Genomic DNA, 65,532 nt, shown 5'->3' with positions numbered 1-65,532 from the left:
CATCATGGCTACAGCACCAGCCTACGCGTCGTGGCACACAGCCGCTTGCTGGTGTCGCTGCCATGACCCCAGACCACATCTCCACACCTCCAAACCAGTTGTGAGTGATGTGGACAACGGTTGGGACTGGAGCCGCGAGCGCCGATGGTGGGGAGGAAGGGCAGGAGGGGCACGTGTGTGCCGGCGGTGGAGAATGGAGCCACGAACACCGGCAGCCAGTGGTGGGGAGGGCCACGGGCAGTGGCTGCCGGCGGTGGGGTCGAGGTCCACAAGCTTCGATGGTGGGGACGGGGTGTAGGATCTAGGATACCGACTAGAGGGGGGTGAACAGGCGGTTTCAACTAAAATCACAACAATAAATAAATTTAAATAGTAACACAAGATGAAAACTATTTCTAGTTGCTTTAAAGCTATGTGAGAGTTTGCAACCTAGGGTGACAAGGAATAATTCAATCTCTAAGAATGTAATTGCTCAAAATAAATTGCAATAATGAAATTGAGCAAAGAAAGAACCGAACACAAGAGATGAAATTTTTTTCCCGTGGTATCGATGACTTGCCGATCACCCCTAATCCACATTGAGGTGGATTCAATGCTTCAACCGCTCCTCTATCAAGACACCGCTTGGTGTTTGAGCTAGCTTGAATCAAAGAACCTCTCCAAACCTCGATTCCACTAGTGTTGCTCTTCACCACTCCGGCGAGGTGAGCACAAACCCCTCACAAGAATAACTGGGGCTCCTTCACAATCTTCCTTGAAGGGCTCAATGCTCCGCAATCTCCAAGCCGTCTAGGAGGCGGCAACCTCCAAGAGTAATAGGTCAATAACACTTGCTTGAAGACTCTCTAGTGCCACAAAACTCAAACTCTTGATGCAATACACTAGGATACTCTCAATCTCACAAGAATGCAATCTCTAAGCAAAGTGAGTGAGTGAGAGGTGGAAGAAGGCTTAAGGATGTCACAAATGCTTTCCAAAGTTCCAAGAGAGCTCACCCATGCCCCGCGGGTGAAGTATATAAAGGCCCTCTTCCAAAAGCTAGCTATTAGGTTCAAAACTCATGAGAACAGGGGACTGGCGGACCGTCTGTGAGGGTCGGACCGTCCGTCGTTCAAGTCCAACAGCTACTTCAGCATTTAATGTGTGTCAGACTGTACCGTTACAGGGGGGCGGACTGTCCGCCCATATAGGGCCGGACCGTCTGCCTCACAAAAACAGCCTCTAACTCTGAAAACATGTCTCTGTCTAAGTTAGTCTGATTGTCCGCCTATAGGGCCGGACCGTTCACCTCACAAAAACAGTCTCTAACTTTGAAAACACGTCTCTGTCTAAGTTACGCTGACCGTCCGCCTATATTGGGTCGGACCGTCCATCTTTATGCAGTCAGTACTCTTTTGGAACATGTTTTTCTTCTCATTTCTTTCACTTTCTCAAACTATGTTAGTCCATGTGCATGCAATGCAATTGTTTGAGCAAAGTGGCACTATAGAACCGTCAAGTAAATGAAATTGACCACTCTTGATAGTACGGCTATCTAGCCTATTAATCCGGTCAATTTACATCCGCTAAGCACCTCTTGACCGGTAAAATAGAAAACCCTATCGTATACCTTTGCCTTGAGCTTTCCAACATGCAAACCATCCAAGTTATCACCATAGCGTCCTTTGACGCTCACTTCAACTTTGGGACTAACCTATGCTCATATTCTCAAAGAAATTGTTAGTCCACTAAGGCCGTCATTAATTACCAAAACACAAGTTAGGGGTCTAGATGCTTTCACGGGATCCTCTTTACGTTGCGTTCATTGGTGAGAAAAAACACTCACTAGGGGGTCACCGCAATGATGCCTTCAAGCATGCATTAGATGGAACGAAAAAATTAATCGTTCCACATGATGCAAGCTCTACAGGATGCTTTGCAACTGTGTCGTCCAACCACGTGTTCTCGTCCAGCATAACAAGCACACCTTGCAGCCCACGGGCCTAGCCCAAAGGCCATACACCCTACCAAACACCCCCTGGGTGCCTCGGGTGCAGCTCATGTGAAAATATACAAATGATTGAAAATGGTTAAAATTACCTAAAAACATACTTCAAATAGCGTTAGAATGATTGAACTTAGTCCAGCTACAATTCATGTGATAATGATAAACTTTATTGCAAAAGTCGAGCTTCAAATTCGTTCTAGTTTAATTCTTAGAAAAGTGATAAATTTGGGTGAAAGGGCACTATGTCCTTAATAGAAGTTATACTTTAACTTTTTGTACTTTAATTCTTTGGTAACTTTTTTTTACTTTAAATTAAGGTTTAATGAATTTTCACAGCTTTTAATTGTTTGTTGCACTCTTGGGGAATTGTTTGTTACTCTCTTCGGGCCATTTCTAACTATGACCCATTTAAAGCATCAATGAGCCAAATAATCCTTAATACATCTACTACCCATTTTTCCCTTCTCTTTTGTGCTTGTGGAACTTACCTGGTGAAGATAGGCCCACAACAAGACATCAAGAAATATTTTAAATAAAAGTAAAATGTTGCAATTGAACATAAATTTTATTCCAAACTTTGAAGAAATGAACAAAAAGTATAGCAAAACTTCTCAAGCGGCAAACCATTAGAAAAAAATATTTTAGAGCTAAAACAAAATATTTGAAGTCATTAAAAAGTATTTCATGAAAACAAATTTGATCTTAAAAATAAATATAACATAAATAAATATATTTCAGGAATATATTATTTTTATAAGATTTTAAATTATAATTGTCATGTATCAAGTACTTCTTTTTTCACCTCCATCCAGAAATGTGAGGCATATTTTGTTTCATCAGGATAAGTTTGTAGTCAACGAATAATACTCTATGAATATATAAGATTTATATAAAAAACTAGTATTATTGCATTCGTGCTTAAAAGTACTGAAGTATGATTAAGTTAATGAAACACAATTACCTTTGGGCCGGGGGGGTGGGGGGGGGAGCGCAAGATGGTAAATTAAACAGAACATCATCAGCCATAAAAAGAAAATGAAAACAAAACTTTGTTGGCTGTAGAAAAGGAGTACTGGTTTTTTGCTGTCCTGTGATTTGCTCCAGAGTGGAAGCGGAAAATTCCCCCAGTGCAGCACACCTCGCGATTGCCGCCGCGGCGCCGCCGCGAGATGATAATGCGAGGGGCGGCGGCGGCGGCGGCGGCTCTTCAGATCGTCGCCCCCCTCAGCGGGCGAAGCGGGAGGGGCGGCTTGGATCCCGATCTGAACATTGCGGAAGAACACGTACCGCGTGCGGAAGTTCGGGGCGATGGAGGCGAGCGATTGGGAACCAGATTGGGCTGATCCACGAGGGACTTGGGTCCAAATCGACGAGAGGATCATGGCATGGGGAATCGCCAGCAACAGAATGTCCAAGCAGCTGGTCTCACGGTCACGGATGCCCCGTGCCATACCCATGTGCTCCAGGTAAGTCTCTTACCAATTTGTATGGAAACAAGTTTTTGGTCATTGCAGCAACTATGGATGCCAACACTTTTCTTTGATCAGTTACCTGACCTTACTGTCACAAAATGTTGATTAATTTTAACTAGACCTGCAATGAACCATCTGGTGCCCGTAAGATTTTTTTCTCACCTCAACAGATTACTTAGGCACTTTCAAATTGATCGCCTGAAATTTTGGAGGAAAGCGAGCCATCCAACTCCCATGCATTTACCACTTTGCAGAAGGACACAGACCCCATCGCAATCACTAGAATTTCTGGCTGTTTTAACGTGATCCACAAAAGATGTGTCGGGCATGGGGAAACCTAGATAAAGGCAGGAAAGGGGGAACATCTGGTAGGGTCAGTTCCATGGCCATGGGGCCAATGGTAGGCAGGAACCAAAAGCGGCAGCAACTAGCCATGGGCAAGCGATGATTTGCTAGTACCAAATGAACACCATCATCGCGGAAAAGGACACGGGAGATTATTCCATCCCGTGCATGCTTAAACTGGATTACCCTGCTGCAACTAGAAGCCGCTTAGTTGCCGGAGCAACAAGCTAGGCACATTCCTCTTTGCGAGATATCTTTTTTTTCCATAGAGGAGCGAGGGCCCCTCGACGTTGCATGCCTCATTAAGGGACCAGCTCGATCTTGCAAGCAACTTTTGCTGCGATCAGAAAGAATGAGAGCCGTAGGACCAGCTTCAGAATTGAAGCTGCGCAGCCTTGTTTTGTTTGGCAAAACGCAATTGATTTGGCAATGGACCCTCGCTCGGTGGCTGGGGCTGGCCTGGTACGTTGTACGCAGGGCATGATCTAAAAAGCTCTGCATACGAATCAAATTCTCTCGTGGTTAGGATCGGCAGAGAAGTGGGCCTGGTTTGGTACTTAAGAGCTTTATAGCTACGGAAGCACGATGATACAGTAATCCACTTGCCAAACATGCTCGCAGTGCATACCTGGAAAGGGCAACCGAGGTTTAATGCCAATATCCCATGGACTTTTCAACATTGGAGTACCGGTTCTGATGAGAATAAAAACCGAAGGAGTACCGGTGATTCGCCATGCATGAGATGCAAATGAATGGATAGTTATGGTTATGGAACTGGAAAGGAACTGGATGAGGTACCACTTCTTATAGCAAAACAGGAGCATTCATTTCTGAATGGAGCACACTAAATTCCAAAAAGTACAGTGTCTAGTGTGGGCCTGAAACCGCTTTAATTTGCACTAAGCCCACCTTAAGATTTACATGTGATTTCTCTCTGTTTTTCCTTGTGTTTTTGCATATCCATTCTATGCGCCTCAAATGTCTTTTGCAGTACTAATTAGACTTTTTATCCTGGAAAGATGGTATACTGGTATGTGATATTTTAGTGCTAAGTTGGTTCCTAGGTGTTTGTTCTTTTCCTCATTTGTTTGCTCCATTAGGTACTTTTTGCCTATTTACACTTAACTTTCTACGTCGTCAACCTTGATGAACTAATAAGCATAGAGGTTCAGAATATATGGTTAGTGGACTCTCCTTAAAATCAAAAGGAAGACACTTGGGGAATTTTCTCGTATGCAACCGTATGTTTATGACAAGTAGAACCTTTCAGGGACGATGACAATGGCATACAAGGGATTTAAATTTTACCTAGTGGCATATAAGTAATTTTCCAGGAAAAATTTAAGCTTGGTTGGCAATAATTCTCAGTGACAAATATACACCAAAAAATTCTCTTAGAAGCATTTCACTCCACGCAAGAGGGATGAAGTTTGTCTAGCTTAAGCCTGCTTGGCAACAGTTATCAACGTATGGTTCGTCTGATTAACATTTCACTTCAAATCCAAAGGTGCGCTTGCCAAAAGAAGTTGATAGTAACAAGAAAAAAGAGCCAGACAAATGCACTTTCCTCTTTTTGGCAATTGCGTGCTCTGATCTCCGGCATCTCCCTCCTAAAACCTAACCAAAAGCTGCATGGAATCAGAATGTTAGGAGAGGGCCGTGCCCTGTGCTGTGCAAAAGCCACCCTGGTTGGCTTTTATCACGCCACAGGGGTTTGCTGGGGCCCCTTGCTCATCATTCCCGGAACATATATGAACGCAAGGCAGGCCATCAAGACCCACGCAGCACACACCGGCCAACACAGCACAGGCCTTCTCCGCCTGCAGGAGCTGCCTTGCCCTCGCCTGTGTTCGTTTGACCGACGTCCCCCGACCGGCCGGCCGGCCGGCCAGGAAAACAAAACAGGAGTGCGGCTGCAACCGATGCCGTGACAGGAGCTCGCTTTCTTGCGTTGGGGCATGCAAGTTTCCGGCGCAGCCAATCCTTGAACCTGAAACCGCCGGGGACGAGATTGTCGTGCCGACGCGTCGGTATCATCTGCAGCGCGAGGGCGTCGTTTTGCCCGGCACTTCTCTGGACTCGATCCTGTGCGGGTCGGGGGTTAAGCAGCTTGTTTTAGGGAGCACTCGGAGCATCTTCAACGTACTACTTATTTTGAACTCTCTATCCAATATTTAAATTGGCAAAAAAATTTATCTCTATATTAAGTTGCCTCGTTCCAACAGACTATCCATTTCCCACTTTTCAAATCTCAACGGCTAGTTTCCTCTCTAAAAATCTGCACTCTCCATCTACTCCAACAACCTCTCCATTTTGTACTACAACAGCCTCTTTATTTTGTACTCTTCGTTCGGTCAATTACTACACGTAGGACTTACATTTTGACGAGCTAAATTGGCTTGCTAAAGGGAAGGATGGCTAGCGAGATAGATATCGAGATATAAAGTAGTTTGGAGCATAATTTCTTTCTGGTGATTTGCTAAAATTTAACTTGGGAGGTTGGATACCAGAGCTCCTCTGTATTACAGGGGTGGTACTAGGGATTTTATCATGGGTTGGTTCGTTGGCATTTGCAACACTGCAGTGCGGCGCAGTGGACGGGTACTGTTGCGAAGTGACTGGCGCTTTGCGTGCAGTGCAGCTGTCCTGCGCTTTGAATCTAGGAGTATGTTAGATACAGTAGGCACACGGTCTCTCTCTCTCTCTATCTCGTGTCCGTCCATCAAGTCTGTGGCAGCAGCCGCCTTGTTTCGGCCACTCTGAGCGGCATCCAGCTACATCTAGGAGGGAGGAGCAGCATGCATGGCAGACCGGCGGGGGGATAGAGAGAGATGAGGAGAGGGCAATAGCTGGCCACCCCATCCCATACATGGCAACCTCACAATTCAATTTCTTGCATCCTTATAGGGGTAGTTTTGTGTGAGTGAGTTTCGGACAGCATGGGACTAGAGGGGTGTTTAAATCTATAAATTAGTTTTTTATTCGTTGTTTGGAGGCTAAGAAGGACCCGTGAACTAATTATAAAATTAATTACATAAGTTGTGGCTACTTCGAGAGACAAATCTATTAGGCCCCGTTTGGATCATTGGAATTGAATTCCATCCTAATAATCATAATTTAGACACAAATTAATTAAGCTAATATAATTGTATGTGGAATATAGTTGTATATTATAGTTGGTGATATGGGAGAGATACTTATATGCTGCACTTCTACTATAGAGAAGCGAGTCTAAGAGCGTGCTATAAGAATTGAATTCCATTCTAATAACCATAATCTATAGAATCAATTTCCATCTCCCACCCCATGAATTTAAGATAGGCTTATATCTAAACTTTGGAAAGTTGTGGAATGCCACATCCCAACATAAATTAGCCTACTCCATTAAATAGATTCCAATTCCTTCAAAATGAAGGGACCCAAACAGGGCCTTAAGTTTAATTAATCTATAATTAGCACATATTTACGGTAGCATCACATGATCAAATCATGGACTAATTAGGTTTAATAGATTCATATTATGAATTAACCTTTTTAATTTATATTTAATACTTGTATCTTAAAGTGACAGTGACTAATCTGAACCAAACATGCACTTGGCTAATGGCCTGGCCTCAATAAAGGGTGCACAAGCAGTAGCAGCCCTAGCGCGCACACTCCTCCTCGGCAACATCTGTCTCCCGTCACAGATCCCTAAGAACCTATGGAACGGATAGGTATGAGGAAGCCATAGATATTTCTTATTTACATGCCTACAGATGCATTAGGAGTGGTACTTATCCACCAATTTGCTTCGGCCCCCCTCATTCCTTTTGCTCGGTTCCACGACCCGGGTCCCTCTCATCAGTTCACATGAGCGTGGTGGTAGCGTTGGGCTAGTGACTAGTGTTAGCGATACGAGTGAAGCAAAGCGCAGGCGCAGCGCAGCACAAAGGAAAGGAGAGGGCTCGAGAGCAACGAGGGCTTGCGTTTGCATGGTCGATGGGAGAAATGGCCAGTGGTGGCAGCAACTGGCTCGGCTTCTCCCTCTCACCGCACACGGCCTTGGAGGTGCCCTCCGCTTCTGAGCCCGCTCCTGCTCATCAAGCTCCACCTCCTTCCAGTACCACGATCTCCTCTTCCAGTAACAACGCCGCTGCCACTTCCAACTTCCTCTTCTCGTCCATGGCCACGCCCTATCCGGGCTACTACTGTGTGGGCGGCGCGTATGGCGATGGCACCAGTTCTGCCGGCGTCTACTACTCCCACTTGCCTGCCCTGCCCATCAGGTCCGACGGCTCCCTCTGCAACATGGAAGGTCACTATACTGCCCTTCTCCTCCCTCCCTCTCTTTACATCGTATTATCTGTATCTCTAACATTTTGGTCTTCTTGGCATGGAGTAGGCACGATGCCATCGTCCCCGCCGAAGCTGGAGGACTTCTTGGGTGGTGGCAATGGCGGTGGCCAAGAAACGGCCACATACTACAGCCACCAGCAGGGCCAAGAAGAGGTGGCAAGCAGGGATTACCACCAGTACCAGCACCACCAGCTCGTCCCCTACACCTTCCAGCCGCTGACAGAAGCCGAGATGCTGCAAGAAGAGTCGGCGCCAATGGACGAGGCCATGGCCGCGGCCAAGAACTACCTCCTGACGAGCTACGGCGCTTGCTACAGCAACGGGGAGATGCACCCCCTGAGCCTGTCGATGATGAGCCCCGGGTCCCAGTCCAGCAGCTGCGTCAGCGCGGCTCCGCAGCAGCAGCAGATGGTCGCTGTAGCCGCTGCTGCTTCTGCGGCCGCTGCCCAGGGGCACAGTAATGGCGGTGGTGAGCAGTGCGTGGGGAGGAAGAGGGGCACCGGCAAGGGAGGCACCAAGCAGCCGGTGCACCGCAAGTCCATCGACACGTTTGGGCAGAGGACCTCCCGGTACAGGGGTGTCACCAGGTAAGCTGCTTACGAAGATCTCCGCTTTTCCTCCTGTCATCTCTTGTTGCGTTTGTTCGTCAGTAGGATTCGTACGGGCAATGCTTTGCCTCTTTTAGTTCTGAGTCATATGTATGCTTCGCAACTCTTCTGCGCACACTCTGACGTTGTTTCCTCCTCTGCGGCATTGATCATTTGGTCGGATTTTTGCACATTGCTCGGCTTGTGAAAATCAATTTACTCCTGGTTCATTTGGAGTATTTGCCTCATGTTCTGCCCTTGTTAGCCTCCAGCATTGATGTGGCTGTGCTGTACTTCTGTTATGCTCTGCTATCCTTGTTTAAAAATTCAGTAGGCCAGGAACTCATGCTTGACGCCAAATCGTTATAATGCTTAATCTTATTAGAACAGTTCCTAATTTGTTTGTTCCACTTCACAATGTTAAAGCCTGGGATCTCTGATCCTTCTGGTGCCCCTGCAGTTCTGCTGATTATTATGGCACCTCTCTTTTGTTTGGGAGCACATTATTTAGCCTGGTTTTTAGGCAACCAATTTAATTTTTTTGCGCTCGCTTCATATATTGAATGATGAAGGTTTTTTTTGTGTTTGATCCACTGGAGCAGGCACAGGTGGACTGGGAGGTATGAAGCCCACCTCTGGGACAACAGCTGCAGAAAGGATGGGCAGACCAGGAAAGGAAGGCAAGGTTGAAATCTAGACAACCAAAATAAATGATGTAGCAAAATTTATGCAGTTATAGCTCTTTCTGACATTTTGATTCCTCTTCTTTTGGAAATGTCGTTCTGGGGTTTGTCATGACTGAAATGCAATTGGTTGCAGTATATCTAGGTAACAAAACATTTCTTACCCGATCATGCCTTTCATTGTCCGGTCAGCTACGCCCAGCTCCAGAAATATGAAATGTGATTTCTTTTCTGTGAATTAGGTGGTTATGACACTGAAGACAAGGCTGCAAGGGCCTATGATCTTGCTGCTCTGAAATACTGGGGTCCAGCTACTCATATCAATTTCCCCGTAAGTGTTCATATTGAAGTTTCATCCAAGAAAACCGGAGGTTTGATGTTTATTTGTGTAATAAGGTAATACACACTTTCTTTGGCAGGTAGAAAACTATCAAGGTGAGCTTGAGGAGATGAAAAACATGACAAGGCAAGAATTTGTTGCGCACTTGAGAAGGTTAGTGCTTACTATTTTGCATGCATTATAAGTCAAATTGCCTTCCTGCATTTCTGAAGTTGTTACTGATCACAGGAGAAGCAGTGGGTTTTCTAGAGGTGCCTCCATCTACCGAGGGGTGACAAGGTTTGTTTGGGCAGAATTTGCCAGCACATTTTGCTTTCTTAGCGCAGACAGCAAAAGCACATGTAGAAACCATCCCAATATATTCATGTTGATTGCATTACAGGCATCACCAGCAAGGAAGATGGCAGTCTCGGATTGGCAGGGTTGCTGGGAACAAGGATCTATACCTTGGCACTTTCAGTAAGAAAGATCTCTATTTGACCGTAGATTTGTAGGGCCTAAATGCTTCTACAAAGTAATGTGCCTCTCAAGTAAAAGAAGCTTTTGGTGCTAATCCTTTGGTGGTGCGACTGCTGTACCATGCTAATTGTCGCATCAAAGTACATTTACCGGAGAAGATAGACTTGGAACTTAAACTTTTACTGCTAATCGCTGGTTTTGTGCTTTGCTTTTGCGATCAACTTTAATCCGTGGGGTACACACACATTCTTCTTGATCATTCTTTGCTTTTTCAGATAGTTATACTTTTCTATACTTTTCCTAAGGCTGTGACCTCTGACCAAAGCAACCTGTTGACTGTTTTGAATGCTCCATTGAACACTTGAACTAAAATATGATGTTATCACGGCATAAAAGTAATCTGATCGGGAATCACACTTTACATTAGGATCTATCTTGGTTTTTCAATGCACAAACTAAATTAGTTTCTACATGAATGTTTTTTCATAGGCCATACTCACAGCTAAGTTCGTTATTGCATCATTTGCTGAACATGCAGCGACTCAAGAAGAAGCAGCCGAGGCTTATGACATAGCTGCCATCAAGTTCCGCGGCTTGAACGCGGTGACGAACTTCGACATAACCAGATACGATGTCGACAAGATCTTGGAGAGCAGCACGCTGCTGCCTGTGGAGGAAGCACGCAAGGTCAAGGTGATCGAGGCGGCGAACGGCGTTCCTGTGATACAACTTGGTGGCAGGGAGCTCAACCCTACCGAGGAACCAAGCGCCAACTGCAGGATGGTGCTCCATGGATCTTCCCAGGAAGCTGTGCATTGCCCAGAAGCAGTTGATCACCAGAAGGGCATGATGAGTGACTCTAACTCCTCACTGCATGGCATCGTTGGGCTTGACGTCGAGTGTGTAGCCCATGATCACCACCTTGACGTTCAAGGCAAGTCTGGTGGCGTCAACTTCTCCAACTCCTCATCACTGGTGACAAGCCTAGGCAACTCCAGGGAGGGTAGCCCCGAGAGGCTGGGCCTGGCCATGCTATACGGCAAGCAGCAGCAGAATGCCGTGAGCCTGGCCTCCATGAGCCCCTGGATGCCTATGCCAGCGCCGACAGCGCAGCACGTCGTTTCCCACCTCCCTTTCTTCGCCGCCTGGGCTGATGCCTAGCTGATCCAGATGGAGCTCAGTAGTAACTGCCCAATCTTGCTCGCCATTGCTGGTTTTTGTAAACTGAAGCAGGATTGGCAGCACCAAGTTAGTTAAATTAGCTGCAGTAGCAAGGTTGGTTAGTTGCCATGTTGATTGGTGTAGTGCTATGCAGTAGAAGATCGGCCTTAATTAGTCTACAGCTGATGCACAATCTCAGTAGTGGTGGTAGGCTGCTGGTAGCGTTCTTTTGAGCCTTTCTTTTGGGGAAAATTGGTTGGAATGTAGTATGGCTCACTTTTGAACGTTACATGAAACAACAAGGCTGTTGCAACTTGGACGGAAAAGGAAAAGGGTTCGTGAAATGAGATGGCTCGTCTTTGCTGGTACGGTCACTCGCAGGCAGAGGCAGGTTTGTTCTGTGATCACGGTGGGGTCGTCGCTGGCTTGGCTATGTACACAGTGGAAGATCTTTTGACCGCTGCCTCAGGGAGGGGTCAGGTCGGATTGCCTCACGTTCTTTTTCGCTTTTCTCTGCATGGCATGGCATCTTTGTTCGTGATGGCAATGAGTATCATAAGCATCCCCCTTCCCATACGAGGGGAGCTTTGCCGCAGGGCTGCCCGCATCCCGGCCCCAATCATTCCAAAAGGGAGCCGAGAGAGATTCCCGTGGCATGCTTCCATGTCCCAACCAACCTGCGGCGTCATCATGGCATGTCCTGTGACGAACATGTTGGCTCCTGACGAACTGAGGACGGTGCCGTAGATGTGGTTTGCCATTGCAAATCTTGCTAAGTTTTTTGGTTCAGTCGAATTTCGTGGCCTTTAACATGATTTTGCTACGTGCGTTTCTGATAGAGTGCCCAGCAAATAGGTCTGCTGTACTCCTTGTGAATGTGGATAAAAATGGTCAAAACTCACAGTTGGTTCCACAGTTTAAAGGACGCTCCTTTTGAATGCTCTCCCGGCCGTTGTGGTGGTGTGATGCCGGGCGGCACTACCGCCGTGGAACATTGATGCGCCGAGCGGCCAGCGACTTGCCGGCACAAAGCAGGGAACCGGAAGCGACGGGTTTGACCCCTCAACATTGTCCGCATACCCCCGAAGGGTTACGCGCAGTCGCGCACAGTGCGTCCACAGCGAAAGCGTTGGTCGCTCGCCGCCGCCCGCAGCCGCGCGCGAGCCCTTGGCTTTTGCCTCTCCAGATGCGACAGCACAGCCGCCCGACCGACCGCCCAGCCAGCTAGAGCTAGCGAGCGTAGCGAGCCCCGCTGGCTCCGCGCGGACTCGCCGCTCTGCCCGTGCTCCGTGCTGCTGGCTCCTCCGTCCCATGCTCCCATGTGCCCGCCGGAACCGGCGCGCAGGCGGCCTGCCCCCGTCAGGCAGCCGGCCGGACGCGGACCCCGCGCCCGCGCGAGGCGCGTTGGAGGAAGCCGTCGGCCGGCCGGCGGGCGCATGCATGCGATGCGACGCAGGCCGCAGCGGTGGGCGGGGTCGAGCACCAGTGCACCAGTCCCGTGTCGCGTCTCGGCGCGGCGGGGGTGGGGACGGAACGTGCATGTGCATGGCTGCGCGATGCGAGGCGAGAGCGCGTGTGCGCGCGCCGGCGTAGCAGCAGCCGTCTCCGTACCAGGGGTCGCGCTTGGCGGTTGCGGTCCGCGCGCTCGGCGACGCGTGGGTGCCGACAAAGGGCGCGCGCTGCGACTGTCCTGGCGCGGCGCGGCTTCGCTGCGGCGGAAGCGGAACGGGCTTGGCAGTGCTGCAGGGGGCGGGAGCCTGCTCGGCTTCGGCAGACAGAGAGCAGTCGGCAGGGCGCCCGTGTCGTCTTGCGCGGAGTCCTCGCCGGCCCGGCCGCGGCCGCGGCCGCCGATCGATCGACCTCGGCGTGCACCCACCAGCGTGCCTTGTATGTGCAGTACCACGTAGCGCTGGTGGGGGTACATTCTGCCGCGCCCTGTGTGTACCCGTGCATTCTACATACAGTTCAGTAGTTCACGTGCATCGTCACCGCCTCTCGCCGTTTGCAGCAGGCGGCTGCCGACGCAACAACCCTCCGCCCTAGTAGTGTGCCAGTAGAACGTGGCGAGGACGGTGCAGAAGAGATGGTTGGAAGCCGATCGAGGGCCAGACCCTGACCTAATCTTCAGCGAGACGGTCACGGGGTAGGCAGGTTGCGGTGCCACCAACCAGAGCGATGTACTTGGACGCATGCACCTGACCCTGCTCGTGGCCTCGTGAGTGTTCCCTACGCGTGTCGTCGTACGCCGCGCGCAGCCACAGCTGCTGTTCGCAGAGACTAGCTGAGTGACCGAGTGAGCGAGTAGTCGTTGGAGCGTCGCGTTTTCGTGAAAGGGACGGGTCGGCTTCGGCTTCGGCTCCACCGGTATCGGTTGCAGCCCTGTCGGCCTCGGTCAACCGCTTTCGGCTTTCATCAGAGCTGCTTTCGCCTGCTCGAAAGGAACGAGGTCCTTCAGACCTCAGGTTCGTGGATGCTCATCATCCTATCTCTTGTGTCTCGCATCGCAGTCACCGCACGTCTATCAGTGTTCTCCCCACGCCGGACAAACACAAGCTCGGTGAGAAGCCTCACGCTGTCATTCAGGTACTTTCTCTTCCTGCCAGCTCGAGCAGGAATTTTTCCCCCCGTCTTCCTTTTTGAGAGGCTAGAGCGAGGAGTGTTGTCTGGCTGGGCCTTGAGATGGTCTCTCGTTAAGAGACCATCATATGGCAGGGCCCATTTTGTGAGTAGCCCATCACGAACTCGGCCGGCAGACCCACCAGGCTCACCTGAACAGTTTGCGCTTGCCGCCATGCTTGCTTGATGGCACTGCTCGCGAAGATCTTGCAAATGTTGAGGGCACGTGCAAGGGAACGAGGAATCTTGCAGCAGAGGGTGGTAACCTTTGGAAGAAGCTCGACGATTATGGTTGGGAGTTCTAAGGAGAATGAGAGCTCGTCTGGTTTCTGCCTACGCGCGCCGTCCCAATCTTCGTCAAAACAGCAGCTTGCTATTTTTTTCTTGTGATTTATTCCTACACGCGTGATTTCGCGAAGTGTGGATGCGGAATACAACCGCGCGTGGACACTGGCGTCAGGGTGCCACAATCTCCGCCTCTCCACCGCCGATCCAAATGCTCGCCCATGAATAGTTGGTTGGGCGACATCCAAACACCCTGAATGCCAAGGCCATGGTTTTCTGAATTGGACTAAAGAATAACACGTGGCTCCGTAACAATTTCAGTCTTGGCTTTGAGTAAATCGGGGTAACCGTTTGACCGCAATATTCTACATTTATGGCATAGATGAATCTTGAAGCCCCTAGACGGTTCTCTGTTTTATCTATTGAAACATTTATAGTGTACTTGTTACTTATCGGTATAGCAATGCCCACAATTTCTTATTCTCGTGCTTCCCACGTTTACACATTTTTATCCATCTATCTATTTCTGCTCTCTTGAAAAAAATCTATCCATTTCCTCATCACCCGTGATACATGTTTAAGCTTGAACATGTCTATATAGTCTAGTGTTGGGTCTGTTATTGTCTTTTATTATCGTCTGTTATTCTCTTCAGGTTACCTCATCAGAATGTTTTTTTTTTGTGGAGAAAGGCACCAAAAGGTACCTTTGAAGTTTGCACTTTGAGGTGGCCCTAGCAAAAATATTTAAGAGACACCGCGCTAGATGGGCCTGTACTGTAGATGGCACAAGAGAGACCGCGCTAGGTGGGTCTATTTGTGATCCAGCTCTAGCCCATCACGAACTGGGCCTGCAGACCGCCCCAATTTCATCGTGGCCCACTACCAGTTCTCTCAACCGGCACCATTTCTCAAGTCAAGTGCCAGCGCCACCGCGACGACTCATCGAGTCATTGTTTGTCCTCATCCATCCAAAATTCCAAATCGCAAAAAATCCCCTTCACCATGAAGCTCCGATTGCGGTCTATGGAGGCGCGCGGCGGCGCCGCCGCCGTCGAGACCCACCGCGTGGATCTGCCGCCCACGGCCACGCTGGGCGACGTGAAGACCCTCCTCGCCGCGAAGCTCTCCGCGTTGCCCGTCCCCGCCGAGTCCGTGCGCCTCTCCCTCAACCGCAGCGAGGAGCTTGTCTCGCCCGACCCCGCCGCCACGCTCCCCGCCCTCGGCCTCGCGTCCGGCGACCTCGTCTTCTTCGCCCTGTCTCCTCTCACAGCCCTCGCGCCGCCGGCTCAGGCCCTGCCCCGGAACCCTAGCCCGGGTTCTGGCTCCGTTCCGACCGCGATGGCTGTCGACGGCGGCAAAGGATCAGAGAAGCCCAGCACCGGAGGCTCCTCGCTGCAGGCGCGAGCTGTGGTCGTGAACCCTAGCGTTCCAGCCGCATCCAGTCCTGCGGATGTGGTGATGGCGGAGACCGTCGATGCCACGAAGGGCTGGTCGAGTTTTGTGCTTAGGGATCTCAAGCGGGAGATGGGGAACGTCGTTGGCGCAGAGGGAACCGCTGGAGGTCGTCTGGTTGCAGCCCTACATGCAGCTCTGCTTGAGTTCGGCTTCCACATCACTAATCCGATGGGGTCACGCCTCTCTCTGCCACCGGACTGGCCGCCAGTTGCTTCGAAGCCACTGGCCGTCAAGTATACCATACCGGAGCTTTCACCGATGTTACATGTGGCCGAGGAGGGGAAGGTGGCAGTGCTTAACTTCTCCTTGATGCCAAATTTCGTGATAGTATATGGTTATGTGCCTGGGGCGCAGTCTGAGGTGCGCCGATTGTGCTTGGAGCTGCCAAGGCTTGAGCCTTTGCTGTATCTGGATAGTGATCAGCTGAGTGCAGTGCAGGAGAGGGGGATTCTTGATCTGTGGACAGTGCTGAAGGATGAGATGTGCCTGCCACTGATGATATCTTTATGCCAGCTGAATGGTTTGCGCTTGCCCCCATGCTTGATGGCTCTGCCTGCTGATCTGAAGAGTAAGGTCTTGGATCTTTTACCTGGGGACGATCTTGCAAGGGTTGAGTGCACTTGCAAGGAAATGAGAAACCTTGCAGCAGATGATAGTCTTTGGAAGAAGTTTGTACAGTTCAGAAATTCTGGTGAGGGTCCTAGAGGGTCCATGAGCGCGAAGGCCATATTTGCAGAAGCATGGCAGGCCAATAAGAAGCGGCAGAAGAGGCCCCATCCAACCTTTTGGAACTATGGCTGGGGAAACAATCCTTACAGCCACCCACTTAGGCTGCCATTGATCGGTGGGGACTCAGACAGGCTACCGTTTATTGGGAATCAGGGTTCTGTTGGGCGTAACTTTGGAAATCAACGAAGGAACATCGTGCCAAACTGCATTCTTGATGGCCACCGCCATAACTTCCTTTGAAGCCATTTCGGGTTTTACTTGTATGCTAAAAGTATTTTGTAAGAAGCGGTGTGTAGACGGATAGACCGTCTTGTTCATATCTCCAAGTTGCACGCTTATGCTTTTGCAAAGCACTCTCACCCTCATCCTATGCATTTGCAGAGCACTCTTATCCTTATATTGCCTTAGTATCTTAGATCCTGTCTTTTCTGTTTTTTATGATACCAATGTAATCCCTGCCCTAGTAATAAAGTACCCTTGTTCTATTCTCAGATGAGTTTTTCTAGATATTGGTTAATATATAGAGAGATGTAAGATAATAATAGCTCAAACTTCAGTGTGCTGCTTTAATTTATTGGCATTGAATGTGCAGTCTATAACAATGATAGCTTAATTGTACACCTCATTTATATTCTCCACATATACCATGGTGTCAATATATATACAGGCTACTTTCATTAGTTCGGTGATAAATTGGATAATCAGGTCCTGCTATTATAGTATTATTTCATCAATCTATTGAAGGGATTGTTAAACAAAATAATCTAGAGTTGTATGAAATAATGGAAACATGTACCAAATTGGTCCCCTTTTGTTTTTCTTGAAACAGTGAATATTTCTAATGTCAAATCACCTTCTTGTTTACAACCTGAACACCTGATACACTTTAGTTTATTTTGTTGGTAATGTGTACCGCTAGATGGTTTATGGATGTTTTTTTGTTTTGTTTTGTAATTTCTATGTCCGAGAGAATCATTGCAATCATTCAAACCTAAAACCTTAAACAAAAGGACATGTGAATAGTTTAGGATGTATACAACATCCTCCCTACGTTCTCGAATATATGACGTTTATTACAAGCAAATTAGTTTTGCTGAACTTTTATGTTATATATTCAAGGACGGAGGTAGTACTACAGATTTATGTTTATGTAACTAGTTGAGGCTATAAGCCTATAAAATTTTGTACCTGAGTGATGTTGATTTAACAACAATGATCGATCTGGCCTGCTGTTGTGTGGCGGGGTTGAATTGCTCACAGGAGGTTAAGGTGCAAATCTCATCTCCACGTAGCGGTGGTGGATTGAGAAAGCAGAGAGATAGAGAGGAGGTAACTTCTTTAGTGATTCATGAATGCACCTGTCTTAATGCTGAGGTGGCCGGATGAAACAAACTCCTAGAAGCCAAATCTTAATCCTAACATACTTATCACCTACCTTAATGGAAAAGCTAAGGGCAAGCACATATGTAAATGGCTTATGCCGTGCTGGACCTTTTTGGTGCCCCTGGTGTAGGCCCATCTCCACATAGCACATGCCTACAAGTTTATCTGACAGAGAACTCTAATGCTCGTGAGTTTTGATCATGTGTGTTTTTGTGCAATACTCTGACCAAAACCAAATATAACCGTAAGAAGTTGTAAAGCATATTTATTTTTTGTTAAGTATGTGTGATGCATAACTCACTGTTGTTACATTTTCGCTGCTTTCCTAGGTGATTTTTGCAAGCACTGGGCGGTTCTCTTTTCTTGCTAGAAATTATGAGTAAATGTGTTACCTTCAGTAGTATTATTATAGCTCTTAGTTTAGTTTCTTGTGAGTCCTCATTTACATATTTATTTACATATTTTCTGGGTCGCCGATTGCATGTTTATGATGGAATATCCATGATGTTGCATTTAACTGGCCTCTTTATTGAGACTGTAGTATCCATGTCCTTATTCTCCTCATGGTTCTGACCTGGACGATTCAGAAAGTTGATAATACATTTCTATAATGTTTGAGAGATTGATAGTTCTGGATCTGATCTTATGTATTCATTTGAGCAGAATCTTCACTTTGATGCTTTCTTGAATCATCCACATTTCCCAGAGTGTGTATATTTAATCTGAACTTTGAGGTGCTTCCCAGTTCTGGCTCGATCATTTTCATTACGCAATTCAGTCATATCAGACTGGGCATAGCGTGGGATGATCATAATTTGCTGAACTTGTAAAGCATTTTTTGCCTGACGCCTCTGTACCATGTTGCTTTCTATGGCCTATGATGGATTGAATGAACTATAGAGAGATCACCCTCCACCATTGGTGGCTTGGAGCTGGGGGACCAAAGATTGCAAAATTTCTTTAAGGTGAACTTTATATTGACCACAGGAAGAAAGATCACTTTTTTGGTGTACGCGTGCATCTTGTTTACACATGTTCTATTGACTATTGGCCCCATTTATTATTTGATATTATGTTATTAAACCATGAAATATCTGTCATGAGATTTAGCTTTCTGATCACCTGTCTTTGGACTGGGACTGTGAGCCACTGTTACAGTACTAAAATCAGAGCTGTACGGGGCGTCTCGGAGCCCGAGAAAGGCTTCAACTTTCTGTGAGATGAACTCTTTGCTTGTGGTTTGGTGCACTGAAAAGATTGGGACTGGGGACGGCATGGGAGCAAAGAGTTAATAAATCCAGATGGGGTAAGTAAGTGTTTTACTGCCACGAAATCCCTTTGCTATGATTGTTGATCTGAACTTCGGTTCTAGGTTAACTTGTGGTTGGTGATATGCTTTATGCAGTAGCAGTTGCACTAGGTGTGGCTGCTTTACAAAAGTAGTCGGGTGTTACGTACTTACGTCGGTGCTAGATCATTACCTGTATGAATAATTTATCGTTTGTCTACTGTACCTTCTATCGTTTGTGAAATGAATATGTGATGCCTGAAGTACAAATGAAAGTTTGATCAGCTTCTGCTGCTTTATGGAGAAGTGTTCTGTGTTGCAGTGCTAAATCTGAACCAGGGGTGGACCCAAGGCGAAAATTGAGAGAGGGCACAGCTTAAGAAACTTCCAGATGATGAAGCTTGAACATGGTAGAAATTTATCTTTTACCTTGATGTGAAAATTTTGAGTGAGGGCCTGTGCCCTCACTAGTGTCAACATGGGTCCGCCCCTGATCTGAACCATTTGGATCCGTATACTATTTCACTCGTCACTTCTATAATCTTGTGTAAAGTACAAATACAATACTTCTGCATGTCCTTTTGACATAAAATAGAAATATGTTCCTGATGTGTTTTGATTTATCAGCATATGTTGGTCTTGAAACAACGGAAGATGATTGCAACAAGGCAGAATCTCTATTCCCTTGAACTGGGATTACCTTGGGAACAAGAGTACGATGGAAGCTGCACGGTGCTGCACAAGCGCCAACAAACCTCTACAGGTTTCCGGACAGTGAGAATCAATTCCAATTCGGTGACGATACACCTCTACCTCTGGCAGGCAGGATGCCCCTGCTGCATGCAGTTCTTCACTTTGACTGTATTATTCGGTGTCCAGCCCCCTACCAGCTTCCTCTCTCCACTATTGCTCGATAATAATTCTGGCAGCTGAAGCAGGTGGCAGCAATGGGCACCGGATTCTGAAAGGCCTTCAAGTGAAACAGTACACTGATGGACTGCTTGTTACATGGACACTTGGAAAGGTCCCCTCAGCTTTGCCTGTGCCGTCCCGTTATCTACCAACAGTATGTCAATGTGCATTTTGCAAATATACTAACAGGTGGTGCTTGAATGCTTGTTGGTAAATACAGTGTGATTCTTAAGCCAGTGTGGATGGATAATCTTGTGGTGACTTGTCTTCTACACCAAGGGACATACTTCTGTGCCTGCTACTATGTTTATACTGGGGTGTAAAATATAATTAAAAAAGCTGTGAGAGGTTGGTGGAGAACTGGAGACTACAGTGGGGTCTCCAGCCATTCATTGTTTTCAGTCGTAGCCACTGAGCCGCATGTCTGCGTGCCACTACAAGGTGAACACTATTCACTCTAGCAAAGGGGCTGGTGAGGAACAGCGGAACATCTGATCGAAAGAGGAGGAACAGGGGGCAGCAGTTCTAACCTCCGTGCTGGTAATAACAAAACTTTCTGTATCGTTGGTACTAATATATACTGTGTCATGCTCTTTGCAAATAGTTTTGTATTTAGGACAAGTACTTTACTTTATATATTATTAGTCTTTAGAAGTACTGCAGTATGATGCTTTCTTTGAAGACGGCATTATATTGCTTCCATCCCTTCGTGAGCATTCTGTCTCTTTGAACAGTACATGGGCGTTTCTCTCCCTCCCTCCCTCTCTTTTGGATGAATTACGGGCAAGAGAACTATTAACTCATTAAATGGCATTGGCCTTCTTTCGGACGATTTCTACTCTTCATCGGAGTGTTTAGACCCTTCAGCAAGCATTTTGCTCGATCTTTGCTTAAGGGTTAAGTCCCAGCGTTTCTTTGCCCTTCCATCTTGGTCGAACTTAGCTTCTAATCACCTGTTGACTCTTACATCGTCATGCTATAGAACAGGATGTGAACTAATGAAAACGTATAATCTATTTAAATCTATAATTTATAGTTCTGGCATGGAATTTGGATGTTTGGAGGGTCAGTACGGACTGTTGCGTTTTGAGGAATCCCCTACCTTGGCCACAGGAATACAAACATCTAACTTTTTGGCTTTTCTCCATCATAGACCCTAATTTGCTTCCGCGGTTCTCCTTGTGATTTGAAGGTCACACTTTCTTAGCTGTTGCCCTCTTTCTTGTTCTCTGGATCTGATTCTACGGCTTCTGAATTCTCACATTTCCATCTGAGTGTGGCGGTGTGTGTGCAAGCTGGCAACTAGCTAACTTTGTTTCGGCATTGCACCTATCAAAATGAGAAAAACAATGAAAAATTGAACTTCAAATCTATGCCCAATCATTAGTTACAGGAACTTGATTTTGCATTCAGTATCTATGATATGCTGAATTGTGGAGTCTATTTCACCTTCTTATGCTAAGAACTGGTCCATCCTTGAAGAGTTCTATCCTTGTGGTGAAAATTAATTACTTTCTCAAACTTTAGGCCCATTAGTTGAGTTGGAATGAAAATCCGGAGGACAGAACTTTAATAGTGGCATGTTAAGAGGGTTTAAACTTAGATGGGCCCTGTTCATTGCCTAATAATTAACCTTATTCTGGGCAGGCCCATACATACACTGGATGACAGTAGCATCTGATCCTTGGGTTGGTCACTAGGTCTTCAGTTTGCAGCACCAACTGTAAGCGATCTTCATTCAGAGCTCTCTTTATTCTGATCTCTGGATGTGATCCAGCTGGTGCATGGTTGTTAGTAGTACTAGTACCAGCAATTCTATTCCAGGGCTTGGTTTCCGCTTTTGCCCTTGCGTTTGTCTATGGCATCAGGCTTACTTAGCCTTTTCACTTTGGACAATCTTTATGTAAGGCTGCAAGGGTTAGTTGTTCCTTGTTGAGCCTTGCAAGGAATTGACTGTGTCCAGCTCCCGATCTACTCCACCCTTTAAGTAAAGCTCCTTCAGTTGGCAAACCTGGCAAGTTAGAAGGTTATCGGGTATTCCCAAAAATGATTGGAACATCGCACTGAGTTCAAGTATCAAACGCAGGTTGGTGACTCCATTTCTTCAGTAGTACATAAGTTCGTGGCATATGTACCTTCAGTTTGCTACATGCATAGAGCTACCTCCTCAGTTTGGAAAATGACAAGATCAATCATTGTTTCTTGGCAGATGTATTCCCCTCCCTGCACCGATCCTGAAAGAGAGGAAAACCTGTGCTTCGCAGTCGGAACTAACCTGCTTGCTTCACTAGAGCATACCATGGATTTTGATGAGCCTATCATCTTTCCAATGAACAATGTAGGCATGCAAGAGGGGGTTCAGCTTTACAATTCTGCTGGGGGTATATTTCTTCTTAGTTCAGTTTTTCAGGAATAGTTGCTGTTGATCTGTGAAGCTTCTGACTAAAAAAATTTCATGTTCCCGACTCTTCCCAGATACTCAGCTAAGTAGAAATATGAACACAGGCAAGTGTTTAAAGGGTGCTAAAAGGAAGGGTTCTGGAGAGGACAGTTCATCACTACATTCTCTAGTAAGGAAGCTAGAAGCTATCACTGCTTTGTCTCATCAGTTGTGCTGTATTTCAGTCCTCTCTTTTTAAGAATGTATTTCATTCTATGTACTTGTATTGTATTACTGCAGGATGAAACCGGTGCATTGTTGCAGCGAAAAGTCAGCATGCAGTGTGCTGATGAGAAGGCAACTGATGCTGGAACCAACAGAGAGGACTATGTGCATGTCCGGGCAAAGCGCGGCCAAGCCACCAATAGCCACAGCCTTGCAGAAAGAGTAATTTTTATCGCTGGGCAACATGATCAATGATCTTGCAATGCTCTAGTCTCTTGCTTATCGTAGTTTGTCCATTCGAAATGCAGTTTCGAAGGGAAAAGATAAATGAAAGGATGAAGCTTCTTCAAGACCTCGTCCCAGGTTGTAACAAGGTATGAATGCCATCAAGCACACGATAATGCTCATATTGATGTGATGACGGTGCGCTCTAAGCCTCTAACCAATGGGAACGTGTTGCTTATGATGATGTAGATTACAGGCAAGGCCATGATGCTTGATGAAATCATAAATTATGTACAATCTCTGCAGCGGCAGGTTGAGGTAAGTGTAGTAAAACTTCTATTTGAAAGTTTTGTCAAGACTTGTTTTGGCCAACAACTGAAGCTTTGTGTCCATGTTTGTGTTGGTTTTCAGTTCCTTTCAATGAAGCTTTCAGCTATCAGTCCCGAGATGAACTGCGATTTCGATCTGCAAGATGTAAGATTGCAAAGTCCAACTCTGGGGGCAAAGAACATATCTTGGTTTACCATTCTCATAGCCCATAGGTTGATCCTTCATTAATCCTTGTCATTGTAGATCCTTTGCTCACAAGATGCTTGTGCTGCATTTCCGGGATACAGTCTGCAAATGAGCAGTGTGCATCTGAATCTGTTCAGGGCATCTCAGCAAGGTTTCTTGCGTCCAGAACCATGCGGGGTGAGCCCAAATCCAGCAAATGTTCATGTGGCTAGACCGGTTCAGCAGTTACTTCAGCTACCTACATTTCCTCAGGTTTGTATTGGACGCCCTTGAGCAGCTTCAAGTGCCTTGTAACAACCAACATCAATTAGTAGTATTTTCTCCCATGGCAGAGAGGAGTGAACTGGGACGAGGAACTTCGCACCGTTGCTCCAGATGCTTTCGCTTCTGACGTTGGTGCTGGTACCTTAGAATTCTCGTGCTTTTTTAGCTTCTCCTGCATTTCTATGTTTTGCATTTCTCCTGCAGCAGCGTTCAACTTTGTGAGATTTCTCAAGGTCCATTTTGATGTTGCAGATTCGATGAAAGTGGAGTAACAAGTCCACATGACCACATCTGAAAGTTTGTTGGGCTGCTATCGGGAAGCTTTTGCAAGTTGAAACGGTGGCACGGCATCTCTTGGGATGATCTAGTGAACTTTGGTCTTCGATGAGAAGGATTCTGGTGTCCACCCATCATGTTCATGTACAGTTGACTAATCAAAGGGGTGAAAAGTTTGTGATCTGGTCAAAAGGATAATGTACTATGTTGGCCTGGAGCCCTGGAATTTGTGACGTAGCTGGATAGTGGTTTGATGGCGTGTGGTTCCACCTAGTTATTTGCTTGTAATAGCAGGTAAAGCTTAATATGTTTAACTGCATGTATCATAAAATATAAATTGCGGCGGTAGTTTAGAGTACGATAAAAACTAAGTTTCATTAACAATAGCATTGCACTTCTACGTATGTTCTCCCATATTTACGGCGAGATGTCTAGTCTGGTTTTTTAAATTAAAATCCTAATATTCCTTTCATTTTATAATGTTTTTATCCGTATATAAAAGTTGTGAACCTGAGCTGATCTACTTAGATTGTTCCCTCTATTTTGAAATATAAGATATCTAGTTTTGTTCTAAGTCACATACTTTTTACTTCGTCAAGTTTATTGAAAATATACATCAATATCTACATCAAATTATTTTTTAATTCACCTTGAATTTCGTGCTGAGCATGCTTTTATTCTACAATTTTAAATGTTAATATATATTTTTATAAACTTAATTTGTTAATGAAAATCAATTTAGGATAAATCGTCATACGGAGGGAGTAGTAAAGGGGGTTGATAACTCTCTACTCCTTCCATCCCAAATTGCAGGTACTTTTAGCATTTCTAAGTTTATAGGTTTTGCTATCTATCTAGATATATACTATATTTAAATACATAGTAAAAGTTATCAATCTAAATATGCCAAAACGACCTGATCAATAAAGTGACTATGTCATTTGTCGTTGGATTTTTCTATATCCAAATCATTCTCTTTTATGAAATTTAACGATCTATTGTTGTCGTGGAAAAAAGAGTATGCGAAATGACGAAAGATCCTTGTGATTTTCTGGAACTTCTGATTTCTCAATTTCGAAGATTTAATTTCTCTGCTTGAATTTTTTTTTCTCTTAACCGAATCTTTCAAATCTAACACATTTTAATAAAATAAATATTTCCATGGACGAACAGCATTTTTGGACAATGTTAGAAGAAACAAACTCGTTTCTTTCTTACAGTAAAATCGAAAGAAAATGTAATACCGATAAGAAAAGGTGGGGACGAAGCCACCACCACCACCAACCAGCTCGCAGTCGCAGCCTCCCCGCTCCCATGGCGACCTCGACCTCGACCTCCCTCCTTCCCCCTCTCCTCCCCGCCCCAGCCTCCCCCCACCGCTTCCACCCCTCCCCGTCCGCATCCCCCCGCCACCTGCGCCTCTCCCCTACGACTCGCCTCCTCCGCGCCGCTCGGCGCCGACACCCCGACGCCGTCGTCGTCGTCCCGGACGCCCGCCCCTGGGTCGGCGATCTCTCGGGCGCCACCGCTTCCTACCGGGAAGGCGGCGGGGAGGACGAAGACGACGCGGAGGAGGACGACGACGAAGACGAGGACCGCAGCCTGGACCTACTGGCCCGATTCCTGCACTCCGTGTTCAGGAAGGCCTCCCGCCGGGCGCGCCGCGCCGCCAGGTCCGTGCTGCCGCCTTCAGTCCCAGCCGAGCTGGTCCGTTCCACTCTACTCGATTTCAGCTTTCAGTTGCAAATTGGCGACACAGAGGAATGATGATCTCGTTATTGGGCCCTGATCTGGTGCTGTTTGTGCGTGTGCAGGTAAAGTTCTCGGTAAATGGCGTGCTCGTCCTCACATTCTTATGGATCCTGAAGGGTCTTCTCGAGGTGAGCAACTCATTCATATGCTAAGCTGTTTGATGGCCTGCTTCATACCAATTATGTGCATCACTTGATCAATGCTCGTCTAATGCTCACGCCATCGGTGATGTGTTGTGTTTTAAGCGTGGATAGCAGTGTGGTTTGTTCTTCTGAAGGGCATGTCGGTTCAGGGATCAAGTACCTAGTTCATGTTTATGAGGCATCATTTGCATCCTGCTTGGAGAATTCGTTTAAATTTGGCCGTTGGTTAGTTTGATTTTAAAATTGTGAATTGATGTTTGGAACATTACTTGGGCTTTCACATCGTTAGTGTTGTTTACGTAATGCTCAATTAGTTGGATATGTATTTCCCTTAAACCAGTGGATTACTTAGTTCTTCAGCAAAAGAGAAAATAGGTTCAAAAAGGAAGAGTATAAAGAAGTGCATAGGCTTACTGAATGGCAAAGGTTTTGAGATAAAAAAAGTACAGACAATGCACCGCTGGGATAGGGCACAAGCTCTAGTAGAGACAATGCATAGGACACAAGATAATTAAGTAGAACTAGCCAAAGTAGAACTGTAGAAGCATGCACTGCTAGGATGATTATGCTAGGCTGAGACCTTTACAGCATGATAGTGTATCAGCCAACCTCTAGATGAACATGCTAGGATGGCTACGTGGCACCTGATAACTCAGGGCTGGATTCCAGTTTGCCACAGGCAGGATGTGTATAGGTCAGAAACGTAAACTGTAATTATCTGAGTGGTAAGATATGGTGAAAAACCTGTTTCCAGATGTGAGTTTGGGATTACGACATATGCAATTGAAGTATTGATCATACTAATGAAATTGATAGCATTATGTGAATGGGGATTATTTCAGTATGGTGCATGTTTGTACTGTTTTTTTAGGGCGCATGTTCGTACTGTACTACTGTTTGATAAGCCGCCCTGGCACTCTGCATCTAGTATTTTTCAACTTTGAACCCCTTTTACTTTCTAGCTAGTTTTATTCTTTCTGCTATAAACTGAGTGCATCAGTGCAGATTACAGGTCCCCTGAGAGCCTTTTTGTCTGTGCGGATCCTTTTTTTATCAGTGCTTATCATTTATTTCGCCAGTAGCAATTATCAGTTCACAATCAAAACAGCAAGTATCAACCCACCTGCAATCAAATGTTCACACGACCACTTTTTGGGCAATGTTGTTAATTGAAGCCCATCTGCAATTTGAGTACTTGACCTTGTGCAATCAAGCCCCCCTACAGCCTTGTAATTGTCTAAGTAGGCCCTTCCTTACGATCCTTTTAAACGGGCTTGTAACTATGCCTTTAAAAACCTGAGTATCTTTTGTGCTGGGCCAGGAAGCCCCCATTTGATTCTCGCTAAAATTCTGCTGCCCAAGCCTGGTACTGTGAGGTTGCCAGACCTGTAACTGTAAAAACTAACTAAATTAAGTTTCCATCCGGCTCCAGTTTTCGGGCTTGTTTACTACTGCCTTGGCACAGAATACCAATCAGATTTGTTGAGCTGGAGTTAATTGAACCGCATTTGGGCTTCAGCCAGGAATAATTTTCAGTTCTTGTAAATTGACGCAGCAGGTGAAATGGCTGTGTTGAATGTAAGCTAGGATTAACTTGTGGTTGTACTAGCTGACAAAAACATTGGCAAGAATCAGAAAAAATATATCATGAAGGATGAAGACAAGCTTAAGAATTATAGTGCGGATTTAAGTAGTTTGTTGTCCAGTCCGTATTGAAGGCAACATATGTCATTCATGTTATATTCTTGGTTACCAGTACTGGCCAATAATTTTGTTCACAATAACCCAGTTTACTTGGTCTTCCCCAACTGAGATCAAGTAGCGGTTGATCCGTGCAATAAACACCCCAATTACTCAATTAGGGTAGGGTCACAACTGCCTGGTATCAGGTCAGGCAAATGTCCAGCATCGACATTCATCAGCATGTGTCCAGATTTGTGTTTGAGACATTAATAAGGCTCACATCAGTCAGCTTTTTGGAAATTCCCCATGACTGCAATTAAATGGGGAGCCCATACAATGTTCTTGTCATATGCCTCTCAGTGCTTTAAATATAATTCTAAAAGAAATACTTTATATAGTAAACAAATGTCATGTTCAGTTTGTTTCTTGGACCTCTCAAAATAAGTTTGATTGTTGGCAAGATGGCAAGTCCATGAATTTGATTGTCTGCTTAGAGAATATCTACAATTTTTTCGGTGGATACATCACTAGAATATGGTACTTTGAGGAGCACATGGCATGATAAAAGGCCCTACGTTCTATTGCATTGACGCATGTTGCAGATTTCATATGTTCCTTTCAGTAAAACAGGTTCAAATTTTGTGTTCGCAGGTGGTCTGCACATTTGGAAGCATGGTGTTTGCAAGCATCCTTCTTGTTCGAGGAATATGGTCTGCGGTGACTTACATCAGAGAAAATCAGTACAGCTACATTCACCGGATCGACAACGATGATAGCCGATGGAGCAGAGTACAGGTTGCTGGTTGATATTTTGCTTTCCTTCTCTATGAACGGACACCCACACACTGCAACAACAGGCTCTAGAATAAATATATATATATAAAAGGCTACGAATGGGATAGAATGCTCCCAGTTCAATGCCAACCATGATTATTGTTATTGCTATACCCCACAGCTGAACGAGAATGAAACAAATCCACTTGTACCTGAACGGAACAGGTGGTTCTTCTCGAGCTGGACGCATTCAGGATTGATGGCTTGAGTTGGTTTGAGCATGCAATTGGGGGTGTGCTGGAAAAAAAAAGAAATGAAATTGTGCTGAGTAATGTTTGCTGTTCTGATCGGGATGCAATTGGAGGTGCCTGGCAAAGCTTGTATGCATGTATGAATGAGACACGTAACGTAAGCAGCTAAGCTAGTCGCAGATATTGGAGAACTCATGCTTGTTTTATGTGCGGAATACTCTGTTGGTTTAATTAGGCTCTGTTTGTTTGGTTTGGGGCGGCTAAATTTTAGGGACTGAAGTTTCAGTCCCTTTTAGTTCCAAAACTACTAAACATGGTGACTAAAAGAGGTTAAAGTTTAGTCCCTAAACTTTAGTCCTTTAGTCCACAAGAGGTTGCTCAAAAAGGGACTAAAGGAGATTTTAGATAGGATCTGCCTCGCACTAATGCCCCGTCCCTCCCTCCAACCCCACCCGTCCCGATCTGATCCAATCCTTCGCCGTACCTGCCCTGCTGCTGGTCCCTGCCCTCCTCGGCACCTGCCCCGCCGCCAGCCCTCGCCTCGCCGTTGGCCTCGGCCACTCCCGCGCGCCCGCCCGCCCCACTGTGAGGACACCTTGGGTGAGGACGGCTCAGGCATCCGGTACCCCGATCGTGGCTTCCTCCTGCTTCCGCCGCAGGCCTCCGGCGGGACGATGGAGACGATGGGCCCCGAGAAGGCGTTGCGGTGGTTGAAGGAGGACCTGCCGCGGGACGGGAAGGTGGAGGAGAAGGATGCGACGATCAAACGGAAGAAGGAGGCTAGCCCGACACTTGTGAAGCTCCTGGACCTTGGGTGCTTCCTCTGCTTCTTCTCCATGGAAACGCTCTATCTTCGCTTCCCTTGCTCGCGTCACGCTCTTGCTAGATTCTTTACCCCTGGATTTGGATCGATGCCTTTTGCGCCTGGATCAGTCTCAGCTGACTGTGGCTGGTTGCTTCTGGATTAGGGGTAGTTGAACTTTATTTAACTATTTTAATAGTTTTTAGTCACTAGAACCAAATAGGGGGATTAAAGTTTAGTCAAGGAGGATTAAAATTTAGTTTAGGCCCAGTGGAACCCAACAGGGCCGTAGAGCGCAGGGCACTTCGATCTGGTTTCATGTGTCTGATGTTTTCGGCTGACCGTTGCGAGATGCAATGAACTCGACCAACTTCCGGGTTGCCTGCAGGATCGTGCCTGGGAGATGCGTGCCGGCCAACCGCCCTCTTCTGATCCGCACCACGTTGTTAGTGGTCGCTTCGGCGCTGTTCGTCTGTTCTTGCGACTTGTGCCCGTTCGTTCCATGTTTTCTGCTCGCCGCTGCTTCGATCCTGCCGTTGATTTGCGTGACGTCTTACAGAAGTTGCAGTTATCAGCTAACGCTGCTCAACGAATCCTCCTTGGACTCGTTTGGTTGACAGTTTGGCTGTCTGAATTTTACCGGGGCGTTTGAATTCGAGCTGTGCCGTGCGTCCTCGTATGGTCTAGTCTTGTTGGTGCCAAAGCTGCGGCAGGCAAGAAAAGAGCAGAGGACGTGGGCCTGTGCAGTCGCCCGTTTTCACTTTTTCACGTCACGGATAAAACAAAAGGAACAGAAAGAAGACGGTGGAAAGCGCGGTGAATAAAAATCGTGGCGCCTTTCCTTTAGCGGATCGCGACACGCCAGTTTGCTTACCAAATCTTGTCTGGTAGCTCGATCTCAGATCAGATCTGGGAATATTGGGATCCCCGGCTCTATTCCGTCGTATCAAGAGAAAGGTTCTCGTACAACTCCATTGGAACACTTGCCGCCTTGCTGGTCGTTTCAGGAAAAGGAAAACTAGCATCACTGTGGGAGCTCTTGCCGGTCGTCTCAGAAAAATCCTAGCATGACGGTCCGAGCACTTGCCGGCACAACGAGAGCATAGTTTCGTTGTTCGTTGCCATTTGCCCATCTCCACCAAGTTGTGAGACGGCGATCCCACCTCCCACGGGCCACGGCCTGGGCACCTCGCGCGGCCTTGCTGGTGACCTCACGATCGGCGCGCCGCGCGCCCCCTCCACAGCCGCACATGAGAATGTGATCTTTCGGGCAACAGGGTCACGTGTCCGCGCCTTCCGCATGCGTGCGGCGGCGACGTGGCGCGCCCGGGGTCGCACGGCCTCCGGGAAACTAGTAGCCCACGTGTGCCGTGCGCCCGCAGAAATACTGACGCGTTCCGAATCCTCTTGATTGACCCGCATTAAAGGTCGCGGCGTCCTGATTGGTTTCGGTTCGTTGCGCGCCTGTAGCAGTAGTGTTCGTTGAGCAGCAGCGTCGGGCCGTCGGGGACGGGCGGTAGGAAAAACATTTACGCCGTGTGCTTGACCCATAAAGACGTCGCGTCGCGGTCACTATGCCGCGTGACCGATTTGGACGGCCGGCCGGGCGCTGCGGTAGCCTTCATGATGGTCAACCCCGCCGTGAATGCGGTCACTGATCTATCGGATTGAGACCCGAGTTTTTTTCCTTTCCACCAGTGTAGTAGCTTGTTCGGTTGGCCTGGAACTCGAAAATCACAAGACGTGCGTGCCATTGCTGTACCGGACAAGGACAGGAACGTGTGCTGCTTGTTTTTCTCTTCTTTTCTAAAAAAAATACTCCACATTCACCGCGCTGCTGGCCTGCCGCTGGGCGCTGGAGGATAACGGTCTCTACCACTCCAATAGACCGCAGATCACGACGCACGCAGCAGTTCCGAACGAATCGATATCATGCGCCTGTACGTAGCTACAGTGGCCAGTGGGCTCCGCTCGGACGTGTAAATGAAGCGCACATGACGGCATCGGCCCTACCGTTCGTTTTGTCCGCCCACCGTGCGCGCACATGTGGGTGTGGATCCGCCCCGTGCCCCCGTCCATAACTCCAAAAAGCGGCCGCACACTACTAGTACTACTACTTTCCCATGCAAGAAAAAAAGAAATTACTACTATTCAGAAAAGTATGTGCTCATCATGTCAATCGTTTTGCCTTGTCGATTCATGTTTTGCCGCTCACGAAAATGCTGACTGGTGATCGTTGACTAGTGTGAGCGCGGGAAAAAAAAATAGAAGACGAAACATGTGCACCGCATGGTTGGTACTGTCACGTACACCACTGGCGCACGAGTTTTGTTTACTGGGAAAATGGCTTGCTTCCAAATCTTTGGGCCTGTCCCAACATTATAGAATGTGTCCTTCTGATATTATACTGCACATCACGGGGGACAGGGGATGGATCACTGATTGCCAGCGGCGCGTGCCACGGGCATTTCAGCAAACCAATCAAATAATACTATTTTTGCATGCACCTTGATTAATAATAATCGGAGAAAAAAATATCCACAACGTGATTAATTAAGAAAAGGACCGTCTCGGCTGCATCTGCATGCAGGACGCAGGCAGGAGTAGTGGTGCGATCTGAAACCAGGCGCCCGGACATGGGTTTGCATGCGCCGGATTCGCGCCCGTGACCGTGACCGCCGAGGCCCTCCGGATCCAACCGTGCGCGGCGAGACGGGCGCCCGCAGGCTGGAGCTAGGCGCCAGGATCCCGCCGTGCATGGCTGCCCATCTGGCCGGCTGCCAGGCACGCTCTCAAGTCTCAACTGGGCGTGGGCGCTGCTGCTAGATGCTGCCGCTGTCGCCTGCTGGAGCGGCCTGGCGTCTGATGCCTGGAGGAGGTGGCACACGTGAGTTGGCGCGCGTGGCGGTGCGCGCGGCGCGGCTGTCTCTACGCGCGCCGTGGACCAGCTGCATGCGTGACATCTGATTCCTATTGTCGTCTCTGCTACTCCCATATCTAGATTCCTATTTCTCCCCAGCTTTCGTCCCACCCATCACCCATGGTTTTCCCTCTCTTCGGCATCGCGCACTCCGTCGTCCCGCCGAGCTCCGCTGGTCCCGGCGGCCGCCGCGGGTACCACGGCCACTATGCGCGCAAAAGGGAAGCGGTTGTGACAAAGCTCCGTTTGGCAGCAAGAATCAATACACTGGCAGTTCGAGTACGGTGTCCTCATGTCTACACATGTGCTAGAGTTTGGTGTGCTGTAGGCCTGTAGCCTCTTAGGTCTCACACTGATGACCGATCATGAAACGTTTGCTCGCTGCTGATCAGTTTCTGGTCCAGACCATTGGACGAGTTGGATTGAGTGAAGGGGATACATAGATTCATCGGATTGGTGCTTGTTCGGACTATATCAATGAATTTCATAAATAATCCGCAAAGCTAGATGGATTAAATTGTGTGAAGGAGATTACATCGATGGTTACATCGGATTGTTGCCTTTTTTTTTTGTGTGTGTTGGACCACGTGGATTTTATAAATAGTCCATGCAAGTGGAAGATTATGTGAAGGAGACTATCGATGGATTCTACAGTGGCGACTGTTTGGACTTCATGAATTTGTAAACAGTTTGTATGAATTTTCATCGTATACTTACAAATTCATTGTGTAATTGAATCTCTTTCATCACTTTCAAAATAGAATTATGGTTGTTCAACTAAATCCGTCAGCGCCCACCCCTCCCTCCCCCTGTCCATGAGGAGGCAGTTTTGGAGAGAGTGATGGTGGACCTAAGAACCTGTCGCATGGGACGTCCACGAGTGATGGAGGATGCGATGGTTGTCACCCTAGCAGTTGGGGGGAGGTAGTGGAGAGAGTGAGGAAGGAGGCGGCTTGGCGATGGAGGAGAAGAGTAGAGGAGGGAAAATGATAGAAAGGATGAAGGCACTTGCCATAATTTTTTGGCTGGTCATGTGTGTCTGCCGCCGTTTGCCTCTAGGAAGAGGATTTGCATTGAAAGGTGTCTTACTCGGTCATGGGACGGTGCAGCGTAAAAGTGCAGTCATGCTAGACTATCCACGCAAGTTGCTTGGTACTTGATTGGAGGATCTTAAAATGCACTTTGAGAGTTTAAGGACTCGGATGACACCCTTAGCAAGTTGGACGACTTGAAAATATGTTTTGAGAGTTTAGGGATCAGGATGACATTTTAAGATAAGTTTATGAACATGAAAAATGCATTTTGAAAGTTTATGAATCTAAATGACACCTCATGATAAATTCAGAGACCATCCGTGTATCTTACTTAAGAAATATTCATATAACGAAGGAGGCTACATGGTGCCGTATATTCATAGCGACACTTTTTATCCCCATGTTTTTTTAGAGGAACGCAACTAACATCATCATCCCCATGTTATGAACCCCACCGCTACAAGTCTACAACAACAAAGTTGTTTCCAACAGAAACCGCTGGAAAATAAACCAAATTTGCACACAAATTCGAAAAATCCAGAAATCCAGCTAAGCCAAGCCCGCCCGGCCAGCTATGCAGACATGGCTGCGAGCGGCCTCAACCTCCTCCCCCTCCCCTTAAAAAGCGGAAGAATCTCGAAGAGTCGTTTCGTCCCATCGCCCACCACCTCCCTCTCTCCTCGCCCCAGACGCATCAAATAGCTCTCCTTCTGTCCCTATCTCCTCTCGCATTCCCAAAGAAGCCCCACAAGGAAGGGAGCAAACGCGCCGCGCACCGGAAGATCCCAGAGAGCGGCACGAGGGGGCCCCCATTGCGGCATGGCTGCTGCGGCCGCCGCCGCCGGCGCCGGGCTCCAGCTCATTGGAGCTGCCGCGGCCACGCTCCTAGCGGCGGTCCTTGTTGCCGCCGTGCTGGGCCGCCGCCGCGGGTCCGGGCCCCGGTCGCCGCTGGTGGAAGAGAAAGCCGCGGCGGAGGCTGCCTGTGCGACCGGTGACGGCGCAGGCGCCGCCGGCGACGGCGGGTCGGACGTCATCATCGTCGGAGCCGGGGTAGCTGGATCTGCGCTGGCATACACGCTCGGAAAGGTAGGATCCTTTGTCTCAATCCTTCTCGTTCCTTCGTTCGCATCGTTCCACTAGGTGGCCGAAAGTTGGGAGTTTTTTAGATTGAAATCGGTAGCTTTCGTCCTTTAAAATTGCATACTTATTGCTTGGCGTGAAGAACAAGGGCTGGTATTCTATTGGAAGGGAACTCAATGTTGAATTTTGTTTGGCGTGACATATGAGGAGGGATCAAAATTTTCTCATCATGAACTAGAGAATACAACAACTTCCGTCCTGCTTCGATTTAGTTCTACGAAGTCACCCGCTTTTTTTGGTTTATCTGACGAGATTAGTTGGCTGTTATTTTTCTGTACAAAGGTTTCTGTTAACGTTTGCTGGCTAGTGCCAGAGATAGAATCAAAAAGAGAAAATAGCTGTGATTTTGTTGCAACTTACGTTGGTTAACTTTGCATGTTTACCGAGTCTCTGGAAAGCGAGGTTTCTGTCGGTGTCACTGTTTGTGGACGTGGAGTTTGTGTGGCTTGGCAGTTTGGTACTGCCGAATTTCGTTGTCATGCAACTCTGAATGAAAAAATTTCCTCCTCCAATCAAAGCATTCTTGACTTCGTCACTTTGTTACATTGATCAGCCAATTCTTGGTCTTTCTTGGCCACAACTCTTTTGTTTGGAGAATGAAAGAGGAGGGGGCCGAGGGGGAGAAAGCAACAGCTAACGGAAGATTACATGTATAAGCCTCAAACATTAGTTCTCTTGAATCGTGGACACTAAAAAGCTCTGCATATAAAGTGATTAGGCATGCTTAGTGTTTTCCATAATAATGCTATAATGAAGATTTAAATTTACCTTGAATAAGAGAATGTTTCTGGAGCACCTTACAATTTTTTATTGGGTGTAGATGGCAGCTGATTCAACACAGTACTGATGTGCTCTTTCTCACCATTAATGAATTGCCTAACTAATTTAGGTCAAAGAAAAGAGGAGTGTCCAATCAATTTTATGACCTACTTAACTCCATATAACTCCCAGCTGCTCTGAGAGTGATGTATCATCAATACAAAAATGTGGGCATGTCCTGTTACTTGAATTGACTATTTCCCATTTGCCTGCAGATAATGTTCAAGTTAGGTTGTATGTATGAAATAAAGCAAGCAATAAAGCTCCTTACCCAATTACGGAATTTTTTATGCAATATTCCTTTTATTGAGTTATGGGCTGCAAGAAAATGCTGGAAAGAAATTGTTGCAACTGGCTACATATGTTTGAGACCATGTTAAACTGCTGACCTTTTATCTTGTATCCAGCTGAGCCTATAGAGCGTGTAGTATACAAACTTAAATAGTAATGCCTTGCACGTTCTATTTGGCTTGACGGTGTTCCCAATTTTTTATTTTTTCCCATGCCTATTTGCATTTATTTGAGTGAGAACATAGTTTCATCTGGATCTTGATATAATTATGTTATCGTATTATATTGTTCCAGGCAACTCGTTACCATATTCTATAGCTTCTGTTTCTTAATAAGCTTTGTTTGTTGGGAATCCAGGATGGCCGTCGGGTGCATGTTATTGAGAGAGATCTGACAGAACCTGACAGAATTGTGGGTGAATTGTTGCAACCTGGGGGTTACTTGAAATTAATCGAGTTAGGCCTCGAAGGTAATGCCTGCACTGTGTACCTTATTCTATTTCATTGCCTTTTCTAAAGTTACCATAACCATAGTAATTTTTCATCCTGTTCAGATTGTGTGGAAGAAATTGATGCCCAGCGTGTCCTTGGTTATGCTTTATTCAAAGATGGGAGGAACACAAAGCTTGCTTATCCCTTGGAGAAGTTCCATTCTGATGTTGCTGGTAGAAGCTTTCACAATGGAAGGTTTATACAGAGGATGCGTCAGAAAGCTGCATCTTTGCCCAAGTAATATCAATACTTCCTTTTCTATTCTTTCTATATGCTTTGCTTAGTCATTAACTTGTATTCTTCTGTTTAACTGTTTCATTATGTGGTGTTTATATGAATTCTGTTTTCAAGTTGTAAAGTTGAGAGTTTACCACTCTACCTGGGCACCGACTAGCTGACTAACCACGATTGGTCAACAACTAGGCATGATTAGTCGGTTGGCTAATCTACCAAATCAGCCGGTCAGCGCAGGCTGCCATCCTACTGCATAGTCAGTTGTCTATACCTGAGTGTAAATCTAACTAACCCATATATTTTGAGGGTATTGACATCTTGCAAAGGCATGGGATAGAGATAGAGAGTAGATCAAGAAGCTGTTCATTTACTTGTTTTGAGCCCAACATGTAAAAGCAACCAAAGAGCAGAGCTGAGCAGCGGTGGCGGTGCACTGCAGGAGGCTGCAGGCAGGATAGATTTTCCCCTTTCCGCACGTGGTCAGCTACAGCCTATAGGCAGCGCAAGGGACAAGGCTAGCTCAAAAACAGCGCTGCAATACATAGGCTGATTTCTAATGGGCTGAAATTACCAAGCCTAAGTTACTGGCTGCAAGTTGGTCTCTCAGACTTGACTAACTGTGACCAACCAAATATTAATTATCCAACTGGTTGACTAGACTAACTAATTGACAACTAATCGAGCCGATACACCCAATTGATGTCCAATGACTGATTAGTCGATTGATTATTGATTAATTTTGATTGATCAGATGATTTGAACACACTTTATTGTCTTAACATCTTTAATTTGTTAAAAGTTCTTGATTTTAGAGCTCTTTGTTCAATGTATTCTAGTTTTCATGTTATTCCCCCCTTCTCGATTCCGCATGTCTTATCTTTGCACATATCGAATTATTTATGCATTTGCATGTGTCATGTGCTAATATTTATTATACTGTTGTGGTCATTCAGTGTCCAATTAGAGCAAGGAACTGTTACATCCCTTCTTGAAGAAAATGGTACAGTTAAGGGTGTTCAATACAAAACCAAGTCAGGTCAAGAACTAAAGGCTTATGCACCCTTGACAATTGTATGTGATGGCTGCTTTTCAAATCTACGGCGTGCCCTCTGCTCTCCAAAGGTAGTGCTTCACTTATACTTATTGCTGAATTTTGTGGCCCGTCGATACTGATGGAAATATGTCCTTAGGTTGATGTTCCGTCTTGCTTTGTTGGGTTGGTCTTGGAGAATTGCCAGCTTCCCCACCCAAATCATGGGCATGTTATCTTGGCCAATCCTTCGCCCATCCTATTTTACCCAATAAGCAGCACCGAGGTGCGTTGTTTGGTTGATGTTCCTGGTCAGAAGGTGCCTTCCATAGCAAGTGGTGAAATGGCAAATTATCTCAAAACTGTTGTTGCACCCCAGGTACCTTTTCCCTTAAAAACTCCACTTGATCTTGTTCATGTTAGTTTCACTGACCACTCATTCCAACCAGTTGTCATAATTCGTGCTTGTATTTTGTCAGATTCCTCCAGAAATCTATGAATCTTTTATAGCAGCCATTGACAAGGGAAGCATAAGAACAATGCCAAATAGGAGCATGCCAGCTGCCCCACATCCAACCCCTGGTGCACTTTTGATGGGGGATGCCTTCAATATGAGACATCCTTTAACTGGTGGAGGAATGACTGTTGCATTATCTGACATTGTTGTCCTACGCAATCTTCTCAAGCCTCTTCGCAATCTGCATGATGCATCTTCCTTGTGCAAATACCTTGAATCATTCTATACATTGCGGAAGGTCAGTTTTTTTGTATAACTATTAGTTACCTGGCTTCCTCATGATGTGATTTGTTTCTTTAACAAGCTGTCATATTTTCAGCCGGTTGCTTCCACGATAAACACATTGGCTGGTGCTTTATATAAGGTCTTCAGTGCCTCGCCAGATCAAGCTAGGAATGAGATGCGCCAAGCTTGCTTTGATTACTTGAGCCTTGGAGGTGTCTTCTCAAATGGGCCTATTGCCCTACTTTCTGGTCTTAATCCTCGGCCATTGAGTTTAGTTGCACACTTCTTTGCTGTTGCTATCTATGGTGTTAGTCGCCTGATGCTCCCTCTTCCTTCACCTAAACGAATGTGGATTGGAGCCAGACTGATTTCTGTAAGCCCCCTAAATCATCTTCTTCTTTGTCACTGCATTGTTCTTTATTATGTCACAGTGACAACCTGTGGACAGTCATATAATTTAGCATTGGATAGGTCCTTTACTTTTAACATCCAGGAAATGAGAATGAGAAAACTTCCTGCTCTATGCTGTTTTATCTTTGATATTTTGTTCGGGCAGAACAATCTGAAACTTGGTGGTTGTGAAAACCTGTGTAATTGGTCGGCATTTTGTCGTTTGTTCAGAATAATCTGAAATTGATTGTGATTTTGTGAAAACACTTGTATAATTTTGGCCAGCACTTTGAGATATGCTGCATACACTCTTTTCCCACTTAAGTTGTAGTTCTAGCTAGCATGGGTATTCAAATATCTTCGTTTTTGTGCTATGCACATGCAAAATACGTCCAACCCTAGAGCAAAAATATATGCACAAGCCATCTCATTGTCTATTTTACTCTGCATAGGGTTTATGTGGAGAGCTACTATCACTACCTTTTCTAACTGAAAATTATCTGCAGGGTGCATGTGGCATCATCCTCCCTATCATCAAAGCTGAAGGCGTGAGACAAATGTTCTTCCCTGCTACGGTGCCTGCATACTACCGGGCTGCTCCTACCGTAGAGTAAGCAGGAACTAGGAACCGACTTTGTGCTGCTGATGTGATCTTGATCTGATGGCAACTGTTGTTTCACGGATGCCATTTTTTTCTGTGTTAGTGGTCGTTCATCGTCTTTGGTAGCCGGTTGTTGAATGAGAAGAACCTGTATAGTGTCTGCCCTGGGTGCTGATTCGAGCTGGTAATGTGTTGGGTTTGTTCTGTACGCATGTCGATTCCTGCCAAGTTGTATATGATTCTGTTGAACTAGTGAAGTGAATACGTCGTCGTCTTTCACGCTGATCAAACTTTTGGTTGTTCCCTGCCTGCTGGACTCCCACGGCACGGTGCGGTTTTCCTGTGATCTCTTTTCTGGCTTCTATGCAATGCAGGAGGTTGGATGGTGGCACCTTGGTAGTGGTAGCGGCCATGATGCTCCGAAAGGAGCAAGAGCAAAGTGCAAAACTTTTCGATGTTTTCGAGGAAAAACAACTCTTAATATTTTTTTAAAAAAAATTGTAGAAACGACAAGTGTCGCAAACATGAACTACATGTCGTGTGAGACTAGGGGAGCTGCTGGAAGGAAGTACTCGTGTCGTCCCCGAGTTCTTGCAATGGATCACGATAGGATACAGTGAGGTGCGTTTGGTTGGGTTGTGATTTTTGGAAAAACTGCTGTGAGTTGTAGAAAACAGAGTGAGGTGTTGTTTGGTTGGGCTGTGATTTTTGAAAAAACTGCTGTGAGTTGTGAGTTGTAGAAAATAGCTGTGAGAAAGTAGTCGTGGGAAAAGTAGAAAGCCGTTTAGTTAGAGCAGATGTGAAACTGTAGTGTGTACTTAAAATACTTGTAATGTTCATAAAGGTGTGAAAGTTCTGTTTATATAAAAATTGCTCGTAATAAAATAATATGTTCATTATTCGCATGTAAATGACTATTTTAGAAAGGAATTTTTTTTTTTACATTTTTCATCCATTAAATTGATTAGTCATCAAAAGGCTTGCGATAACCGGCCGCCTCGAACCAAACACACCCATCTATCTCTGTCCTCCAAGTGGAATCTAACGACTCTCCTTCATCTTGGACAAAAAGCAATTGTTGAGCCCACCTGTCAGTTTCTGTTTCTTCATCTTCCTCCCGAGTCCCAGACTTGTCCAGTGGCCGCGGCGGCGCGATCTGCGTCCGTCCTCCCGGCGGCGTACGTCAACTCCCGGCTGCGTACATCAACTCCCGTGGCGTAGAAAGGAGCGGACGGAGGGGCGGCCATTCGCGTCTAGGATGTAGCGGCGCCAGGAACATGGCAAAGCTCTACTGTTGTCCTGCGCGACCGCTACGAGCTTCCTCCATTCTTCAAAATTCGAGCTGCGGTCAGTACGCGACACAAAATTGATCAGTCCTCTAACATCTTCATGAGAAATTCCACTAATCTCTTCAAGCAATTTGAGTCAGTCAAATTGATTCCCAACAATACGTGTACAAACGAGCGCAGGCCTCGTTGGCCACGGGGACGATGTCCTCTGTAGCTGGCTTGGCTGCCCGGAGTGAAGCTCCTTTTTCCGGGGCAAGGCGGCAAAGCTCCTCCACGGTGGCCCGGTCTCCACCTCCTGGTCGGTGCGATCTCCACCTCCTCCGCAGCATGCACGCGGCGCGGGAGATGCGGTCTGCGGAGCAGCACAGGAGACGGCGGCGCCGGGTGCGGCGGGCGGCAGGCCTTGGCGGATGGGGCGGTGGTCGGGTGGGGTCATGGACGGACGGGAAAGGTCACGCACGGATGGGAAACAGAAGGGAAATCGAATTGGTATCGTCATAACCAGTTGCCCGAAACAGGTGAAAGCAGGGAACCTGTTTTTTATTTGTACCGGAGTGGAAGCTGCTTTTGATAAAAGCACATATGGCTTTTTATCCTTTTAGTTGGCTTTTAGCTTTTGTAAAAGTAAAAGCAGATTTGGAAGTCTAATCAAAGGAGGCCTAAGCATCGATGCGCGATACGCACACACGCTTTCTTTGTTCGGATTGGCGTGCGCACGAGGACTCGAGGAAAAAGAAATGACTCCCGAGTTCAGAGTTCTGACCCTGCTGTGGTTTGGTTGGTTGGATCGTGCCTAGCTTGTGATGTGCATCACGTAGTGAAATGGAACTGTCGATGCAGGGATGCCATGGGAGATCAGTGCACATCCAAGTTGCGAGATTCGCCGGCTTTGGAACTTGGAAGTTTGGTATGGGTTAAAAGTTTAAACTGACAAGCCCCCGCGTCGCTCCCCGCGGGCGACATAGGCGGCGCTCCTGTCGCTGCCGTCAAACCCACCCCACCACCTCTCGTGCCCACCTCGCCGCCGCAGGAGGGGGTCGCCGGAAGCCCATCCGACTCCCGAGGACGGTGGCGGCGGGGCAGACCGGCGGCTCCCGAGGATAGCACCGGGGTGGGACAACGCTAAGTGCTGGGCGGCGCGCCGGATTGGCGGCAGCCCAGATCCAGCCTCCCCGCCCCTGGATCCGCCGCCGTGGCCAATCCCGGCGCGGCGCGGAGAAGGTGGTTGCGCTGACCGTATCCTCGCCAGCGCACTTTGAGGGGCCTGGAGCAAGGCTGACGAGAAGGGGCTAGGGTACATGGAGGTCCCGGGCCCGAGGACGAGGAGGCCGCGGCGGCGGCGACGACGACGAAGAGGTGCTTCCCGCTCCCCATGTTCCGAAGGAGGGACCAGGATGGCGGCAAGAGAGGCGGTGGTGGTGGCGGTGGCTGCTTCGAGCGGCGATCGTTCGGGGCGTTGTCATCGTCGGGCTCGTCCGCCAGCAGCTTTCGATCTGAGGGGCGCCAGGACACGGGCTGGTGGCCAGGCTACGATGGTCGGTGTCGAGCTCATCGTCATCATGCCTGTCCCTGTCGTCCAGGAGCAGTGGCAAGCTGGCCGAGGCGAGAGAGGTGGAGGCTGCCGCCTTCTGGTTGTGGTGGAGGCGGTGCGGCCCGCGGCTAACGCCGTTGGCACCGGGTCCGGACTGTGGTTCACGGCGTTGGACGTGACGGTGCTGGCGAACCTGCGGCTGGACGGCACCCCGGTTGGTTGTTCGGGTGGCGGATGTCGAAGGTCCAGATGTAGGACGACGGGGGGGTGGGGGGGGGGCGGCGGTCCCGGCACATGGCTAATAGACCACACGCGGTGATAGCGGCCTGATGGAGAAGGAGACGCGGAGGGGCCGCCGGGAGGAGGAGACGCGTAGTAGGTGTGGCGGCCGGCGGAGGCCCATGGAGAATAGCGGCGTAGATGACGGCTACGCGGAGGAGGCACTGCATGCAGGCCGCGCGGGGCAGCGCAGGGCGCAGCGCGAGGAGGATGACCACATGCGAGCAAGCGGAGGTGGAGGTACGACGGCATGGTGCGAGGAGGCACGGTTGTGACGCCACCTCGGATGGGCTGCCGTGACTGTGGTCCGGGAGTACTGAGCCGTGAGCGTGCAGCGAGGGGTCGGGATGCTCCGCGCGAAAGCCCTCGCCAGCATTCTTGCTGGTGGGGATGACAACAGCGCCCTAGGACGTCATTCTCCCCGTTGAGGGCTTCATATCTGAGCTACAACTCTACTGCACGGGGTCCTCTGGGTGAAAACCTTGTCCAGATCCTGGATGGGCGACGGCGGCGCTATTGGCGTCGTGCGCTCCTTGGAGGCGTTGTCTCTAGAGACCCATCTCGATTTTGGCATTGCTGGTCCATTGGTCATGGGCGGCCGCAGCTGGTGGCGACAATTTAACCGCGTGGCAAGCTGGATGGGTGTTACCGAGACCGCGTGGAGGCGATCACAGTTATGGTGGGGGCCAGGGGTTGTCGCATAGTTGTCGGTCTTGGTTGCTTGCAGCGGACCGCGGTGTCTGGCGTTGCTTGGCAACGGTCAGTGCAGTGTGGGACTACGTCAGAGGACGACGCTTGCAGCAATGGCATCGTAGGATAACTAGGCTTGCAGTGGACCGTAGCGGGTTGCTCAGTTTGGCTGGGCTACCTGGTGCGGTGCATCGTCGGAAAACGGCACAAGCGACTTCTCTGGCTTGCTGACATGGCGGCGGAGTCTTTTGTGCGGGTGAAGTAACAAGGCGAAGTCGACCTGCGGCGGCGGCTTGGCTGATCGATGGAGATCTTGTGGAGTGGGGTAACATTGCTCGATACTCTGACGACGATAAAAAAAATGGATCTGCGACATGGGTACTGTGGCGGGCATGGCGAGGCCCCCACACGTGGTGTTTCTTTGAGGCGATGAGCGAGGTGGAGTCCAATGGCGGATGTGGCGAGGCCCCCGCGCGTTGTGTTATCGTGGTGGTGACTGCGAGGCAGCCTGCGAGAGGTTCGGATTCGGTGATATCAGTCTGTCAGGTGGAGTGTGGTGCTGCAGCGGCACTACAGCGGTGGATCCCGCATGGTGGTGGCCTTCTTGGTGCGGTGCAGGCTGCTTCTATCGGTTCCCTGTCGACGCAGGGCCACGCCTGGAGGTTTCGGCAAATACATGCGCGGGAATGTTGGTGGGTGCCGCCGTGGCGAGTGGAGTGGTGAGACCGCGTTGACGTCCCAATCGAACCGGTCGGATATGGCGGGTTTGAGTTAAGTGGTTACCTGCGTTGATGTCGCAATCCAACTAGACGAGTCTATTTTTTTTTCTTTCCTTTTCCTTTTCCTACCCGTGGCCTATTTTTTCTACTAGATCAATGAAAAAACGCACTATGCGGTTCGTTAAAAAAAAAGTTGCGAGATTCAAAACAATGACTGCTCAATCGCCTCATTGATCGCCATCAACAGACACGGTTTATTTTCCAAATTGCCGGGATGCTACATGCTGATCAATGGCATGCGTGCTTTTTCTACCTGATGGCAATACCAATGACTGCTCACAATGGCCAATCTAATAGTATAAGAAATATATGAATATCGAGGCGCTCCCATGGCCCCCAACCCATGCTGTCACCTTAATCTACAGCCACCGTCCATCCCTTGTTGTCCTCGGTCAGGCCCATCTGGATGGACGTCAGAGTCGTGTACAGCTCCTGCGCCAACGTGTCCGAGCCGGTTCTGAATGCGTGCCTGAAACGCCCAAGAAAAGACCATCGAGGAGCTGTTCTCAACATCTGCGACAGATCGGTCGAATTGAATAAAAATGCGATCCTACCTCTGCCCCTTGTACGTAACCGTCGACACCGGCGCCACCACCACCGCCGTCCCGGTGCAGAACACCTCGTCGGCGTCGATCAGGTCGTCGATGGAGACGAGGCGCTCCTCAACCTGCTCGGTCAGGATCATCGTCGTCAGTAATAAGTTGCCGCTGGAAATGGGCGTGCGTTCGATGTACGAACGGAGCGGCAGGTCACGCGCGAAAAGGGAAAGAGACAGGTTCAGGGCCGTGACCTTGTAGCCGCGGTCCCGGGCTAGCTCGATGACGCTCTTGCGCGTGATCCCCGGCAGGATGGTGCCCATGGTGGCCGGCGTGGCGACGACGCCGCCCTTGACGACGAACACGTTGCACGAAGAGACCTCCTCCAGGTAGCGCTTGTGCACCGAGTCGAGGTACAGCACGTCCGTGAAGCCCTTGCTCTTGGCGTCCAGCTGCGCCCTGAGCACCTGCGCACATCGTCACAACCATTTCCGACGATCACCCTATTCAGTCACCGCATGCACAACGCAAAACGCACGGCAGAACGGCCACGACAGCCAGCGAACGTACCGGCGCGTAGTTGGCGATGGTCTTGACGCCGCCGGTGCCGCCCGGCATCGCGCGGTGGAACTCATCGTCCACGACCAGGTTGATCGGCGCCAGGCCCTCCTTGAAGTAGTTTCCGACGGGCGCGGCATAGATGAGGAACGTGTACTCGGGGGCCGGAGCCAGCCCGAGGATCGGGCCGCTCCCCATGAGCAGGGGCCGGAGGTACAGGGCCCCCTTTCCCTGCGGCGGCACCTGGAACGAACACAAGGGATCGCAGAGGTCAATCAATGGCGGCCGGACCCGAGAGCTCGACGCGCGTTCGCGTGAAATGATGGAACGCACGCACGTACCCAGCGCCTGTTGGCGAGGACGGTCTCCTTGACGGCGCGGACGAACTGGTCCACGGACGGCGCCGGCATGCACATGCGCTCGGCTCCGTGCTGCATCCGCCGCGCGTTCTCCTCCGGCCGGAACAGCGTGTACCCGGCGCGGCCTGGCCGCCGGTACGCCTTCATCCCCTCGAACAGGCCCTGGGCGTAGTTGAGGACGCCGGAGGAGGGGCTGAGCTCGATGTTGCCGTAGCGGCAGAGCTCGCCGCGGGGGAAGCCGCCGAGGTCCTCCGGCGAGGACCGCATGACGTACATGTAGTCCGTCGGGGTGAGGCCGAAGCCGAGGTTGTCCCAGTCGATCTCGCCGCAGCTCTCCTCGTCGGACCTGCGCGTGCGTCCATGCATGCACACTTACATGTTAACGCGGCCCGCATGCAAATGGCAAAAACAGAGCCGGAGATCGATCGGGATCTGAATGCTGCTCTCACCTGTCGGTGTGGTCCAGCTGCGGCAGCGACGACTGCCACCGGCGCGGGCAGCTGCCTCCTCCTCCTCCGGCCTGCAAGTCACGAGCAGCAAGAAGAAGAACGCGGTTACTCCGAGCTCCGAAGATCGATCTCATGGCGGCGGGGAGAGCCATCGGGGACGACGCGGCCATGGCCGGAACAAACGAGAACGAATAAAAAGCTTCCAACTCAAGCTGTCAAGCATGCACGCGTCCACGCGGTGCGGCGCGAGAGATTCATGGATCTGAACGGTAGCAGTACACACTATACTACGAGAATCGCGCACGCACCGTTAGCAACGCCCCGCCCAGCAGGACCCTCGCGAGGCCGCCATGGCCGCCGCGGGCCCACGGAAGAAGAGCGCCCTTCGCAGCAGAGGACAACGACGCAGCCATGCACGGTCTTCTAGACCCGGCCAGTACCGCACACGGCTAGTGTCGGCGGTCGAATTGAAGCTCTTTGGTGATCGACCTGCTTGCAGCCTTCACGGGCCACCAATGGCTAATCAGCTAGCTCTCGTCAGGTCTCAGGACTTTGGAAGGAGGCAAACGAACGAGGGCAGTGATATTATAAGCAGCGTCATCCGCCCATGTCCGTATGCGAGGTGGTGTATTTGAGGTAAGGTCTGTTTGGATATACCCTTGAGTCCACTTTTAAAATACTTGACTTGTGCATCTAAATATGGGTTCTAAAAGTGCACTTAGGAGGTCATTTTCATTAGGAGGGCCAATAGGTACTAATGGATCCTATTTCTCTTAAAAGTGGTCCCTAAGTCTCCCTTTACCTCCGTTACCCTCCCATGCATTAATGATGTGAACAGTGTAGGGGTAGTTTAGAGAAGTAATTGGGGGTAAAAATGACATTTTCCCTCTAAGGTCCTAAGGATTAGTAGTCCATCCAAACAGCCATATACTAAACTTTAGGAGTAGCAATTTGATAGTTTAGTATTACTAAACTGTAGGAGTTTGTATCAAATAGGCCCTGACCGTGGATGACCCGGCGACAGACGGGTAGGGCTCGATTCCCGATGTCCGCTGCATTAGACTATTCTACCGGTAGTCCTGTGCATGCAAACAGGCCTTGACCGTGGATGACCCGGCGGCTAGCGGGTAGGGCTCGATTCCCGATGCCGCTGTATTAGGTCCTGTTTGATACAAACTCCTAAAGTTTAGTAGTATACTAAAGTTTCGGAGCCTCAAATTGCTAGTCCTAAAGTTCAAACCTTAGAGGAAAAATATCATCTTTACCCCCAATTACTCCTCTAAACTACCCCGCATTGTTTACGTCATTAATACATGCGAGGGCAATAGCGGTAAAGGGGGACTTGGGGATCACTTTTAGGAGAATTAGGATCCATTAGTACCCCTTGACCCTCCTAATGAAAATAGCCCTCCTAAAGTTTAGGGCCTGTTTGGATACACACTCATAATCTTTAGGACTTCACTTTTAGTCCACTTTTAGGACTTGTGCATCCAAACATATGTCATAAAAGTGCATTCATAATGTTTAGGAGTGTTGTTTTCATTAGGAAGACCAAACCATCATAATAGGTCATTTTTCTCCTAAAAGTGGTCCCCAACCCATCCTTTACTCCTGTTGCCCCTCCCCTTCTCTCTCCACGGCGCTAGAAACGGAGCAGGGGTGGAGTAATTAGGGGTACAAAAGTCATTTCCCCTCTAACATCCTAAAGATTATGATTCCATCCAAACAGCCCACTCATAAATTTTGGGACTATCAATTTCTAGCTCCTAAACTTTATGAGAGTCATAAAGTTTATGAGGGTGTATCCAAACAAGCCCTTAGGAGTGCACTTTTAGGATCCATGTTTGAATGCACAAGTTCTAAAAATATTCTAAAAATGAACTTCTAATCTTTAGGAGGGTGTATCAAACAGGCCCTTAGACTATTCTACCGGTAATCCTGTGCATGCGTTTGCAGGGATTGGTAGGGAGCGTTGCAAATTGCAAGGTTCGATGGCGTCAGGGTTATGGGGGCGTGTACGAAGCGGCCCTTTTCCTGGAGAGGGACAAACGAGCCGGAGACCACCGGATCGTAGCGAGGGGCGCGGCGTGGATGGCGTGAGCGTGACAGGTGACCCGCGAGCGAGTCTCGGGAAGGCCGGGAGGGAGGGAGGAGATGCGTGGGGGCAGGCAGCATGGCTGTGGCAAGGGACGCCGCTGCCGCCGTCGCCGTCCGCTGGCCGGGGAACGGGAGGAAGGCGGCGCTCGCACGGCTTCCGCGCCACGTGTTGCCGTCGATGGCAACGGCTCCCGAATTCCTTCCTTGTACCTCTCATCACCTCGTGCATCGCGCAGTGAACGAACGTGAAAATTCATGTCATTTCTTTTTTGTTACCAGAAAAGGAAATTCCTCGCGTTTTCCACGGAGACCCGGAGAGACCTGAGGCTCGAGATCGAGATGGATGCCAGTAAACCACTGCGTTCGCTTTCAGCGTGTGCAGGTATTCAAATCTAGTTGGGCTTCTCGTCCGTCTCCTTTTCCCGTGCTCTACTTCTTCCAGCATAGGGATTGCAACGGGATTGCCTCACCAACCCGTACTCTATTTTTCCCCTCCTAAGCAACTTCAAGAGTATCTTAAAAAATTCTTCCTAAAACTATGTATTGGGGTTCTCCTAAAAAAATTTTCCCCCCAAAAATATATCAGTCTAATAAATAGCTCCCAATATTTCAAACACAGGCCACGTCATCGTATTGGGTCCATTGGAAGGGACGCGCGGGCATGCGGGAATCAGGATTGGAGGAGGAACGTCAACGCTAAAATATACGCGGTGATAGACTGTTTTTTAGTGTCGCTAAAAAGTTAGGGAAGGTTTAGGTGGATTGTTGAAGTTCATTTTTCCTCTTTTTTTTCTAAAAAAGATATTGAGGGTAAGATTATAAATTCTCTTAGTGCTCTGAGAAAAGAAAGCGCACGAGCTACACTCCTTTGAGCTGGCGCTCGATCGAGATGCACGTAGTCCGGGCTAGCTCGCTTATCCTTTTTGTTTTTTTCCTTCTCGTTGGCAGGCCCGCTTCTTATCTAGATATCTGCATGCGTGCATGCATGGTGGCCGTCCATGGCTTTGCTGTCTTCATGGGCCTAGGCGCCTAGCTAGCTTGTTTCTGGATATACTAATTAATTTCGGGCAGTTGTAGTATAGCCAAGAAAGGGAAGTGACTCTGCCTGCAGCCCTGCACACCCATGACGAGCGTGTCAAATGATCCTGATCTGCAGACGCGTAGGATAGGATCACATTATTGAGCGGATGGGACCGGCTGACTGTGCAAGAGTCACCAACCGAGATCAGACCATGCATGCCATCGGTGACCCAAAGAATCAACGAACTGAAACTTCAGCGCGCTGGTATCTACGTGGCTATGAGTCGGATGCTATATATCTGCCTGCTATCCCCTTGGATTGATCTCGGTGTTAACATGATGTCAAAGTCCAATCGATGCATGAAGAACGGCTACGAGTGATTCTGATGTGTGGGACACTCCTACTGGATCGGCAGTGCTTTCCGTAAGTAGGGCGCCGTCTCCGTCACTTCCCTGAAATGAAGGGAGCAAGATGAACATGCACTCTCGTGCTCCGGCCGGTGTCTCACGGCGACTGCGACGTGTGTTGTGCTGGCACGGAGTGATCAATCTAATCTACCATCTCCATCGTGCGTCTATTTGTGTAATTGTGTGCTTGATCACGACAGTTTCCGTAGCATGTCGTAGACTAGCGTCTAGCTATAGCTTGCGTGAACACGAACGTGCTGCACCGGAGACATGGCCGCATGGCCGGCCTGGCTATATCCACGTTTACAAGACTCAAACCCTCGAGAATTCCGGCCCTGTAGTCGTGTACATATGTACAGTGCATGTCTCGATCCGCCCATGAAAACGTTGTGCATGATCATGATTGGTGAACTCTCTCCACCTAGCCGGGAACGATGCTAGGAAGCCCTTACAGCAGAGAGGAGGCAGTTGCAAATGAACTTTTTTTTTGAAAAGCTTGGCAGGAGAGCTGCCGCATCAGTTAAGCAAGAGAAGCAAATGAACGTAAGTAAGGCAAAACAAAACCAAGAAACCTCATCGGAAAAAGTAACATCTCTAATAATTTGACAATTTCAAAACCAGTCCGTCGGATTTCCAAAGCCGACCTGTCCAGATTTTTCCAGACATTCAACGGGGACTTTAAGGAAAATAGCAAGACTTGACCAAAATGATGGAAGTTTAACCGTAGCTTCTCACAAGCAAGATGAGTCTATTTACAAGACATCTTCTCAAAAAGAGCAAGTCAAGAAAATCCAGCCTAGCTGTTATTTTTTTTTCAAAACCGTCCTAGATGGCTTAATTTTTACATATCCACATTTTTACGTGGCTCAAACCCTCGAGAATTCCGGGCCCTGGTCGTGATGTGTATAAAGTACATTCATGTCTCGATCCGTCCATCAGTCCATGAAAACGTTGTACTGATCGGTATTGGTGAACTACGACTACGAAAGTTGGCAGAAATAGCACGGCAAGTTGTGTGGTGTCCAAAGACTTTGGAAAAGCTACGACTACGAGTGCCTTCAACCTCAACTGCAGAGTACCGTCCATGGCTGCTCCCCGGAGCTCTCATTCCTTGTCCTTGGCCCACTTCTCCCCCGCAACAGACAAAATGGTAGACCGTAGAGTTCACGGTCAGATTTGACATGTTGCTCTGGTTCCACATCGGCCGGGCAGGTGAACGATCAACGATGCAAAGTTCCACACTCCTAGATGCTCATGACTCATGCGAATTTGAGGATGTGGGATCGAGCATGAAAGGTCGCAGGATGCCCATGCAGCGAAGATTCCTAGGACAAGAGATCAGGCATGTGCCTGTGGAGCCCGAACATGCGGAGAGCTCCTTGACATGGACCGATGGACGGGAAGCCAGCAACATTGGCGAGGCGACTAGTCTCAGAGTGTTAAGTGTTTGCACTTTTCCTAGGTGAGGGTATATTGTACAGGATTCTATATCTGAATACAATTCAGAATTCACACGAACAGAATAATCTGAACAAGAAAATGTTCTCGGTCCGCTAGTGCTTAGGCTCTCTGTCGTGGCCCAGTCCATTTTTACTTCCTGTGTGGTTGCGTCGGCGGGGCTGGGGAATTCAGGCCGTTAGAAAACTCAGCCCAGATGGACATTCAAGCCCATTTCCAGCCCAGTACCAGTCACGGGAATCATGCCAAACGCATGACTGACTGTGCTGCATGAGCGTTTTATTACCGGAACTGCAGAAGCAGAAAGTGTTCTCCACGCTGAGCGAGCGATAGAGAGCGAGAGTGTGTGCAGGAATTTCACACGGTTCACGGGGATCGGCACGGATCGGCCGCTTGCAAACCCCGTGGAGCTGGGCCGGAGCGGCTCTGGCGAATGGCCGGGCCATCATCATTTGATGCATGTTGGGATCGTCCAAAAACACGGTCCTTTAAAGGTCGTTTCGTTCAGCATAAGCCTACCAGCATCGCAAAATCATTAACCATGGTTGAAGTTTGTTAACCTCGCAGATCCAGTGTGGTGTGAAAATCGTGCTAGTCTCGCTTCATCTCTGTAAATTTAGTCTCGTCTCGAAGCCAAGAGATAATCCCTGATGACCAGGCTATAACAAAGTTTACCCTCGAGCGCTCGAAGCTAACCCCGAGCGTCGGGTTGTTTACTGTGTTTTACTCAGGGTCGTTGGAACAAGCAAGTCAGGATCCGAGGCACGAGGCTAGCATCTTTCCGGCACAAGGTCAAGATGACTTCGAGCACGAAGCTAAGATGACTTCTTTCATGAGGTTGAAGGCGCGGAGGCATTGGAAACGTGAAGGCATGATTCGCGGGATCGTCTGAGAGCGTGATTTACAGGATTGTCTGAGGGCGTGAGAAGTGTGACTCGGTAGAGGAGAAGTCGCACAAGTTACCTCCAAAAGATCTCTGAGTACAGTATATTCCAATAATGTAGTAGTTGAGAGAGGGTAATCGTGGAATGTAAAGTGTCCTTCGAGACACTATAAAAGGGGAGCCCTACCTCGATGTAAAGGGATGCTCATTTTTCAGAATTGAACCGCGAGTGTTTTCTTAACATTGTTGCGTTCGAGTCTCTTCGAGATTTGTTTCCCAACATTAGCGCCCACAGTGTTTCGAGCCACCAAGTGACCCATGATGCCACCCCAAAAGAAGAAGAGAACCACCGAGGATGAGGTAGGACAGGAAAGGCAGTTCGTTACGGTCGAGCAAGATAGTACTGATAAGATAGAAAAACTAAAAAGAGTCGAGGCCAATCTAAGAACGAGAAGTGATAAAAGAAGAATTGAGGTGGAGACCTCGAGCTAGGTACAACTGCCAGTAAAATAAACACAATGATCCCCTTAGTGAAATAGAGGAAGAGCTAGCCTCGGCACTCAAACAACTAGAAGCGCTGAAGAAAGAAAAAGAGAAATTTGCTCAAGAGCTCCAAGCGCAAAGATTAGCAGCCAACAAGCTGGCAAGGCTAAACGAGGCCAAAAGGCAGCTAGCGGACTTGTAGCAGGAGCTAAATGAGTTGCAATACTTGCGCAACACACCGCAACAGCCATCACAGCCACCACTTCCAACGTTCGACACCAATGACACACCCATCATATACCAAAATCCTAGCCTCGCTGGACACAACACCCCAGTGACAACGAGCGCATACACAACAATTGACAAAAGCTCTCCATTATCCTTAGGCTTACAAATAGCCCCATAGCCCACAACCTACAAAGCAGTCGCACTGCCAAAATTTAATGGGCAAACAGATCCTCGCCAGTTCCTCATGAGTTACGAAACAGCCATAGCCTCGGCGGGAGGAGATGACGTGGTACTAGCAAAGTCATTTTAATAGCATATGATGTCGCGTCATTGAATTGATACTCTCTATTCCCACCACAATCCATATACAGCTGGTACAAAACTTCTAAGGCTTTCATGGAGCCGTGACAGATAAAGGAGATCTGTTCAATTGTCTGAAAAAGATAAAGAACCTCTAACAAGCTATGTGAAAAGATTTGTCCAACCCAAGTCACAAATTCTAGATGTGGAGGATAGCATGGCCATAGCAACCTGCATCAAGGGGCTCAACCCAGACCCAACAGCCTCGAAGATATCAAGAAAAAAGCCAAAAACAATGGAAGCCCTATTCGTAGAGCTAGACAAGTATTGTAGATCGGATGAAGACCACAGGAGGAGAGTGGAGGAGAGAAATCGCCAGAGGCAAGCTGAAAAAGACCAAAACTGGCAAGCCTCACGTTACAACCACCAGCAACAACACCACACGTACCCAGCTCAACAAGTGCTGGCAATCGAGGGTAATCAACCCTCGCACCAAAACCAAAACCAAAGTCAAAACCAAAACCAAAGTCAAAACAAAACCAAAACCACCAGCAACAACCAAACTTTGGCAGCGACTAGAGGGGCGGCTACGCCGGAAGGGGAAGAGCCGAGGCAGAGGACCTCCGAGGCCAAGTAACTAAAGTAACCAACAGAGACCGTTTTACTGTACCTTCCATGGTAAACAACTTGACCGTGCAACTGATTTTTGCCTTGAAACAAAAAAGACTTTCGAAAGAATAGCCGAAGAAAAGATAGCGGCTCAGGCACCCAAGACCATCCATCATACCACCTTCTGGCCGCAATCGCCATATTACCCAAACCCCAACCTCGCAACCTTTCAGCCCACCATGGTGTGGCAACATTCACCACAATTCCGTCCTCAAACTCAGCTAGCACCGCATACTGCGAACTTCGCACCTTCCCAACCTCTCCATGAGATACCCCTACCACCACCAAATCTACCCAACGAAATTCCAAAAGCCGAGCCTAACAATCCACAAAAGAACAATCCCAAAGTCTTACCCACATACGGCATGATAATGCCAATCTCAGGAGGATCCTCGCAATCCGAGCATCACGAGGATAGCTCAAATGCTCTACCAAGCTATGGCATGATAATGCCAATCGTCAGAGGGTCTTCCCTCGAGTTCAAAAATAAAAGGCAAAAGAGAGATTATTTCAGGCAGGTGAATACAATCATACCCGATGGTCCCCTAGCCAGACCGGAGTGGGCACATATGCCCATTTCTTTCACAGAAGAGGATTTTAAATTGAAAACAGCCTCGCATAATGATGCGATGGTAATCGAGGCCATTATTGCTGGCTGGAAAATAGGAAAGGTCCTAGTGGACAATGGAAGTTCTGCAGATATTATCTTTGTAAACACATTCAGAGAAATAAAAATTGATCCATACTTGCTCGAGCTGGCGAAAGTCCCGTTGCTTAGCTTCGAGGGGAAGCCCTTTAAAACTTTGAGAAAAATTTCATTACCCATTTCATTTGGAAATCTAGACAACATAAGAACAAAACGCATAACGTTCAATGTTGTCAAAATGTACTACCCCTACTTCGCCATCCTCAGGAGAGGGTTCATCAACAAATTCAACGCAGCAATCAGACAATCGTTCCTATGTATGAAAATTCTAACCTTGAAAGGAGTCATTACGGTCTACAGCGACCAGCAAACCGCCAGGAATATAGAAAAAGGCGCAGCCCCAGGATAAAAGAATGTCCACCACCTAGCAACTTCCAACGAGGTTGAGGAGCAAGAAAAGAAAAAGTCATATGTTGAGCCCAAGAGGGACAAAGAGAAGGTGAAGATAAGTGCGGATGGCGAAACAAAGAGAGTCCTCCTGGATGACTATGTCATGGACAAATATGTCACAAATGGGGCTAACCTCGAGCCCGAGGAGGAGAAAGAATTAATCGAATTCCTAAACAAAAACAAAAATGTCTTCGCCTAGTTCGCCAGTGACCTCCAAGGGGTCGACAGAGACATAATCTAGCATGGCCTCGAGATAAAGCCAGGTGCGAAGCCAAAAAAGCAAAAGCTCAGGAAAATGTCGGAAGAAAAAGCCCAAGCTGTGAAATCCGAGGTTGAAAGACTTCTCGAGGCTAATGTCATATGTCCGATTATCTACCTAGAATGTCTAGCCAATACCGTACTAGTCAAGAAGAAGAATGATAAGTGGAGAATGTGCATAGACTTCACTGACCTAAACAAGGCATGCCCAAAAGATGACTATCCGTTGGAAAGAGTGGATAAGGTGGTGGACGATGCTGCATATAGCGAAATGTTATCACTATTAGACTTATTCTTGGGTACCACCAGATCAGAATAAAGAAGGAATATGAAGGAAAAACAGGTTTCATAACACCCTTTGGAACTTTTTGCTTTGTGCGGATGCCCGAGGGGCTAAAAAACGCAGGGCAAACTTTCTCAAGATTGATAGCAATAATTTTGTCCAAACAGCTTCGCAGAAATATCTTAGCCTATGTCAATGACATAGTTGTACAAAGTGATAAGAGGGAGGATCACATACTTGACCTCGCGTAGACATTCACTAATTTAAGAGCAGCAAACCTGAAACTCAACCCAAAGAAATGTGTGTTCGGGGTTCAGCGGGGTAAAGTCTTAGGATGCCTAGTTTCAACGAAGGGCATCCAGGCCAACCCGAACAAAATCCAGGCACTTGTGGATATGAAAGAGCCAGCCTCGGTGAAAGATGTGCAGAGACTAACGAGAAAAATTGCAGCCCTTAACAGGTTCATTCCAAGGGCTGTGAAATGAAGCTTACCATTTTTCCAAGTACTGCGAAGCTCTAAAAAGTTTGAGTGAGGGGAGCAGCAGAGCGAGGCTTTCTAGCAACTGAAGGACTACCTGACAAACATGACCAAATTGTGACCACCCGAACCAAGATCACCTCTCTTGCTGTATGTATCAGCCTCGAACTCAGCTGTCAGCGCTGCTCTGATCCAAGAGAAAGAAATTGATGGAAAGCTGAAACAGATCCCAGTCTACTTTGTGTGGGAAGAACTATCAGGGTCAAAATTGTTCTACTCGGAGCTAGAAAAAATTGCATATGCGGTAGTTTGGCAGCGCGCAAACTATGACATTATTTCGAGGGCCACAGAATCATAGCAGTCACAAGCCAGCCGCTACAAGATCTCTTTACAAACAGAGAAGCTTCGGGGAGGATTACTAAATGGGCATCAAAATTGTCAGAATATGTTGTGGACTTTGAGAGAAGAAGTGCCATAAAATCACAAGTCCTGGCAGATTTCATTGTAGACTGGACATCTCCATGTACTAGCCAAGACGAGGTTGAGGTTCCATGGGTGATACATTGTGATGGCGCCTGGTGTGACAGGGGGCTAGAATCTCAGCTATCATCACTTTGCCATCAGGCATCAAAATGAGATATGCTGCTAGGCTTAATTTCGCAGATGACGTGAGGTCCACAAACAACACGACAGAATACGAAGCACTACTTATGGGGCTAAGGAAAATGAAGGCCCTAGGTCAACAAGTGTTCATAATAAAGACAGACTCTAAAGTAATCAAAGAACACATAGAAAAGAATAGCGAGGCTAGGGAGCCAGAGCTAATCAAGTATCTCACCACAGTAAGAGCAATGAAAAAAATATTTCAAGAGCTTCAATGTGCAAGACATCCCAAGGGTGGAGAATGACAAAGCAGACGCGCTTGCAAAAGCAGGGGTGCAGAATCAGCCTATGCCCGTTGACATGTTCTACGAAATCATCTGCACACCATTGACAAAGGAGCGGGCCTTGAGGACTGTAAACACAATTGAAAGCTTTAACTGGAGAGCCAAAATTATGGCATACATGAGAGGATACTTCGAGCCTTATGATGAGGTTGAGCTAAGCAGGCTAAAACAAAAAGGGAGGGGCTACACAACAATTGATGGAGAATTATACAAGTCAGGGATATCAACCCCTTTGCTACGATGCATAGACACAGAAAGCGGGAAAGAGCTACTTGCTGAAGTACACAAGGGTTTTTACGGCTCACACATCAGTGCTAAAGCCTTGGTAAGTAAAGTACCGAGGTAAGGATTTTGCTGGCCCACCGCAATCCATGATGCACAAAGCTTGGTAAGAAGTTGCGAAGCTTGCTAGAAGACGACAAATCAGCAGAATGCACCATCGCTCCCAATATAACTCATCCCACTGACCTAGCCATTACAAAGATGGGGTATGGACCTGGTAGGCCCACTCCCGACAGCTCAAGGCAACTGCAAATTCGCAGTAGTAGTAGTCTACTACTTCACAAAATGGATTGAAGCCAAGCCACTGGCAAACATAAACTCGAGCTCAGTACATAGATTCTTTTGGCAAAACATCATTTGCAGATTCGGAGTTCCCTGGGAACTGACTGTAGACAACGGCAAGCAGTTTGATTGTAATGACTTCAAGGAGTTCTGTGTAAGCATCGGTACCGAAGTGAAATTCACATCGGTGTGCCATCCCCAGTCAAACGGGACCGTGGAAAGAGCAAATGGCTTAATCTTTTCAGCCATCAAGAAATGTCTCTTCGATCAAAAGAAAGGAAAGTGGGTGGATGAGCTCCCAAGGGTAATCTGGTCCCACAACACAACAGCGTCTCGAGCAACAGGTTTCACACCTTTTCGACTTCTGTTTGGCTCCGAGGCAATGATGCCTAAGGAAATCAAAAACAAAAGCTTGAGAGTGCTAAAGGCTGAGGCTAGCCCAGTTGGTATAAAAGTTGAAATAGATATGATAGAACTTGAGATATTACAATTAGCAGAAAATCTTGATAAGTACCAGCAAGAAACAAGGAGGTGGAGAAACAAAAAAGTGGTTCACAAAGAGATCAAAGTGGGTGACCTCGTCATCAAAAGGAAGAAAAATTGGGAGAACCTCGGAAAATTGCAAGAAGCTTGGGAAGGGCCGTACATTATCACAGGCAGTAACACGCCAGGACCCTTCCATCTTGCAGACCAACTTGGCACGGAGTTGCCACACTCGTGGAACGTGGACAGCCTGCGTAAGTACTATCCTTAAACATCTTGTTCGGCACTACCCTCAGCTTGTGAAGTTATAAACAACGTCGAAGGTAGCAGGTTTACTTTATCACATTTACCTTTCCGTATACGGACTGCACTATTTTCCTTGCTAGGGGGATCCTTTCTGGAGGCAAGGTTTTTAACGCGGCAGATCCTTGTAAAATTTCTTTTATTCAATGAAATGAAATTCCCCCAATGATTCTCTTCTCAAAGCAACAACAAGTTGCATAACCTCACATTTCTGTGCGATGAAAACTTGCATTTCTGCGCAAGTGCTTGAAAGCAACAACAAGTTGCATAACCTCGCATTTTCGCGCAATAAAAAACTTGTGTTTCTGCGCAAGTGCTTGAAAGCAACAACAAGTTGCATAACCTCGTGTTTCCGCGTGATGAAAAACTTGCATTTCTGCACAAGTGCTTGAAAGCAACAACAAGTTGCATAATCTCGCGTTTCCGCGTGATGAAAAACTTGTGTTTCTGCGCAAGTGCTTGAAAGCAACAACAAGTTGTATAACCTCGCGTTTCCACACGATGAAAAACTTATGTTTCTACGCATGTACTTGAAAGCAACAACAAGTTGCCTAACCTCGCGTTTCTGTGCGAACTTGCGTTTTTGCGCAAGGTACATTAAAGCAACAACAAGTTGCATAGTCTCGTATTACATGCGCGCTATACGCGCAAAAAGTTCTATTTCCTTCAAAGGGCTACAACAACAGGCTCGGTTTCGCAGGTTAAAAATTGAGAGGCAGGTCAGCAGAAGGCCTACCAAGCCTCCTCATATAAACTTTGTGGCCGAAGCAACCTAAGCTTGCGATATCAACCAGCTTCCTGCCATATCTCTAAATCAACAAAACTCAAAAACAAGTTTTTGTTGACTTACACCATAAGTCCCCGAGCCAGGTATAGTCCGAATCCCTTTCATGCAAAAGGATGAAAGGGGGGGTTTGATGTTTTTCAACAAGTAAAATCACTTCATCCTTTTACACGAAGTGTCAACCTCGGCCAAAACCCTCACAAAAGGGTGGGGCTGATGTTTTTTCAAAAGATAACCTTGCCTGTTTATTCTCAGGTTTTAGCCTCGGGCCCAACTATGATTTTCCATCACGTAACCCTCTAAAGTAGTTTTACTTTAATTTTCCAAAGTAAACACCGAACCATAATCAAGCCTTGTAGGATGAGCTACGAAGTTAGCAAAACCGACCCAAAATTGTGACCTCACAAATCTTACGGTCGAAGCAACCAAGGGTTGCGACATCGACCAACCTTTCACTATCTCTTCTAAGTCAACGAAACTGAAACCAAGTTTTTTGTTGACTTATCTTCTAGATCCATAAGCTATATCTAAGTTCAATTGCTTTCATGAAAAAGGATGAAAAAGGAGGAGGTGACATTTTTTTAAAAAAAAATGCTTCTCATCCCTTTGTTCTTGGAGCTTTGTCTCGAGCCCAACAAACAAATCTCCATCGTATAGCTTAAGCAACGAACACGGAAACCCAACCAAAATCTACGCATGAAGGAGCTAGGGGGGGTGACATTTTCAAAAATAAAAGCATGACACTCGTTCCTCCATGCTGCAAATTTCGTTACCAAGCAAATAAGATCACACAAACATTAAAACCTCGAGATAAAAAGAATCCGTGAGGGTACCAACATTAAGCGCAACAAGCTTGAAGTGCTTAGTGCTAGCCAAACAAACAATATTTACATCACGGTCTGCAAAGAGCATCCCATCAAGTATCAAATGTATCATTACACAAGACTGGCCAACAATACAAATCCTTAGCTAAGCCTCGAGCAAGTCGGTCTGTGAAAAGCATCCCTCTCTCGGTCAGAGCCATTACTCCCGCTTCTGCCCTCACCTTTGGATTCCTCCTCCTTGGTCTGTAAAAAAAATAAAAAACCATCAAATAACAAATAAAAAAGAAGAGAGATAAACACAAGATCAAGCGAACCCTGACCTGCGCAAGTTGCTTTTGGGCAACGAGCCTCGCATGATCACGTCCGGAAGCAGCCCAACGTTGCTTATAGAAGTTTAAGTTCACAGCCCTCACATTCTTGGACTTCTCCTTCTCATCAATCTCCGAAGCCGAGGGAAACTTGTAAGCACGAAGCCCGAACTTCAAAAAATGAGAGCAACCCTCATCTTCAACAAGTTGGAACATGCTCTCAATACAAAAGGTGGTGGCGTAATCACTTACCCTGGTAAAAACCTCAGGCAAACCCTTGAATTCCTCATCCATCCAATCAAATATTTCTTTCGCGCCCTCATCGCTTGGAAATGGAAAAGGTTCAGCACCAAACTCCGCAAGAGCAGCCTTGTATCCCTCGTAAATCTCGGTGAACCTTTTCTTAAGAACTTGCTCCGCCTCCTCAACAAAGGTCTTTTGTTTGTGAAGCTTCTGGCCAAGGGTATGAATCACCTTATCCTTTTCCACGATGGTTTGTGCATCTTTTTCTACAGTGTTTCGGAGTTTCTCCAAAACAACGAGATTTTTTGCGAAACTCTCTTCCAGCCTCTCAATCTTCTGAACGAGATCACTGCAAGTGTTCGTAAGCAACACCTTGTTTCTTTGAAGCTCGGAGTTGGCCTCGAAAAGCTCATTCTTCAGATTGTATAAAATGCCATTCTCTTTCTCGAGCCTCGCAACCTTAGCCTCAAGATCCGCCATCTTCGTGCTCTGACCAAGCATGAATTTCTCTTTCGCAGTGAGTTTGTCAATAGCGAGTTTGCCCAGAATAACAGACTACAAGACAGAAACACCAAAGAGAAACTTAGAGAACGGCAATAAAAAAAATAAAAAGAACAAGCGTTAGATACACTACCTTATACCCGAGGTAGCTGGCATCCTAGCAAGGTCAACGAGCCCAAACCAGCTAATAGCCTTTTCATACTCTATCAAAAGCAAGACATCAGAGAAATAGGGAAATAAAACTAACCGAAATCAAGGTAGATCAAAAAGAGCAAATACTAACTCTCGGGGTCAAAAGCTTTATCATCATAGTCACCCTCAACGGGTGCCTTGGACTTGTCGAAGGCTCGAGAGGGGTTGACCTCTCCCTCCTCTGCAGCTCCTTTCTCCTCAACCTCCCCCATGTCACCCCCAGACTTCCTAAAAACTACCTTCGCTGCCTCATCTACAGCATGCATTCTATCCTTAGCACCCCACAACAAAAGGTAAGTTGTACGGGTTATCATCCTCACTTGACCCCCCCTCCCGGGACGTGAATAGCCACCAGCTCCTCTCTAAGATCAGTACAAAAGGCCTCGTTGTACCCCTCTAAAGATGGAGGTAGTTGAGAATCTACAGCATAAAGTTTCACCCTGAATATCAGAGGAGGTTCGTTGTATACCTCTCCAGCCGCACCAATAGTTTTCTACAGCTTCCTCAAGAATCTAGTGGAGGCATTGCTAGAATCAATAAAGCTCAGCTTAGGCAAACATACAATGACATTTTTACCTGGCTTCGCTAGCTCCGGGGCAGATGCCTCATCCTTCTTCTCAACGGTAGCCTCGAGAGTTGCTTCCACCTGAGGGTTAGCCTCAGGGCGCGGAGGAGACGCAGCAGCCTCAGTTTGGGCTTCCCTTGGAAGGACACCAGTCTCGGGGACCAAGGAAGGGACCAAGGACAAGTCCACGTCCAAAAGAACGTCATCATCCTCGTTCACGACCCTGGCAACACGGGACTTCCTTGTGATGTTTTTGACTTTCATGCCGGTGAGCGTACCGGCAGCCTCAAGCTCAGGCTTGGTCACAACCGGCTCAGCTTGAGAGGTAGAAGTCGTAGAGCTCTTAGCAGCTTGGCCCTTAGAACCTTGCCCAAGCCTCTCTTTCCTTTTAAGAGCCTCGAGGCTCGAGGTCTTCAACTTCGCCTTTGCAACCTCGAGTACGATGCTCGTTTGGGTATCTTCTTTCTTCGCAACCTTGACCACAGCCTTCGAGGCTGCGATCTTGGCCTTCTTCTTCTTCCCCTTCCCTCTCCCACTAATTTGTTATGTGCTGGTCACACCGGACTCACGCATCCGCTTCGAAGCTTTGCGAGTCTTTGAGCGGGGCACAACCTCGACTCCAAGCTCTTCAAAAACTCGATTAACCTGAAACTCATGGTTAACGATATTTTGAGCAGACGGTAGCTCATTTTTGTGGCACGGGCCAAGAATATCTATAGCACGTCTCTCAACCTCCTCTGCAAAGAGTCCGGGGTTGACACCCTTGGGCAGCTTCAACCCAAAATGAGGGTAAGGGAGGGGGCTAGTGTGCCATGAGACATTATTATGCACAATCTCCTTTGGTTCCCACCCATTAGAAAGGGCCAGATGTTAGCTACCACAAATTCCTCGACAAGATCCCGTCCAGTGATTGATTTCGAGGCTGAGAAAAAGGTGTTCTCACACTCCTTAACAACTCCGGTCCTTGAAAATAGGAGAGCAGTGGAGATGTCCATAGGACCCAACGGGGCATAGAAAGGATAAAAGACCGGTTGATGCCAGATGCGTCGGCCATGTCAACTTTAATGTAAAACCAATAGTTCAGCCAATCGTCATCCCACCTATTCTTCTGTGCCGAGGAAATTTCAACCCTTGTGATTTTTTGTTTCTCATTCTTCCTCTGAGTCGTGAATGTGCAGCAACCAAACTGCATCTCGAAGGTAGCTTCCTCATCATCGAACACAACTCTTTTCTGTTTGATGTGAAGCTTGAATAACCTCGCGAACCCATGAACATTGATATGCCTGCCAAATGTGCGTTGGACCCAGTAAAACTTGGAGAGTGCAACAAAGGAGTTCGGCGTAAGATGATGAAGCTTAGCCCTGTACTGATCAAGAATCCTTGGAAACTCCTTATCTCACGGAAACCTTAAGCCAACTGTGAAGAAGTCTATGAACACCACAGCCTCGCCTACCTTAGGCGCTGGCACAATTTCATCACCCGGAGGCCTAGTGATACCTTCAGGAAAATAACCCTTGCTAACATATAAATCTATGGTATTCTTTGAAACCAGAGATCTCCCAAACCGCAAGGTGAGAGGATAAACTTCCTTGCTAGCCATTAGGTCTGAGGGGTTCGCCTCGACGTTGGAAAGGTCGTCCTCACTATCGACAACAGTCGTGAAACCAACCTCATCTGCGGTAACCTCGTTCGCAACGCCCTCACTAGACTCGACCAACTCAAGGTCTTCTCCAGCCTTGGCACGAAGCCTCGATTGTTCAGCAAGTTCCTCAGCAGTCATAGGCCTCACAATTTGCATAATATTAGCCACGTGAGCAACGATCAAATATGAAGTCAAAATAAAAACGATAAAGCAAAACTCAAACTAAAGCAAAATATGGATAACATCGTTACCTTCGAGACTTTGGAGATCAAGGATGATAGCATACAACGCATGAATCTCAAAGTACCAAGCAGTGCACGAAGCAAGTGGTGAGCAAAGGTCTAAGATGCGAGGGTCAAATCGAAAGCGACTCGCGCCCCCCTTTTTATAGGCACGGTAACGGGTGCGAAACGACACTTTAAACCTTGAGCTAAATACGAAGAGTTATCCAATAAGAAATCAACACGTACGACACAAAAAGGTAATCGTTGAGTCATTTCTCACCGACGCTCGAGGGTGACTTTTTTTGGGAGAAAATCCTTAGTCGCGGGTTCGGCCGTCGATGTCGACCCTCGCCCATGAGGGGCTACTATCGGGGATCATCCAAAAAGACGGTCACCCTCGAGGTTGTTTTGTTTGGCATAAGCCTACCAGCATTGCAAAATCATTAACCACGGGCGAAGGTTGTTAACCTCGCAGAACCAGTGTGGCGTGAAAATCGTGCTAGCCTCGCTTAATCTCTGCAAATTTAGTCTCGAAGCCAAGAGATAATCCCTGATGACCAGGCTATAACAAAGTTTACCCTTGAGCGCTCGAAGCTAACCCCGAGCGCCAGGTTGTTTACTGTGTTTTACTCAGGGTCGTTGGAATGAGCAAGCTAGGATTCGAGGCACGAGGCAGGCATCTTTCCGGCACGAGGTTGAGATGACTTCGAGCATGAAGCTAAGATGACTTCTTTCATGAGGTTGAAGGCGTGATTTGCGGGATTGCCTAAGAGCGTGATTTACGGGATTGCCTGAGGGCGTGAGAAGCGTGACTCGGTAGAGGAGACCAAGTCGCATAAGTTACCTCCAAAAGACATCTGAGTTTAGTATATTCCAAGAATGTAGTAGTTGAGAGAGGATAATCGTGGAATGTAAAGTGTCCTTCGAGACACTATAAAAGGGGAGCCCTACCCCGATGCAAAGGGATGCTCATTTTTCAGAATTGAACAACGAGTGTTTCCTTAACATTGTTGCGTTCGAGTCTCTTCGAGATTTATTTCCCAACAATGCTTCCACGGGTACCACTGTTAGAATTGTATCGAATATTGTGTACTAGTTGGTTACGTTTGAACTTGGAGTTGTATTAGCGGTAGGGTGTAGAGTATGTGTCGGGCTCTTGTAACCCGAGCTCCTCATAAATATGAGAGGAGGACCGCTGTTGTAACCATGATGACATAGCGACATACTCGCAGGGCTCGCAGGGGGGAGGCGGCGTATTGCCGGGACCCCGGAGTGACCAGTGTTGCGATTTGGGGAGGAGCGCCCGTAGTCATGCCCCGAGGATGTAGGTTTCGACTGAACCTCATCAATAAATATCGTGCCTCTGGTGTCGTCTGTGATCTTGCATACATTATCTCGGTAGATCAATTGTTGCTTCCGCACGCTATTATTCTAACAAGTGGTATCAGAACCAAAATGTCCGGAAACCTGGAACATCTTTGGGTCACATGATGACGGGGGAGCCCGTGAACGTCTCCGGAGGGTCACACGGGGTTGGTTGCAACCGGAGAATTGGACTCGGGGCTTGAGATAACGTCTTCGGGAGATCACATGGGTTGTATGTGATGAAAGAATTAGACCTGATGTATGACGGGGGAGATTGTTAGGTTTAGTCCTATATTGAAAATTGATGGTGGGGGAGCACAACATATAGTTGGGGCAGCCCTCACCCGTCAGGCTACCAAAGCCTTGTTGTTGTGGGCTCCGGTGGACCTAACCTGGTGAGGTACCGGCTCGTGAGTATAGCGGATCGGGCCGGATTTTGCTGCGCACTCTAACAACCACCGTCATCATCCACACACTCATGCACGAGCATTTAAGCCCGGCCCATGGAGCCGCCTCTTGCACGCTGCAGCATTGCTCCTGCTGGCCATCGTTTTTTTCTTATTGTGCTATCCGACGGTTTTGCAAGCATCGAGTCGAGCATCTTTCGACCTACCACGCCGGCCGCCAGTCCGCCACTCATTGGGAAATCGTGGATGCTAAGGATTGGACGCGCTCTCTGTCTCGTAGCCCACGTAAAGCAAGGTTACCAGTAGATAGGACTGCTACTTACTACTAGATACAGTTAGACCTAGTACTGTATACTGCTACTTCTTTTTTCTCAATAATTTGTTAACGATAATAAGGAGCATGTGTAGAAAGTAGAAAGGTACTGAAACTAGTAGGAAACGAGCTTTGTGTTGAAGAGCTGATCGAAAAGGCGACCAGGTAGAGGTAGCAGCCCCACTGTCTCCTGATCTCTTTCATGTCCGTGTGAAAGCAGGCCGCCCGGGCACCCGTCAGCAAGTGTTACTAGAACGTGGAACATGCGTCTGCCGTCACCCAGCCCGGATTCGGATTCGCCGTGCATATATTCGGAAATCCCCGGCGATCCGATGTGCGGGCAGAAAGCCGCTCCAGGATAACAAATGCGCTGTACCGAAACGTGAGAAATCCATGGCATTCCATTATTCCTCCATGGCTCCATCCTCCTGCTGATGCTGGCCGCTGCACGCCGCCCGTTCTGCGCCGCCCTCAAATCAGCTTTCGTTTACGCGGTGACATGTTCAATCCGGCCGGGAACACACACGCACATGCACATGCACGCACACGCATGGAGCCAATCGCTCCATCAATCGATGGAGCGACGACGACGGCCAGTGCATGCAGTTCACCTCGTGTCAAGCTCGGTCGGTACGTGCGTGCTACGCACCACGCAGGATATTTGGGATTTGATCGCACTGCAGCACGTCAGAACAAATCCATCCACCCATCCA

The 65,532-nt window shown here is 47.8% G+C and overlaps 5 protein-coding genes and 1 long non-coding RNA gene across 7 annotated transcripts; 4 read left to right on the top strand and 2 right to left on the bottom strand.

Moving 5' to 3' along the window:
• The first annotated feature begins 7,579 nt into the window (after positions 1–7,579).
• Positions 7,580–11,716, top strand: LOC117835052 (AP2-like ethylene-responsive transcription factor CRL5). 2 transcript variants are annotated; one of them, XM_034714400.2, is made up of 9 exons: positions 7,580–8,101; positions 8,189–8,729; positions 9,329–9,414; positions 9,549–9,557; positions 9,655–9,743; positions 9,832–9,905; positions 9,981–10,031; positions 10,135–10,211; positions 10,750–11,716. In XM_034714400.2, exons 1-9 carry the CDS (start codon positions 7,786–7,788, stop codon positions 11,370–11,372), a joined length of 1,866 nt encoding a protein of 621 aa, XP_034570291.1. In that variant the 5' UTR covers positions 7,580–7,785; the 3' UTR covers positions 11,373–11,716. The 2 variants fall into 2 exon arrangements, with proteins under 2 accessions (XP_034570291.1, XP_034570293.1); XM_034714402.2 differs by having other exon boundaries at positions 7,582–8,101; positions 9,332–9,414.
• Positions 11,717–15,206: 3,490 nt separating this feature from the next.
• On the top strand, positions 15,207–23,971 carry LOC117837623 (F-box protein SKIP22). Its single transcript, XM_072290550.1, has 10 exons — positions 15,207–16,694; positions 22,250–22,421; positions 22,516–22,610; positions 22,721–22,867; positions 22,954–23,019; positions 23,120–23,188; positions 23,282–23,344; positions 23,444–23,638; positions 23,719–23,788; positions 23,903–23,971. The coding sequence occupies exons 1-10, from the start codon at positions 15,276–15,278 to the stop codon at positions 23,920–23,922; spliced, it is 2,316 nt and encodes a 771-aa protein (XP_072146651.1). The 5' UTR covers positions 15,207–15,275; the 3' UTR covers positions 23,923–23,971.
• Positions 23,972–25,225: 1,254 nt separating this feature from the next.
• On the top strand, positions 25,226–28,622 carry LOC117837625 (uncharacterized). The gene is made up of 3 exons (XM_034717348.2): positions 25,226–25,633; positions 25,741–25,806; positions 28,156–28,622. The coding sequence occupies exons 1-3, from the start codon at positions 25,241–25,243 to the stop codon at positions 28,309–28,311; spliced, it is 615 nt and encodes a 204-aa protein (XP_034573239.1). The 5' UTR covers positions 25,226–25,240; the 3' UTR covers positions 28,312–28,622.
• A 5,313-nt stretch (positions 28,623–33,935) lies between these two features.
• LOC117838753 (squalene monooxygenase SE1) lies at positions 33,936–39,313 on the top strand. The gene is made up of 8 exons (XM_034718905.2): positions 33,936–34,371; positions 35,893–36,004; positions 36,089–36,263; positions 37,214–37,382; positions 37,451–37,669; positions 37,770–38,045; positions 38,127–38,405; positions 38,929–39,313. Exons 1-8 carry the CDS (start codon positions 34,105–34,107, stop codon positions 39,034–39,036), a joined length of 1,605 nt encoding a protein of 534 aa, XP_034574796.1. The 5' UTR covers positions 33,936–34,104; the 3' UTR covers positions 39,037–39,313.
• A 580-nt stretch (positions 39,314–39,893) lies between these two features.
• LOC117838754 (uncharacterized) lies at positions 39,894–40,810 on the bottom strand. The gene is made up of 2 exons (XR_004636716.2): positions 40,475–40,810; positions 39,894–40,365 (listed from the first exon to the last, which is right to left on the bottom strand). It is a non-coding gene; the product is annotated as an uncharacterized lncRNA (long non-coding RNA).
• A 2,951-nt stretch (positions 40,811–43,761) lies between these two features.
• On the bottom strand, positions 43,762–46,142 carry LOC117836492 (branched-chain-amino-acid aminotransferase 2, chloroplastic). Its single transcript, XM_034715930.2, has 7 exons — positions 45,802–46,142; positions 45,494–45,564; positions 45,027–45,390; positions 44,698–44,928; positions 44,382–44,594; positions 44,146–44,258; positions 43,762–44,060 (listed from the first exon to the last, which is right to left on the bottom strand). Exons 1-7 carry the CDS (start codon positions 45,904–45,906, stop codon positions 43,946–43,948), a joined length of 1,212 nt encoding a protein of 403 aa, XP_034571821.1. The 5' UTR covers positions 45,907–46,142; the 3' UTR covers positions 43,762–43,945.
• Positions 46,143–65,532: the final 19,390 nt, after the last annotated feature.

This window comes from Setaria viridis, chromosome 9 (assembly GCF_005286985.2).
Source record: "Setaria viridis chromosome 9, Setaria_viridis_v4.0, whole genome shotgun sequence".
In the NCBI taxonomy this organism is placed as follows: Eukaryota; Viridiplantae; Streptophyta; class Magnoliopsida; order Poales; family Poaceae; genus Setaria; species Setaria viridis.
Note: the sequence above shows the minus strand (reverse complement) of the source record. Positions and strands in the feature narration are given on the sequence as shown.

Bases quoted from the DNA above. Each gene is read 5' to 3' on its own strand.
- LOC117835052 (XM_034714400.2), top strand. From the start codon at position 7,786: ATGGGAGAAATGGCCAGTGGTGGCAGCAACTGGCTCGGCTTCTCCCTC. The intron at 8,730-9,328 runs GTAAGCTGCTTA...GATCCACTGGAG, and splicing joins CGGTACAGGGGTGTCACCAG to CAGGCACAGGTGGACTGGGA. The intron at 10,032-10,134 runs GTTTGTTTGGGC...ATTGCATTACAG, and splicing joins ATCTACCGAGGGGTGACAAG to GCATCACCAGCAAGGAAGAT.
- LOC117837623 (XM_072290550.1), top strand. From the start codon at position 15,276: ATGAAGCTCCGATTGCGGTCTATGGAGGCGCGCGGCGGCGCCGCCGCC. The intron at 22,611-22,720 runs GTAAGGAAGCTA...GTATTACTGCAG, and splicing joins GTTCATCACTACATTCTCTA to GATGAAACCGGTGCATTGTT. The intron at 23,020-23,119 runs GTATGAATGCCA...ATGATGATGTAG, and splicing joins TCGTCCCAGGTTGTAACAAG to ATTACAGGCAAGGCCATGAT.
- LOC117837625 (XM_034717348.2), top strand. From the start codon at position 25,241: ATGGCGACCTCGACCTCGACCTCCCTCCTTCCCCCTCTCCTCCCCGCC. The intron at 25,634-25,740 runs GTCCGTTCCACT...GTGCGTGTGCAG, and splicing joins CTTCAGTCCCAGCCGAGCTG to GTAAAGTTCTCGGTAAATGG. The intron at 25,807-28,155 runs GTGAGCAACTCA...TTGTGTTCGCAG, and splicing joins TCCTGAAGGGTCTTCTCGAG to GTGGTCTGCACATTTGGAAG.
- LOC117838753 (XM_034718905.2), top strand. From the start codon at position 34,105: ATGGCTGCTGCGGCCGCCGCCGCCGGCGCCGGGCTCCAGCTCATTGGA. The intron at 37,670-37,769 runs GTACCTTTTCCC...GTATTTTGTCAG, and splicing joins AAACTGTTGTTGCACCCCAG to ATTCCTCCAGAAATCTATGA. The intron at 38,046-38,126 runs GTCAGTTTTTTT...TCATATTTTCAG, and splicing joins CATTCTATACATTGCGGAAG to CCGGTTGCTTCCACGATAAA.
- LOC117836492 (XM_034715930.2), bottom strand. From the start codon at position 45,906: ATGGCTGCGTCGTTGTCCTCTGCTGCGAAGGGCGCTCTTCTTCCGTGG. The intron at 45,565-45,801 runs GTGCGTGCGCGA...CGTGACTTGCAG, and splicing joins TGGGCGGGGCGTTGCTAACG to GCCGGAGGAGGAGGAGGCAG. The intron at 44,929-45,026 runs GTACGTGCGTGC...TGTTCGTTCCAG, and splicing joins TCCTCGCCAACAGGCGCTGG to GTGCCGCCGCAGGGAAAGGG.